We start from the raw sequence: 66,213 nt of genomic DNA on the forward strand, positions 1-66,213 counted from the left end.
CTGCCCGACGCCTTCAGGATGTCAAGGACATCCAGGCCGAGCTGGAGAAGGTCCAGAAGGACCTTAAGAAGAGCGAGGAAGACCGAGTCCTGGCCGAGAAGGTGGCGCAACGGGCGATCGGGGAGGCTGCGGAACTGAAGGCCCGACTGGAGAACCCGAACGAGTTGGCCCAGTCCGTTTTTAAGGACAACGAAACGGGCTCGGCGTTCCTGACTGCGGCCCGGAGGACGAAGATCGGGGAAGACCTGATACTATCATTCGGTCGGTGGGCCTTCAAAGCCAGGCAAAGAAAAATGCTCGAGAAGGCCCAGAGACGAATGGAGCAGGCCCTTGAGGGAGACGACCTCCAGCTAGTTTTGTCTGCACTTCCTCCAGATCTCGCCAACCCCGGTCCCTCTCCGTTCGCCCCAAAGGACAAAGCGGCCGACCCGAGCGGGCCTGCGGCGGCTGCCCCGAGCGAGGCGGAGGCTTCCAAGAAAGGGGAGGCCAAGGAAGCGAAGAAGCAGAAGTAGTTTTACTTATTTGTTTTTTTTTTTTTTTTTTTTTTTTGTAGACGTTGATCGGGAGCCCGGTCCTGAGTTTGTACCGGGCACTTTCTTAATTAAATGAAATCCTTTTTTTGTCCAACTTGTGTCGTTCATTTTTTTTTACTCGCACTTTTATCTTCAATCAAACACGCGCTGATCCCCCAAAGCTCGACCTCATGGCCTTTTGGCCCGGTCGTGCATTACTCGACTTGTTTGACACCCGACCTTGTGGCTTTATAGCCCGATCGTGCATCCGAAGCTTCGACGTCAAACTGGCCTGCCCGATCAGGTTTACCCGATCTCTTGGCCTTGTCAAAATTATGAGAATAGGTAAGCCTCCACGGTCGGGGTTTTACCGAGCGACGGGCCTACAACACTTAGTAAGCCTCCACGGTCGGGGTTTTCCCGAGCGACGGGCCTACAGCACTTGGTAAGCCTCCACGGTCGGGGTTTTCCCGAGCGACGGGCCTACAGCACTTCCTTCATCCCAGCCCCCACACTATTGTGCCCCCGAGGCACGAGTGGGTGCGATAGTGGAAAGAAGTTGGACGAATCGGGGAATTATGCTGGGAGCTCTGGCTTTCCCGATTGGTGGCGTGACCCAAATGTCCGCCGAAGAGGAGTGCGTTTGACCGATTGGCTAATCTGCCCGGTCGAGGTAACGTGATGAAGACTTGACCTGCGTGCAACGAAGGTAAAGAAAATAACCGATCGGGCCGCCGCGTGCAAACAGTCAAGCAATCACCGATCGTATATACATTAAACCTTCCCGCTCACAGGCGGTTAAATAAATATTTACATCAATAAATTTAATTATACATGATGACCGGGACTAACTCGTAGGTCGAGCCCCCACTTCGTCTAAAGATTACAAAAAATAGGCTAATGCCTAAACATCATGAGGTGCTCGGAATTCCAAGTCCCCTCGATTACGCGACCGGTTGTTGTCTCCAGTCGGTACGTTCCCGGCCGTATGACAGCACTGATGATGTATGGCCCTTCCCAATTTTGAGCTAGTTTCCCGCCTTCCAAAGGTTGACTGGCCTCCCTTCGTCGTAGAACGTAATCTCCCACCTGAAAATAACGAGGGTTGACCCGTACGTCCTTTGAACTCTTGACTCTCTTCTGATACTCGGCCATACGCCGAGCGGCTAGCTCTCTTTTTTCCTTGACCCCGTAGAGATCCACAACCATTGAGTGTTCATTCTCCTCCGCATTGTAAGTCCGTTCTCGGTCGGTCGGGATCCAAGCCTCGATCGGGAGTCGGGCTTCTGCTCCATAAACCAAGGCGAAAGGGGTCTCCAAAGTTGCCTCTCTCGAGGTCGTCCGATAAGTCCACAATACATATGGCAACTCATCGGCCCAACTACGACCGACCGAGTGCAGCTTCTTTTTTAGACCTTCCAAAATCGTCCGATTGGCATTTTCTACTTGTCCATTTCCCTGCGGGTAAGCCACCGACGACCGGACGTGGGTCGTCCCGATCGTGGCCAAGAAGATTTGGAAATACTGGCTTACGAATTGGCGGCCGTTGTAGCTGATGAGGTGCATAGACACACCAAAGCAGGAAATGACATTGCGCCATAAGAACCGAGCACACTGGTGAGAGGTGATCGTGTCTAACGGCTCGGCTTCAATCCAATTGGAAAAATAGTCAATGGCGACAATCACGAACTTTCTCCGACCGGAGAGTTGAGGGAAGGGTCCCAAAATGACGGAGATGGACCGGGGTCGGCGAGATCTGGATGAAGTGCAGACAAAACCAGCTGGAGGTCGTCTCCCTCAAGGGCCTGCTCCATTCGTCTCTGGGCCTTCTCGAGCATTTTTCTTTGCCCGGCTTTGAAGGCCCACCGACTGAATGATAGTATCAGGTCTTCCCCAACCTTTGTCCTCCGGGCCGCCGTGAGGAACGCCGAGCCCGTTTCGTTGTCCTTAAAAACGGACTGGGCCAACTCGTTCGGGTTTTCCAGTCGGGCCTTCAGTTCCGCAGCCTCCACAATCTACTTGGTTGCTCTGAGTACCGACTGACTGCGGTCGGGATTCTCTAACAACAACCTATAGATCGTCCAAAAGTCCTTCACACTGTCGCTATCGCGGGTATTTATAGCCGCGGAGCCGGAGACACAAATCCGGCCGTTCGGCATGCTTCCCACGTAGCAACCACGTATCGTCGTCCCGGGTGCCCTGCCTGTCAACGCGTGGAGCCGCCACGTGTTCCTCGTCAGCTCTCTCGCCTAAGGGGTACCGCTCGATGGTCGACACTGCCGTTCGGGTAACTCCCGGTCGTGTCCCGACCGGGTCCTTGACAAGAAATCCGACCTGTTACCTGCAAAGACAAGAAGAAAAGGACAAAAGCACACCGGTCGGGGTAGAGCTATGTCGGTCGGGATATTCCCTACCACATACATATATATATTGGGCTTACAAAACTACTATAGTAAATAATTATATTTGGGGCATAGGGTAACAATTAAACTTTTAGGCTAAAAATCATTTTTGGGCTTGAGGATAAATACTAGGCTTTAAGGAATTAAAAACCATTTTGGATCTAGGCATATTTTGTACAAAAATATTGGTTCACAAAAATAGGTAGACCCGAGCCCGTTTTCAAATAATAGCTATATAAATATTTTTATTAAAAATATTTATTATCGGGACTATAATTTACTTTTAGGAAAATACCGGGTGTCACATCCTCACCCCCTTAAATGAAGCTTCGTCCCCGAAGCTAGAAAATCATTTTGGGGAGAAGAGTGTCTCAAAAATATGGTAGTATATAGAGAAAATGTTTTACGGGTAAAATATTTACATATATATACACTAGGTTTTGGAAAGGATTTGGTTTGAAAGGTTGGAAAGGATGAAAGGTTTAGATAATAAACTCAAGGACACGACGATTGGAAAGGAAAAGAGAATGAGAGTTTAGGTTTCAACCTTGAGGCAACGTCAAATAGGGTTAGGATCAAAGTCATCAAAGTTGCAACTTAGGAAATAAGGTTGCCACCTTGCACAGAATCGTTTGAAATGAAGGGTCAAGAACGAGGTTTGAAAGAATTGAAAGGATTTCCTAACGAGGGGTACTAGATTTGGGCTCAAAGATAGCGTAGATTAGAAAGGAAATCAAGATTTTCAAGGTTACAACTTAGGGAAACGAGGTTGTCACCTTGTTCAGAATCAACTTAGGAAGGAAAACAAGAACGAGGCTCGAAAAGGTAGGATGGATTTCACGAGAAGGATAGAAGATTTGACGAGAGAAAGGGAGGAAAGCGGCTTAAAGAGGGTTAAAGATTCTCGACTTCAGGCGACTTCTTCGACTTGACGCTTCGATCACTGCACGTATGACGAACTGAAGCTGCTTTACTCTAAAACCGACGCGTTCTAACGCTAAGATCTATACCAGTCCCTCTTCAAAAGCCGAGATCACAAACATCTTCACCCCAAACCCTTCTTCAAACACTGGTTCTTTCTTCAACTTTGTCACAGCCGAGCGAAAATCACACGATGCAGGAAACTATGAGTTGACTTGCTTCCCTTATCGGTCTTTATCAAAGCGTTGGTAACGAAGCTCTTAGCACACTTCCTTAATCTTCTTAGAGATTCGGCTTGTTGTCTGTTCTAGCTAACACACGATCGGTCGAAACACTGATTACCACTTCCCTCTTTCTTTAAGCGTACCCGGTTGTCTGTTCTTGTCATCCCAAGACTTCTGTGATTTACAAACCAAACTTCCTTTCTTATTGTACCTAGAGATCATCAGGATCTAAGCACCCGCGTATTCCTTGTACCTTCCTTAGCATGGTGAACTTTGGCACTCCAAATCTCACAGAACCTTGTAAGGAGTCCTTTGAAAGCTCGATAACAAACAACGCTGAAAGGGAAACTCGATCCATCATTAGAGCACAATCCACGGCCTTCATGAATCCATAACGCAAGTTTCCAACTTGCCTTCTTGATCTGTATGCTTCTTTCCCATTAACCATTTAAAACTGGTTAGATTGTAGAGCTCAACTGTAACCTTAAGCCAAACGCAAACGGTAGGACTTTTCGTAAACTGAAGTCTTTACCAAGCCAACATCTTGATATAACCCAGGATTCCTTACTCAAAGATTTGCTCATGTCTTTACTAGAAGCCCAGTAGGTCGAGTCTTGTACACTGTTGATAACCTTGCAATCTTCATAACGTAGTCGGTTTCAACCACTTTGTCTTTTCTTGACTTGATTATCGGTAGGTCATCCCTGAAAACTTAATTTGTTGCCGCGCGAGCATGTCCTACTCATGAAGGTCCAGCGGTAGAATCGGTCTCTAGGTTGATCTCCGACTGTCCTTCCTTTTACTGTTCAAACTTCCCATACAAGATTAGCTACCTCGTTCCTCCCTGGTTTTAGGTAGATCTCTTACCAAGAATCATCGGCACAGAGTCTCGCTTGCAACTTAAAAACATTCGATGATCAGATCTATTTTTGCTTTGCTCTTGTCGGCTTGGGTTTTCTGACTGACCCAACGTTTGATTGCAACTCGGTTACGGCTTCATTTCTTCTTTGTCGTCGAACCTCCTTACCAAAAGTCTTCATGCTAGACATAACTTTCCAGGTGTGACGCATGGGATAAACTCTACCCTCGTATACCAACTACTACTCAACCTCTTCACGTTTTACAGGATCAGGCGACTTGTCAACAACGATGTTCTTCTTCCCCAAGTACCTTAGAGGTCTAAGCTTTTCATGTATGGCCATCTTGATCTTTATTACTTCCAAGTTCTTTGCTTAGAACTTTCCCGATCTTGGTTTTTCCGAAGGTAGGTAGAACTACTTCTATGTTGAACACTTCGATCTAACACTTCAACTCTTCGTGCTTGTAAAGGTCCAAGATTGACTTGTAGCTCTTTAACTTTGGGAGGCTTCAAACACGTTGACCCACAAACGACCACTTGGCGTGCGTTGACATCTTCTTGGAGCGTCTGGGACCGCTCTTGACCACCCCTCGCGAGTGAGGGTCTTCTAAACTTGATCTTCAAACCCTAAACGACGTCTAGCTTCTTAACGGACAACGGTTGCACAAAACTGAGACTTCAACTCTAGGATTAGCGTAGAAATGATGGTGATATCGCACGAAAGATGGCACCACCTGCTTGAACGAGGATAGATGTAGCTGACTCCCGGTTACGTGTATTGTCCATCTTCTTTGCGTTGACCACGTGCCCAGCTGCAACCACCACGACTGGACTATCATGTGTCGGCAGATCTTTGGGCCTTCTTGCTCTTTAGTCGCGGTCTTCGCCAAGACTTCAACGAACACAGAACGAGGCAACTTACCGAGAAGGTTCACACCAACCGAGAACAATAGCCACAACTACTAGAGCTAACAACAGAACAAGATAAAAGAACTAAACAGACAGCAAAAGATAACTCACAGCCTAACCGCGCGTCCTAAGAATCTTATACTTAGGTACTTAAACACTTAGAGGCTTCACTAAACATCATAAGGTCTCAACTTAGAGCACTAACCTAAGCTCAACTTAGGTTCTTAAAGCCCAACACTTAACATCCTAGGCTCAAACCTGGCTCTGATACAAACTGTAACACCCCCGAAAACACGTTCTATAAAAAACCATAACACATGCAGATCATGCAACAACACACTAGCACAACGGAAGGTAAAACGATAACTAGATAAATGGAATCCAAACGGGGTATTATGCCACGTCCACCAACCACGGTAAATGCTACGGCGGTCAAATCTGCAATGTGTATACATCTATCCCAAAGACATCAGTCTAAAACTACATTGGCGCACAGGCCACAAAACAAGGATAATGGTACTAAGCTACCGGCCACTAGACATCGCGCTCATCTAGACATCACCTGTAAGAACACAAAGATAAACATGGGACGATGCCCAGTCAGCGAATAATGCTGGTAACCCACCAATACATGTGAAATATCATACATAGATAGATATAAGTTGTAAAGCCATTTTCGAAACGGAATACATAAGTATATAAGTCAAAAGCCCAGATCAATAATCAACACAATACTCATTACTCACAAGGATAACACGGGAACACATCCCAAACCACAAAGGTTAACCACAACGTAAAGGATAAAGACAAGACCGATGGCAACACATGCCAAAGCAACACATGCCACCGTGACTACACACGTCACGAGAGAAGAACACACAACGCCGGCTTTACAAGCCCTCGCAACATCACCCATCACGAGTTGATATGCCTTCCATATGCCCTGTTCCAACCTTATGGCAACCCCCAACCTTGTATCTTCATTCCAACCATTACCTCCAGGACCCCTGTACAGCCAAGTCCAACCTTATTCCCCCGGGACCGTTGTCCCCCACCAACGACCACCAACGAGACCACCAATTCACGGCAACACATGCCCGGATAACACATGTTATCCTGCAAAAACATGAACCTTACACAAAGGCCACAACTCCATAATCACGTCACGACCACCATGAGGACCGATGCAATACCTTGGTGACTAGTGTCCCATACCACTAATCGTGAAATCCAGGTAAAGCCACACATGCACCACAACTCAACAAGAGTCAAACAACGGATCACAACGAAGGTATGAAACATACTCAATCAAGGAACGGGTCACAGCCCAACAAGACTCAATGTTCAACACTTAGCACGATTCAAGACACCAAAGTCCTACATGGATACCTACCTTATAGTTCTAGACATACGAAACATCAAGAAGACGCTCAAATAGTTCCACAAAAGAACAACGGGAAGTCAAAAGACTAAATACCGAGTCAAACGAATCACTGGGAACAAATCCCGATCCAACTCCACGGTGTTCCCCACGGGTGGACCCACGAGTAGGCTCCCACCTGTGGTTCCGCCCGTAGGTACACTACCCACGAGGCTACATGTTCCCCGCGGGTGGGCGGGGGGTGGAGCTCGACCCGTCGTTCCGCCCGCGGGTACATATACCTGTGCAAAATAATCCCTTCGGGGATTTTCTTCTCCAAACACCAATTCAAGTCCAAAACATGCCAAATCTCACCCAATACAACAAAATGACTTGAATCATGGAAAATTCCAAGCAATGGCACAAAGGAACCCTAAACACAAGCTCTAGATATGCAATATCACAAGACAAATGCATAAACCGTCATATTTCATAGCAAAACACAAGTAGAATCCAAGAAATCACATATAGGTAATCAAAATAGCTTTTATAGAGCATGTGTTACCTCATTCGCTTATCCAACCAAAACCAACGCCAACATTGGCTCAACTCATAAAACCAAGCTACTGGGAACCTGTGAATCAAACCGATCCTTCGACTATTAACACAAGCACTAATAAAACTAATTATGCTCATAAAGGAAATTGAACCCTAGATTTTTCCTTATTTACCCACAAGCTCAACCAACTAAGCTAAGCATCTTATTAGTAACTTAATTACAACAGAATTACACTAATAGATAAGCTAATAACCAAGCTCCCTAATAAAACTATTAAGAACTAAGAGGGATTCAAACCAAGGCCAACTAGAATACTAAGCATACATCTAACCACCACACTAATTAATCCTTTAATAACCAAACCATCCTTAAATCTAATAAACCCAAACTAGACAACAAGACACAAAAGAACGGGAGCTCACCAACTTTCTTCGTCTTCTTCATCTCCTTGCTGCATGCAAACCGCGGGTGGAACACGGTTACTGCTGTAGAATGTTGATTGCGTGTATGCGAACCAACCTGGACAATAATAATCGTTCGAACAGCAACACCAATAATAATTAGCAACTTCATTTTCGGACAGCAGCAACACCAATAATAAGTGGCAGCCTCAATTTTGCACAAGGAACAAGAAGTATGGCGTGGAGCAGTTTTGTTCTTGCACAACAAAAATAATTAATAATGACGCAAGGATGATGCAGCGTGGCAGCTTCAGCGTGACATCTTCAGTTCCGATCAGCAACGATAATTAGCGTGAAGCCTCAGTTTTGAACAGCAGTAGTGAAGCAGCGTCGAACATAAATAATAATAATTTAGAATGGAAATAATATATCTGTGGCGTGTATAATAATCACTCCCTTAAAAGCATTTGCGACCAGGGTATCGCATGCTCTCGACAGGAAACACAGATTTGCTATGAACATATGAGTTCAGAGTTTCTCAGGTAGAAAGAAAGATTTCAGCTTGTTCTTGTAGCAGAGATGGAGTGTGTTATATATACTGAGAATAAAACCACCCCATCCAGTGAAATGCTACAAAGAAGGAGAGCAAGTGAAGGAAAATCACTCATGTCCCATGCACGTTCACAGTTTGTGAATAGTGTGCGAACAAGGTGGTCAAAACTCCTTAAAAATAGGAGTTAAAAAGATATGTGGGACAAAGCTTGATACTTAAATGTTCCCAACAATCCCCCACACATTTAAGGTGGCATTGTTATACCATACCATCCTGAGTTTACACCAGAGTTAATTTCCATATCAGTGTATAAAACTTGAACTGACATGTAGTGGAACCAAGTAACCCTTTCCCGAGAGTGAATTAGATATTGAACTCATCAGTCATTCGAGTTTTGAACTTAGTTGCACTCATTAACTTTGTGATAATCCCTGTTTCTTCTACCTCTACATATAGACTTTTCAATCTGTCAAGTCTATCTCTGCATAGACTACCTGTAACAGGCTACAGATTTGTCACTGTTCTTTACAGTTTTGTAAGTCTTTCCGTGATCTCATATGCCCAACATATGTGGTGCATCACGAATTTCTTACCACATTGGGTTTCAAGCCCATCTCCCTTGACGTATCAAGGACGGTATTTCGATTCAGACCTTTCGTGAAGGTGTCTGCTATATCCTTTTCAGATCTCACAAATTCCATTGTGATTACCCCATTCAGCATTAACTGCCTCACAGACTCATGTCTGACTCTTATGTGTCTTCTCTTGCCATTGTAGACACTGTTTTGCACAACACTGATGGCAGTTTGTGAGTCACAGTGTATAGGCACTGCAGGTGCTGGATACCCCCACAACGGCACGTCTGCCAATAGGTTTCTCAGCCACTCTGCTTCTTGACTTGCTAGATCTAAAGCTATAAACTCAGCTTCCATCGTTTATCTGGCAATGCAGGATTGTTTTGACGACTTCCATGAGACAGCGGCTCCACACATAGTGAATACATATCCACTTGTTGAGCTTGCATCATCGCCACCGTTTACCCAGTTCGCATCACAATACCCTTCCAGCACAGCTGGAGACCCTTTGTACTCTAGGCCCCAGTCTACTGTGCCTCTCAGGTATCTCAGTACCCGTTTTAGTGCATCCCAATGTGAGACACTTGGGATGTGGGTATAGCGACTGAGTTTGTTTACTGTGTATGCAATGTCGGGTCTAGTGTAGTTCATTAGAAACATCAGACTACCGATTATTTTTGCATACTCTTCTTATGACACACTATTCTCCATGTTCTTTGACAATTTTACACTGGGATTGTACGGGGTTTTGGCTGGAGTTACTTCATAGCTCCCAAACTTCTTTAGAAGTTTCTCCGTGTAATGACCTTGAGATAAGAGGTAACCCTCTTTGGTTTTTGTGACTTTTATCCCAAGTATTACATCGGCTTCCCCTAGATCTTTCATGTCAAATTTGTCACATAGATTTCTTTTTGTGTCGTTTATAGCCTCAATATTAGGGCTAAAAATCAACATGTCATCTACATAGAGACAGATGATCACAATGCTAGACTTTATCTCTTTAGTATATAAGCAGGCATCTGACCGGTTTGTAGTATAACCCAGGTCTAATAAAGTTTTATGAAATTTTTCATACCACTGCTTGGGAGCTTGTTTCAAGCCATACAAAGACCTCTTAAGTCTACATACTTTCCCTTCTTGGCCAGGATCTACGCATCCGGGAGGTTGTTCCATATAGATTTCTTCTTCTAGTTCACCATTGAGAAACACAGTCTTCACATCCATTTGGTGAACTAACAACCTGTGTAAAGAGACCAAAGCAAATAGAACACAAATGGTTGCTATTTTTGTTACTGGTGAATAAGTAAAGAAATAGTCCTCACCGAATTTCTGAGTGTAGCCTTTTGCCACTAGTCTGGCATTGAACCTTTCAATTGAGCCATCTGGTCTCAATTTCCTTTTAAAGATCCATTTGCAACCGATAGGTTTGCAGCCTCTTGGTAGATTAAACAACTCCCACGTGTGATTTGACTGTATAGAGTCTAACTCATTTTTAACAGCCTCTTTCCACAATGTGGAATCTACCGAGCGCATAGCTTCTTGAAAGGTTTTTTGTTCTTCTTCTAGGACCAATTGGCAGATGAATTGATCACAAATTTCATTTATGTCTTTCAATTCTGTCAAGTATGTTATGAACTCAGAACCAAAACTTTTCTCTATTCTAGCTCTTTTACTTCTTCTTGGTTCCTCTGAAGTGTTTGAGAAACTCGGAAAAGAGTTAGTAGAATTTTGTTGAAGGCTAACATCGGATGAGGGACAAGGTGTTTTCAAAGGAAAGACTGTTTCAAAGAAAACGGCATCTCTTGCTTCACCCATTGTACGATTTTCCAAATACATGAACCTATATGCAGCACTGTTTTCAGCATACCCAACAAAAATGGCATCTAAGGTTTTAGGTCCCATGTTGGGCCTTTTGAAGGACGGCAGCCCTACTTTAGCTAAGCAACCCCATACTCTCAGTTAATTAAGGTTTGGGGCATGCCCCTTCCACAGTTCATAGGGTGTTTTATCAAACCCTTTGTGCGGTACTCTATTTAAAATGTGGTTTGCTATTATCGCAGCTTCCTCTCACAAAGATTCCGGTGCACCTGAGCTGATTAACATTGCATTAATCATCTCCTTGAGAGTTCGATTTTTCCTCTCAGCAATGCCATTTTGTTGAGGAGTGTATGGTGCTGTTACTTCATGAATAATCCCAGAAGTTTCACATAGAGATTTAAGAGAATTAGATTCATATTCTCCGCCTCTATCAGATCGAAGCCTTTTTATCTTTTTGTCTAACTGGTTTTCAACTTCATTTTTAAAAACCACAAACTTTTGTTCTGCTTCGTCTTTTGATCTCAATAAATAAAGTTTAGTGAAACGCGAAAAATCATCTATAAACGTGATGTAATAACGTTTTCCACCTCTACTTTCAGTGGTTTTGAAATTAGCTAAGTCCGTGTGAATTAGTTCTAAAACAGATGTCTTTCTTTTACATTCTGTAGAAAACGAACTTCTAGCAAATTTAGATTCAACGCAAATTTCACATTGTGTGCATGCTTCATTTGACAATTTTGGCAGTAAATTCATGCTCTTTAGTCTGTTTAAGCATTTAGTGCCAACGTGTCCTAATCTATCATGCCAAAGATTTAAAGAAACAACCATATACGCAGAAGATGAAACTTTATTATTGGCAACATTGTCAGAAAAGAGATCACATTTAGTTGAGCCTACAAGAGCAACCTGATTTCTAGCTACAGAAGCATCTAACACTAAAAGGCCAGCACGAAAATATCCCTTTCCCAGGTATTTTCCACAGTGAGTCAGAACTATGCGGTCAGACTCAAAAACCATTTTTATTCCAGCCTTATTCAATAGGCCTCCCGAAATTAGGTTTCTACGCAGGGAAGGAACATATAGCACATTTTTCAATAACAAAAGTTTTCCAGAAAAAAGTGTTAACTCAATTGTTCCTCTACCACTTACCTTAGAAATGCTGTAGTTTCCCATAAAGACTTGTTCGTCTCCGGTGCTGAGCTCGAGCACCTTGAACAGGTCTTTGTTGTTGCAGAAATGACGAGTAGCTCCCGTGTCCACAACCCACTCATCTGGATCACCTACCATGTTTGCTTCAGTTATCACTGCAGCTACCATTTCGGTATCTCCTAAATTTTCCACTACGTTTGCTTGATTCCTTTGCCCCTCGCCAGTAGGTTTTGTACCTGTCTGGTTCGTTGAACCCTTTCGTTGATAACATTGTGCAGCCTTGTGGCCACGTTTCCCACAAACATAACATTCTTTATTGTTTTTCCCTTTTTTCTGAACTTTACCGTTTTTCACACGGTTATTATTGTTTGGTTTTGAACTCTTCCTTTGGTTTCTGGCACCTTCCCCAGATTTAGACCTGTCAAAACCTCCACTTGATTCAACTACATTAGCTTTAATACTGTCAGAAAAATTACCATATTTTTGAACCAATCGGTTTTCTTCTTCTATATTGATAGTGTTGATTAGCTGCTCCAGAGTTTGATTCTTCAGTTCGTGCTCCATTTTATTCTTGAAGTCTAGTCACGAATCGGGCAGCTTATCAACCAATGCGTCTAACAGAAATGCATCATTCACCAGGGCTCCTTCAGATTTCATGTCAGCTACCAGGTTTTCAAAGTCGTGTACCTGTTCAGTGACAGTTTTGTTGTCCGTCATCACGTAGTGCAACCATCTGTGCACAGCATATTTTCGCCTTCCAACATCATCAACACCAAACTTGGCTTTCATCAGCTCCCGTATTACCTTAGCAGACCGGTATGGTGAGTAAATGTCAAAAAGCGGATTACTTACTCGTTGAAGAATTTCTGCACGTGCAGTTTTATTATCTTTCTCGAATTTTATTCGAGTTGTCTGCAGCGCTGTAGTGGCCAGAACCTGAGTCGTTTTCTCAGTTGTTGAGCCTGCAGAGGATGCTTGCTTTTCTGTTGCAGCAGTTTTGTCAGTTTGAGCAGGAACTTGCGCCACTGTCTCCGTACTCTTCTCAGAATCCTCAAAGATGACATAATCTACATCTTTGGATTCGAGAATCATCATCACCTTACCAGCCCATCGCTTGTAGTTCAAGCCCCCAGTGAGAGGTTCAACCGGTGTGATGTCGGGGTGAGTGTTCGACATTGTTGATACACAAATGCTTTTAAATTGTAGAATGTTTATTGCGTGTATGCGAACCAACCTGGACAATAACAATCGTTCGAACAGCAACACCAATAATAATTAGCAACTTCAGTTTCGCACAGCAGCAACACCAATAATAAGTGGCAGCCTCAATTTTGCACAAGGAACAAGAAGTATGGCGTGGAGCAGTTTTGTTCTTGCACAACAACAATAATTAATAATGACGCAGGGATGATGCAGCGTGGCAGCTTCAGCGTGACATCTTCAGTTCCGATCAGCAACAATAATTAGCGTGAAGCCTCAGTTTCGAACAGCAGTAGTGAAGCAGCATTGTACATAAATAATAATAATTTAGAATGGAAATAATATATCTGTGGCGTGTATAATAATCACTCCCTTAAAAGCATTTGCGACCAGGGTATCGCATGCTCTCGACAGGAAACACAGATTCGCTATGAACATATGAGTTCAGAGTTTCTCATGTAGAAAGAAAGATTTCAGCTTGTTCTTCTAGCAGAGATGGAGTGTGTTATATATACTGAGAATAAAACCACCCCATCCAGTGAAATGCAACAAAGAAGGAGAGCAAGTGAAGGAGAATCACTCATATCCCATGCACGTTCACAGTTTGTGAATAGTGTGCGGACAAGGTGGTCAAAACTCCTTAAAAATAGGAGTTAAAAAGATATATGGGACAAAGCTTGATACCTAAATGTTCCCAACAACTGCCTCCACCCGCCAGTGTGTCGAAGCCACCACGCCACCCCTCCATAAGGTTGCCGTCGAACTACCAAGCCGGGGAGAGGTGGAGACCGGAGATTGCCTTCGCCGCACCGTACCGAACCCGCTGTCGGGGGAGAGAAACCACTGTACTGCTCCGCATCAGCCAAGAGCCACCTCCGAGATCACCGGAAGAGCTCCGCTACAGTCCGCCTCCATTGAGCTCGCCGGAAACCATGGTTCATCCTGTTGTCAGCGTCGTGTTGTAGCTGAACCGCCAAGCTCCACTGCCTAGGCTGTCTGCTCTGCTCTGCCGGAACAAGGAAAGATGACGGCGAAACAAAGGGGTTGAAAGCGGATGATTAAGGCTTGCTTGGTCGAAGGAGGAAGCCTCCATTTTCTTCGGGTTACACATCACGCCGACGAAAATAGCAAAAGAAGGAGGATCGGCTGTGGTTTTTATTATCACAAGGAGAAATGCCAAAAAGATGAACATCTAGGTCTACACCTATGTACATAACACAATTGGTAGGTTTATTAAATGGATTGGGTTAGGAAGTTGGGTTGGTTACAACTCTTGGGTCAATACCCATACATACATATATATATATATTGGGCTTACAAAACTACTATAGTAAATAATTATATTTGGGGCTTAGGGTAACAATTAAACTTTTAGGCTAAAAATCATTTTTGGGCTTGAGGATAAATACTAGGCTTTTAGGAATTAAAAACCATTTTGGGTCTAGGAATATTTTGTACAAGTAATTTATACGTAAAAATATTCTGCATACACTTTTAGAAAGTTTAATATGAAATCTTTTGTAATTAAAAATAGTTTGAAGGTCTATTTGACCATTCTTCTATGACTTCTTTTACGTCAGGAGGTTTTAAATGTGGTCGATTCAATAATATTTGTAATTAATTAATTTGTAATAAATTTTTTTAACTATAATAGGAATATGACATTTAAAAGGGAAAATGAGGCAGGTACAGTTGGAACAAGTGGGACGAAAGCAGACGGAGCAATGAGTTAATACCATATTAGGTCCTTCGAGTATAGTGGTTTTGCCACGTTTAGTCGTAAACTTTCGAATTGACTATTTGTGGTCCTTCATATAACAAATTTAACCATTCGTGGTCCAAGTTAACCACCCTAGTCCTTCAACTTTCAATATTTAACCACCCCTGGACCTCTGTCGCAATTGCTCACGGAGCAATGGATTACTCCATATGAATATAGGCATTACCCAGTGCGGGTGGATCCATCAAAGCCCCACGAGTCTTGCACGTGACGTCAACGTGGCCCCATATCAATAGGCCATGCTTATTAGGTGAACTATGATCTAAAGGACATTATTTTTATACATAAATTACATTAATTTTATGCATAGAGTACATTATTTTTATATGTAATGTTCAATATTTGAATGTATGCAAAATAGTATAAAAACAAATAGAACATTTATTAGTTTTATGTATAAGGTTCACTGTTTGTATTGATATGGTTTATAATTTGAACATGTACATACCGATTGAAGTTCTTAGGTTCATTTTTGTGGTACATGATGTTCTTTGTTTTTTGAATATTTTATTCCATTGTAGAGTATTGATGGACATACTTATTCGGCACACCCCTTTACCTTAACATAAAAATATGATATTTAGCAAATCTATGTTCACTATTTTTATACATAATATTCAGTACTTGTATACATGAAGTTCACTATTTGTGTGAATGTTTTTTTATGCATGATCCACAGTAAAATTGCCATCAATAGGTTACCACATTTAACAACATACATGATACACCAACCACAATCCGCATTACAAGATAAACCATGGATAAATGTTCATTTTTTAATGTATTAAGCTTAAACATTCTAAAAGATGAACTTTTAATACATTGTAAAAGTATTGAAGTCAGGATGACCGAGTGGTCTAAGGTGCCAGACTCAAGTTTTGGTCCTCGTGAGAGGGCGTGGGTTCAAATTCCACTTTTGACACAATAAAATAAAACTATAAAAATTAAGTCAAGATCTATATATAATATATGCTCATAGGATAGCAAGTAATTTGTACGTAAAAATGAAGTTATACTTACACTTTTAGAAAGTTTAATATGAAATCTTTTGTAATTAAAAATAGTATTGATGGACATACTTATTTGGCACACCCCTTTACCTTTACTTAAAAATATGATATTTAGCAAATCTATGTTCACTATTTTTATACATAATATTCAGTACTTGTATACATGAAGTTCACTATTTGTGTGAATGTTTTTTTATGCATGACCCACAGTAAAATTGCCATCAATAGGTTACCACATTTAACAACATACATGATACACCAACCACAATCAGCATTACAAGATAAACCATGGATAAATGTTCATTTTTTAATGTATTAAGCTTAAACATTCTAAAAGATGAACTTTTAATACATTGTAAAAGTATTGAAGTCAGGATGATTGATTGGTCTAAGGTGACAGACTCAAGTTTTGGTCCTCGTGAGAGGGCGTGGGTTAAAATTCCACTTTTGACACAATAAAATAAAACTATAAAAATTAAGTCAAGATCTATATATAATATATGCTCATAGGATAGCAAGTAATTTGTACGTAAAAATGAAGTTATACTTACACTTTTAGAAAGTTTAATATGAAATCTTTTGTAATTAAAAATAGTTTGAAAGTTTATTTGACCATTCTTCTATGACTTCTTTTACGTCAGGAGGTTTTAAATGTGGTCGATTCAATAATATTTGTATTTAATTAATTTGCAATAAATTTTTTTAAATATAATAGGAATATGGCATTTAAAAGGGCAAATGAGGCAGCTACAGTTGGAACAAGTGGGACGAAAGCAGACGGAGCAATGAGTTAATGCCATATTTGGTCCTTCGAATACAGTGGTTTTGCCACGTTTAGTCGTAAACTTTTGAATTGACTATTTGTGGTCCTTCGTATTTCAAATTTAACCATTCGTGTTCCAAGTTAACCACCCTTGTCCTTCTACTTTCAAAATTTAACCACCCCTGGACCTCTGTCGCAATTGCTCACGGAGCAATGGATTACTCCATATGAATATAAGCATTACCCAGTGCGGGTGGATCCATCAAAGCCCCACGAGTTTTGCACGTGACGTCAACGTGGCCCCATATCAATAGGCCATGCTTATTAGGTGAACTATGATCTAAAGGACATTATTTTTATACATAAATTACATTAATTTTATGAATAGAGTACATTATTTTTATATGTAATGTTCAATATTTGAATGTATGCAAAATAGTATAAAAATAAATAGAACATTTATTAGTTTTATGCATAAGGTTCACGGTTTGTATTGATATGGTTTATAATTTGAACATGTACATACCGATTGAAGTTCTTAGGTTCATTTTTGTGGTACATGATGTTCTTTGTTTTTTGAATATTTTATTCCATTGTAGAGTATTGATGGACATACTTATTCGGCACACCCCTTTACCTTTACATAAAAATATGATATTTAGCAAATCTATGTTCACTATTTTTATACATAATATTCAGTACTTGTATACATGAAGTTCACTATTTGTGTGAGTGTTTTTTTATGCATGACCCACAGTAAAATTGCCATCAATAGGTTACCACATTTAACAACATACATGATACACCAACCACAATCGGCATTACAAGATAAAGCATGGATAAATGTTCATTTTTTAATGTATTAAACTTAAACATTCTAAAAGATGAACTTTTAATACATTGTAAAAGTATTGATGTCAGGATGATTGAGTGGTCTAAGGTGTCAAACTCAAGTTTTGGTCCTCGTGAGAGGGCGTGGGTTAAAATTCTACTTTTGACACAATAAAATAAAACTATAGAAATTAAGTCAAGATCTATATATAATATATGCTCATAGGATAGCAAGTAATTTGTACGTAAAAATGAAGTTATACTTACACTTTTAGAACGTTTAATATGAAATCTTTTGTAATTAAAAATAGTTTGAAAGTTTATTTGACCATTCTTCTATGACTTCTTTTACGTCAGGAGGTTTTAAATGTGGTCGATTCAATAATATTTGTATTTAATTAATTTGCAATAATTTTTTTTAAATATAATAGGAATATGGCATTTAAAAGGGCAAATGAGGCGGCTACAGTTGGAACAATTGGGACGAAAGCAGACGGAGCAATGAGTTAATGCTATATTTGGTCCTTCGAATACAGTGGTTTTGCCACGTTTAGTCGTAAACTTTTGAATTGACTATTTGTGGTCCTTCGTATTTCAAATTTAACCATTCGTGTTCCAAGTTAACCACCCTTGTCCTTCTACTTTCAACATTTAACCACCCCTGGACCTCTGTCGCAATTGCTCACGGAGCAATGGATTACTCCATATGAATATAAGCATTACCCAGTGCGGGTGGATCCATCAAAGCCCCACGAGTCTTGCACGTGACGTCAACTTGGCCCCATATCAATAGGCCATGCTTATTAGGTGAACTATGATCTAAAGGACATTATTTTTATACATAAATTACATTAATTTTATGCATAGAGTACATTAGTTTTATATGTAATGTTCAATATTTGAATGTATGCAAAATAGTATAAAAACAAATAGAACATTCATTAGTTTTATGCATAAGGTTCACTGTTTGTATGGATATGGTTTATTATTTGAGCATGTACATATTGATTGAAGTTCCTAGGTTCATTTTTGTGGTACATGATATTCTTTGTTTGTTGAATATTTTATTCTATTGCAGAGTATTGATGGACGTACTTAATCGGCACACCCCTTTACCTTTACTTAAAAATATGATATTTAGCAAATCTATGTTCACTATTTTTATACATAATATTCATTACTTGTATACATGAAGTTCACTATTTGTGTGAATGTTTTTTTATGCATGATCCACAGTAAAATTGGCATCAATAGGTTACCACATTTAACAACATACATGATACACCAACCACAATCCGCATTACAAGATAAACCATGGATAAATGTTCATTTTTTAATGTATTAAACTTAAACATTCTAAAAGATGAACTTTTAATACATTGTAAAAGTATTGAAGTCAGGATGATTGATTGGTCTAAGGTGCCAGACTCAAGTTTTGGTCCTCGTGAGAGGGCGTGGGTTCAAATTCCACTTTTGACACAATAAAATAAAACTATAAAAATTAAGTCAAGATCTATATATAATATATGCTCATAGGATAGCAAGTAATTTATACGTAAAAATGAAGTTATACTTACACTTTTAGAAAGTTTAATATGAAATCTTTTGTAATAAAAAGTAGTTTGAAAGTTTATTTGACCATTCTTCTATGACTTCTTTTACGTCAGGAGGTTTTAAATGTGGTCGATTCAATAATATTTGTATTTAATTATTTTGCAATTAATTTTTTTAAATATAATAGGAATATGGCATTTAAAAGGGCAAATGAGGCAGCTACAGTTGGAACAAGTGGGACGAAAGCAGACGGAGCAAGGAGTTAATACCATATTAGGTCCTCCGAGTATAGTGGTTTTTCCATGTTTAGTTGTAAATTTTCGAATTGACTATTTGTGGTCCTTCGTATTTCAACTTTAACCATTCGTTGTAACACCCCCGATTTTCACAACTTTTAAAAACCAATTTAAAGCTTAATGAAGAGGTAAAATCTACTCATCAAGATTAAATTAAAGCGGAAGCTAATAAACAAGTACGAGAGATGTTATGCCACACCTACACATCTATAGGTTCACAGGCTAAGTCTAAACAAAAAGTCATAGTCATACTTATAAAAATCCATGGCTCACAGGCTAAAAGTCTAACTAAAACAGTCGCAAGGAGCTACACTAACTAACGATCTGCTAGCGCGCTCTCCAAGATGCTACTCAAAACCTGTAAAGCAACTTAAACATGGGGATACCACCCGGTCAGAGAATATTGCTGGTAACCCATCAACACGCGTTAAATAGCATATATAGATAAGTGTAAGTCAAAAGCATTTTCGAAACGGAATACAGTATATATCATTTCAAAAGCCATAGAGAGATGTCAACTTCAAGGACTCATTCACACTCTCAAAAGGAAAAGGAAGTCAACATCCTTACGACAACAACAAGACAAGAATAACAACTGTAACCAATACCACTCGAGATGTATTCTACTGATCACAAAGTAAAATACATCAAGACATGCTCATTAGCAAAGGATACACATCACACATTGGCAACTACATGCCACAGTGACAACTACATGTCACAAGTTTCACAGTTCCAAGTTCATATACCATAGAGTCAGGACCATGACTCGATTCATAGTGGATCAGTGTGGAGGGCTCCAAATCATCAACAAACATGTATCACATAGTCATCGCAACGACCCGGATCACATGCATAGTGCCATCGCAATGACAAGGATCGCAACCCAATGGAAACAGAGCTAATAACTTTAAGTGTATACAACCCCTATTGAGATTCCAAGATCAACGGGTTAGTTACCATCTCTGGCAACGGGGATAAGTTTCCCATGTTGCCCACAAGTCACAATTAACCAAACAGCCATCCGGAGCTTCACTACCGGTCCTTTCACACATAAGTCCCCACACTGTCCACTTTACCAGCTCAAACATCTCATCACATCAATCCATCATCCCAACAAGAGTCAAAACACACGGAATCTAGAGATACAACAACACCTAGATTCCACACAAAGTGTGTACAACAACGGATAAGCTCAACAATAGCTTAATCAAGGAATAATCATACACACGGGATCACATCAAGGGATTCAATCAAGGGGTTTCATTGAAGGACATGAAACGATACTCAACAACAACAATGGACCTCAATCCAATATCAATATGATTAGCAACATGAGTTACCAATCCTCAATAGAAAGGGACAAACAACACATAATAGCATCAATGTCACCAAGACTAGCATGCACATCAAACGGGTAAACCAAAATAGTTCCAATGAACCACAAAGACTCAACATCAATCCAACAAATCACAAGGTTGGATCATAAGCACGATTCAAGACACCAAATCCTAACATGGATTCCTAACTCATCGTTCTAGACATACTAAACATCAAGAAGACTCACAAAAGCTCAATAATCCAACAATGGGAGGTCAAAACATCAAATACCAAGAAGAAGGGATCACGGAGAACAAATCTCCGCAATCCCCACATATGTTTCCCGCGGGTGGGGCCACGGGTGGACCTCCACCTGCGGGTACACCCTGCACCCAAAATTCAGCATTCGCGATTTTGCACTTTTAAGGCCAAGTTCAAGTCCAAATGACCCCAAATCTTCCACACAACAAAGATATGACTTGAACCTATGAATAACTCATAAAATAGCATCCAAAAACCCTAAAATACAAGCTCTAAACATGCATCACCACAAGATAATGCATCAATCACTCAAACACATCAATAATATCACATAGAAGCCAACAATCATTATTATCAAGTGAAAATAGGTTTTGTGTAGCATGGGTTACCTCTTGTAGACCAAGAACACCTTCTTCAACCTCAAAGCAAGACCAAAGCTCCTCTAGATCAACCTAGCACTTCACCCACCACTAGATCTTCTACAAACTCCCAAAACCCACAAGGTAGAAGAACGATTTAGAGAAAAGATGGAGGCATATTGTAAGGAAAAGGTAGGGAAGGATAGATCTTACCATTCCTAGCCTTGTAATGTTGGAAAGTTGGAATCTTGGTGGAAGACTATGCAAAGCTTGGAATTTCCCCTTTTGACTTGGAGTGCAAGCTAGGATTCTTTTAGAGAGAGGTTGGAGAGTTTTTAGAACTTTGGCTAGCATGGAATGAAGACAAGAGGTCTTGCTAGGTAAACATGAGCACCTCTCACTAGTGAAAAGACCAAGTTACCCTTACTAAGGTTTGGATGAATAAGGGATTGAGGTACAACACATAAGGCACAAGGTACACCAAGAAGACTAGTCAATTTCTAGTACTTCGACTATGAAATTTCAGGATTTTAGGAAGAAATTACCAAGGAAGGCTAGGATTAATTCCTTAATTAATCCCAATTAGCATTTAGATGTACGGGGTGTCACATCCTCTCCCCCTAACAAGAAGCTTCGTCCCCAATGCTTGGGCACGACGTGTGACACCCAAAAAATCCACATTCAATCCATGGATTAATTGAGTAATTAATCCTATTGTATTTGATGAATTAATTCCTAAAATCCTGATTTTTAATACTCAAGGACTAGAATTTGACTAGTCAACCTTTAAGTTGTGTTGTACCTTGTGCTTTGAGGGGAGTTCCCTTGTTCCTTACACTTTCTAAGGGTTAGTAAGGGTATCCTTGTCTTTTCACCAAGAGTTAGTATTGTAACCTAACCTAGAAGACTTCGTCATTTCATTCCCTACAATTCTAAGAAAATATTTCTACCTTCTCTCTAGAAAAGAAGTGTAGCTTATTCTCCAAGCCAAGTTGAGACCCTTGTCAAGATTCCAAGATTTGCTTCCAAGATTCAACCTTTCACCTATTTGGGCATCTAGGAGGGTAAGATCTAAGTTCATCTTGTGTTTTTGGTTCCATCTTAGTTGTCTTTTTCTTAAAGGTAGGATCTTTATGATCTTTTGGTTTGATCTTGAAGTGGGTTTGGAAAGTAAGCCTTGTGGAGAGCTTGTTGTGGTGTAAAGTGAAGTCTTTTGGTCTTCAAGAGGTAACCCATGCTCAACAAAACCTATTTTGCTTACCTATATGTGATTTCTTGGATTCTACATATGTTTTGCTATGAAATGTGAGGGTTTATGCATTTGTCTTGTGATATTGCATATCTAGAGCTTGTGTTTAGGGTTCCTTTGTGCCATTGCTTGGCATTTTCCATGGTTCAAGTCATTTTGTTGTGTTTGGTGAGATTTGGCATGTTTTGGACTTGAATTTGTGTTTGGAGAAGAAAATCCCCAAAGGGATTATTTTGCCCACGAGTATGTACCCACGGGCGGAACGGCGGGGAGAGCCCTACCCGCCGCCCACCCGCAGGTACATAGACTTGGGGGTAGTGTACCCGCGGGCAGAACCACGAGTACGGGCCTACCCGTGGGTCCACCCGCAGGGAACACGGTAGTGTTCGTTTGGGATTTGTTCCCCGTGATTTGTTTGACTCGGTATTTGGTCTTTTGGCTTCCCGTTGTTCTTTTGTGGAACTATTTGAGTGTCTTCTTGATGTTTCGTACGTCTAGAACTATATGGTAGGTATCCATATAGGATTTTGGTGTCTTGAATCGTGCTAAGTGTTCAACATTGTGTTTCGTTGGACCAAGAGGTGTCTTGTGTGTTCCTCGAAACTATGTTGAGTTTCCCCGTTGATAAGCATGCTTGTTTGTTGTCTTAATGCTAGCATGTGTGTAGTTTGTACCTTCCGATTGGTTGATGATAACTTGTGTTATCCATCGTTGTTGTCGTTGGGCTGTGACCCGTTCCTTGATTGAGTATGTTTCATACCTTCGTTGTGATCCGTTGTTTGACTCTTGTTGAGTTGTGGTGCGTGTGTGGCTCTACCTGGATTGCACGATTAGTGGTATGGGACACTAGTCACCAAGGCATTGCAGCGGTCCTCGTGGTGGCCGTGACGTGATTATGGAGTTGTGGCCTGAGTGATGGGTCCACGTTTTTGGGGGATAGCATGTGTTATCCAGGCATGTGTTGTCATGATTGGTGGTTTTCGTTGGTGGTTGTTGGTGGGGGACGACGGTCCCGGGGGAATAAGGTTGGACTAAGAAGTACAGGGGTCCTGGAGGTAATGGTTGGAAAGAAGGTACAAGGATGGGGGTAGGCATAAGGTTGGAACAGGGCATAAGGAAGGTATACCAACTCGTGATGGCTGATGTTGCGAGGGCTTGTAAAGCCGGCGTTGTGTGATCTTCTCTCATGATGTGTGTAGTCACGGAGGCTTGTGTTGTTTGGCATGTGTTGCCGTTGGGTAAGTCTTTATCCTTTGCGTGTGGTTAACCTTTGTGGTTTGAGATGTGTTCCCGTGTTATCCTTGAGAGTGATGAGTCTTATGTTGACAGTTGATCTTGGTTTTGACTTATATATATATGTATTCCATTTCGAAAATGGTTTTTATGACTTATATCTATCTATTTATGATACTTAACGGCATTGGTGGGTTACCAGCATTGTTCGCTGACCGGGCGTCGTCCCAATGTTTATCTTTGTATCTTTCAGGTGATGTTTAGACGAGCGCGATGTCTAGAGCCTGGTAGCTTAGCACCTTTATCCTTGCTTTTGTGGCCTGTGCGCCAATGTAGTTAGACTGATGTTTTGGGATAGATGTATACACTTGCAGATTGTTTGCTGTAGCGTTTACCATGTTTGGTAGACGTGGCGTGACACCCCGTTGGATTTCTTTTATCCAATTTCGTTTTATCTTCCGCTGTGCTAGTTTTGTAGTTTAATCTGCATGTGTTAAGGCTTTTATATAGGTCTTGTGTGGGGGGTGTTACAGTTGGTATCAGAGCCTAGGTTTGAGCCTAGGAAGAGTTAAGTCTAGACTCTCTGAGTGGTTAAGTGTGTTCTGAGACCTCAAAGCGACCTTAAGAAGCTAAGTGTTAGGCTTAGGACTCTAGGTTGCGCGGTGAGATGTGTGTTGCTTTTTGTCTTGCTTGCTTGCTCTTTTTGGTAACCTCGTTGTTGTAGCAGAAGTCTGTGATGCCTCCTCGCCAGCATATCGCATTGTTTGAAGACGTGGGTGAAGTGGTTAAGAAATCTCGGTTGGCCGAATCTAGCAATGCTTCTGGGGTGATTGAACGATGGATCCGGGGTGGTACGTCCACAAGAGTAAGTCCTAGTGCAGCTACCTTGCCAGCATTCCGAGATGTAAGGAGGCATGGGAGGATAGAGGTTCACCATCCAATGGAAGGGCCATCCCAAGAGAGGGTGCTTACCTTAAGTGGAGTTCGAACAGGTGACAGTGACGTAGTAGTGGGAACCTTCCTTGTGCAATCCGTGCCAGCAACAGTCTTGTTTGATTCAAGAGCGTCTAACTCGTTCGTATCACCCGGCCTCGTGCAGAAGTTGGGCTTATCTGGGGGCACGGGAGTGAGATTTAATGTGAAGGTAGCATCGGGAGAAGTTAGGATGTGTGACCGTCTTTTTGAGGGCATCAAGATCAATATCAAAGGATAAGAGTTCCCTAGCGATCTAATCCAGTACGACTTGGACAGGATGGATGTGGTCTTAGGTATGGACTGGTTGTGGCGGTTTAGAGCCCAAATCTTGTGCAAAGATCAGAAGGTGGTGCTACGGGGACCCAGTGGGAAAAGGGTATCATACCGTGGAAAGTTGGGAGAACCCGGGATTAAGTTGGTGTCTATGACAAAGTTGAAGAGGTATATGGATAAAGGCAATGAGTTATACTTGTGTTCAGTCGAGAACTTGAAGGAAAAAGGAGAGGTAGCTCAATCTATATCCGTAGTCCGTGAATTTCTTGATGTATTTCCCGAGGAAATACCGGGTATGCCTCCTACTAGAGAAGTGGAGTTCTCAGTGGACCTTTTGCCAGCCACAGCACCCATCTCTAAGGCCCCATATCGTTTGGCTACGCCAGAAATGCAAGAGTTGAAGACCCAATTGCAAGAACTCCTTGATAAGGGTTATATCCGGCCAAGTACATCGCCATGGGGAGCTCCGGTTTTGTTTGTAAAGAAGAAGGACGGAAGTATGAGGTTGTGTATCGACTACCGAGAACTGAACCAAGTTACCATCAAGAACAAATACCCCCTCCCAAGGATCGACGACTTGTTTGACCAACTACGCGGCGCAGGAGTGTTTTCCAAAGTTGACTTGAGGTCAGGGTACCATCAGATAAAGGTAGCAGACAAGGACATTCCTAAGATTGCGTTTCGAACTCGGTACGGTCACTACGAGTTTACAGTTATGCCGTTTGGGTTGACTAACGCCCCTTGCAGTTTTTATGGACTTGATGAACAGAGTGTTCAAACCCCACCTCGATGATTTTGTGATCGTGTTCATCGACGATATTTTGGTCTATTCGAAGGATAAGAGGGGGCATGTTGGACATCTTCGGACGGTACTTCAGATCTTGAGGGAGAAGCAGTTATACGCCAAGTTCTCTAAGTGTGAGTTTTGGAAAGACAGTGTGACGTTTCTAGGCCACGTGATTGATAGTAGGGGGATTTCTGTGGATCCAGACAAGATACGGGCAGTGAAAGATTGGACTGTACCTTCATCGGTGGCGGAAGTAAGAAGTTTTCTTGGTTTAGCGGGTTATTATCGAAGGTTTGTTTTGGATTTCGCCAAGGTGGCTCAACCTTTGACTAAGTTATTAAGGAAAGAAGTGCCTTTCGTTTGGGATCAAGCTTGTGAGTTAGCATTTTGAGATTTGAAGGAGAGGCTCACGACTGCACTAGTCTTAATATTGCCATCAGGAACGGAAGGGTTTGAGGTATACAGTGATGCGTCCAAGAAAGGACTAGGTTGTGTGTTGATGCAAAATGGGAGAGTGATTGCTTACGCCTCACGCCAGCTTAAAGTTCACAAAGAGAATTACCCTACACACGATTTGGAATTGGCCGGCGTAGTGTTTGCTTTGAAAATTTGGAGGCATTATCTATATGGGGTGCGTTGCAAGATCTTCACGGATCACAAGAGTCTCAAATATATCTTCACCCAAAAGGACCTCAATATGCGACAACGAAGGTGATTGGAGCTCATCAAGGACTACGAGTTAGATATTCAGTATCACGAAGGAAAAGCTAACGTAGTGGCGGATGCCTTAAGTCAGAAATCGAAGCATACCGCTAGTTCTATTTGGGTAGTGGCGGATGAGCTGTGTAAGGAGCTCCAACGGATGAACTTGGAAGTGGTGGAACAGGGAGAAGTTGAGGCAGAAGTTCGTTGCTATAACTTAAGGATTGTACCTACATTTCTGGGAGAAATTAAGGAAGAGCAGCAAAAGGATGCATATTTGACAAAGGTAAGGGATGACCTAGCTAAAGGGAAAGGGGGACCGTTTGAGTTATCTACGGATGGGGTGTTGAGGTACAAAGGTCGTTTATGCATACCCGCGTCATGTGATCAGTGGAAGCGACAGATTTTGGAAGAGGGTCATAACACACCCTATTCGGTCCACCCCGGAGGAGACAAGTTATACAAAGACGTGAAAGGCTTCTTCTGGTGGCCTAATATGAAAACGGAAGTTGCAGAGTTTGTTGGGAAATGCCTTAACTGTCATAAGGTAAAAGCGGAACGTTGTAAGGTAAAGGGGTTGGTACAACCATTAGAAGTTCCACAAGGAAAGTGGGATTCTATATCTATGGATTTCGTGGGAGGTCTACCGACGACCCGTTCGGGTAAGGACAAAATCTGGGTGATAGTTGATCGTCTGACTAAAACTGTCCACCTTATCGCAATGAAGGAGATCTGGACTATGACACAGTTGGCTCAAGCTTATGTCAACCAAGTGGTAAAGTATCATGGAGTTCCAAGGGATATTGTCTCCGATAAGGATCCAAGGTTCTTGTCACAATTTTGGAAATCCTTGCAAGCAGCTCTTGGAACTAAGCTAAGTCTCAGTACTGCTTTCCACCCAGCCACCGAAGGGCAAACAGAAAGGACTATCCAGACTATCGAAGATATGTTGAGAGCTTGTATGTTGGATTTTCAAGGGTCTTGGGAGGACCATTTTGATCTGATCGAGTTTTCATACAACAACAGTTATCATTCGAGCATTCGCATGGCACCCTATGAAGCTCTCTATGGACAGAAGTGTCGCAGTCCGCTTTGTTGGGAGGATCTTGTCAATCCGATAGTGCTGGGACTTCGGTATTTGCTTGACACATCCGAGAAAGTTAAACAGATCCAAGAAAGGATGAAAGCAGCTCAAAATCGCCAAAAGTCTTATGCTGATTTGGCTAGAAGACAAGTGGAGTTCTCGGTTGGGGATAAGGTTTGGTTGAAAGTATCTCCCACCCGGGGAGTAATGCGGTTTGGAAAGAAAGGGAAGTTGAGCCCTAGGTTTATAGGCTCGTATGAAATCCTGGAGAGGGTTGGGAGTTTGGCTTACCGTTTGGCGTTGCCTATGGAGTTAGAAGGGGTGCATAACGTGTTCCACGTATCGCAGCTCAAGAGATATGTTCACGACCCGGCTCATGTTTTACCACCGGAAGTAATACCGTTAGATGAAGATTTATCTTACGAAGAAAGGCCGCTCAGAATTTTGGACTTCAAGACTCGGGACACTCGTAGGAAATCTGTTAGGATGGTGAAGGTTTGGTGGTCACATCATGGGGTTGAGGAAGCTACTTGGGAGCTGGAGTCATCGATGCGGGAGCGGTACCCTGAGTTATTTGTGGAAGGTACCTCGTTTTCCTCGTTTGTTGTGTGCCTTGTGTGCTTGCTTGTTGCCTTGTTGTTTAGCTAGCTTGGAAGTTGGTGTTTGGAGTTAGTAGTCTAGTCTTGGTTGTGGTCTAGAAGTTGGTGGTTGTGTTGAGGTTAGAGTTCTTGATGCTCAATCTATCCGTTTGTTAACCTTTTGCCAATCCTTGAATCTGAAATGTCTTCTTTCTTGCTTTGGAGAAATTCTTTGCTTTGGAATCCTTGTGAGTTCTTTTGGAGTCTTTGGCCAAAAGAGTTGTTCTTGAAATTCTTGTCACAAAGTCGTTTCCTTTCCACTGTTTGCTTTTAATTCGTCGTACCCAAGCCTCGGGGACGAAGCTTCTTTGAAGGGGGAGAGGATGTGACACCCCAAAAATCCACATTCAATCCATGGATTAATTGAGTAATTAATCTTATTGTATTTGAGGAATTAATTCCTAAAATCCTGATTTTTAATACTCAAGGACTAGAATTTGACTAGTCAACCTTTAAGTTGTGTTGTACCTTGTGCTTTGAGGGGAGTTCCCTTGTTCCTTACACTTTCTAAGGGTTAGTAAGGGTATCCTTGTCTTTTCACCAAGAGTTAGTATTGTAACCTAACCTAGAAGACTTCTTCATTTCATTCCCTACAATTCTTAGAAATTAGTTCTACCTTCTCTCTAGAAAAGAAGTGTAGCTTATTCTCCAAGCCAAGTTGAGACCCTTGTCAAGATTCCAAAATTTGCTTCCAAGATTCAACCTTTCACCTATTTGGGCATCTAGGAGCGTAAGATCTAAGGTCATCTTGTGTTTTTGGTTCCATCTTAGTTGTCTTTTTCTTAAAGGTAGGATCTTTATGATCTTTTGGTTTGATCTTGAAGTGGGTTTGGAAAGTAAGCCTTGTGGAGAGCTTGTTGAGGTGTAAAGTGAAGTATTTTGGTCTTCAAGAGGTAACCCATGCTCTACAAAACCTATTTTGCTTACCTATATGTGATTTCTTGGATTCTACATGTGTTTTGCTATGAAATGTGAGGGTTTATGCATTTGTCTTGTGATATTGCATATCTAGAGCTTGTGTTTAGTGTTCCTTTGTGCCATTGCTTGGCATTTTCCATGGTTCAAGTCATTTTGTTGTGTTTGGTGAGATTTGGCATGTTTTGGACTTGAATTTGTGTTTGGAGAAGAAAATCCCCGAAGGGATTATTTTGCCCAGGAGTATGTACCCGCGGGCGGAACGGCGGTGAGAGCCCTACCCGCCGCCCACCCGCAGATACATAGACTTGTGGGTAGTGTACCCGCGGGCAGAACCACGGGTAGGGGCCTACCCGTGGGTCCACCCGCGGGGAACACGGTAGTGTTCGTTCGGGATTTGTTCCTCGTGATTTGTTTGACTCGGTATTTGGTCTTTTGGCTTCCCGTTGTTCTTTTGTGGAACTATTTGAGTGTCTTCTTGATGTTTCGTACGTCTAGAACTATATGGTAGGTATCCATGTAGGATTTTGGTGTCTTGAGTCGTGCTAAGTGTTCAACATTGTGTTTCGTTGGACCAAGAGGTGTCGTGCGTGTTCCTCGGAACTATCTTGAGTTTCCCCATTGATAAGCATGCTAGTTTGTTGTCTTAATGCTAGCGTGTGTGTTGTTTGTACCTTCCGTTTGGTTGATGATAACTTGTGTTATCCGTCGTTGTTGTCGTTGGGCTGCGACCCGTTCCTTGATTGAGTATGTTTCATACGTTCGTTGTGATCCGTTGTTTGACTCTTGTTGAGTTGTGGTGCGTGTGTGGCTCTACCTGGATTGCACGATTCGTGGTATGGAACACTAGTCACCAAGGTATTGCAGCGGTCCTCGTGGTGGCCGTGACGTGATTATGGAGTTGCGGCATGAGTGATGGGTCCACGTTTTTGGGGGATAACATGTGTTATCCGGGCATGTGTTGTCGGGATTGGTGGTTTTCGTTGGTGGGGGACGACGGTCCCGGGGGAATAAGGTTGGACTAAGAAGTACAGGGGTCCTGGAGGTAATGGTTGGAAAGAAGGTACAAGGTTGGGGGTAGCCATAAGGTTTGAACAGGGCATAAGGAAGGCATACCAACTCGTGATGGGTGATGTTGCGAGGGCTTGTAAAGTCGGCGTTGTGTGATCTTCTCTCGTGACGTGTGTAGTTACGGAGGCTTGTGTTGTTTGGCATTTGTTGCCATTGCGCGAGTCTTTATCCTTTGCGTGTGGTTAACCTTTGTGGTTTGGGACGTGTTCCCGTGTTATCCTTGAGAGTGATGAGTCTTGTGTTGACAGTTGATCTTGGTTTTGACTTATATATATATATATATATATATATATATATATATATATATATATATATATATATATATATATATATATATATATATATATATATATATATATGTATGTATGTATTCCGTTTCGAAAATGGTTTTTATGACTTATATCTATCTATTTATGATACTTAACGGTATTGGTGGGTTACCAGCATTATTCGCTGACCTGGCGTCGTCCCAATGTTTACCTTTGTATCTTTCAGGTGATGTTTAGATGAGCGAGATGTCTAGAGCCTGGTAGCTTAGCACCTTTATCCTTGCGTTTGTGGCCTGTGCGCCAATGTAGTTAGACTGATGTTTTGGGATAGATGTATACACTTGGAGATTGTTTGCCGTAGCGTTTATCGTGTTTGGTAGACGTGGCGTGACACCCCGTTGGATTTCTTTTATCCAGTTTCGTTTTATCTTCCGCTGTGCTAGTTTTGTCGTTTAATCTGCATGCGTTAAGGCTTTTATATAGGTCTTGTTTGGGGGGTGTTACACATTGCCTTTGTGACAACACACGTCACAAATAGAGAAACCCACAACAACGGCTACACAAGCCTTCGTGACATCAACCATCACGAATTGAGATGTCTTCCTTATGCCCGGTTCCAACCTTATGGCTACCCCCGACTTTATGTCTAGTTCCAACCTTTACCTCCAGGACCCCTGTACACCAAGTCCAACCTTTTTCCCCCGAGGACCGTCGTCCCCTCTCCGACAATCTCCAACAATACCACCTATTTCATAGTACACGAGGGTACCGATCACACACGGCAACACATGCCACCCAAGAAATACGTGAACCATACACACAGGTCACAAATTCCATAATCGCGTCATGGCCACCACGAGGACCACTGCCATACCTTGGTGACTAATGTCCCATACCATTAACCGTGCAATCCAGGTACAGCCACACACACCACACCACAACAGGAATCAATCAACAGATCACAACAAAGATATGAAACCATACTCAATCAAGGAATGGATCACAGTCCAACAACAACGATGATTAACACAAGTCATCATCAACAAATAGGAAAGGACAAACAACACACACGCTAGCATTTAAACATCGAACTAGCATGCTTGTCAAACGGGTAAACCAAACATAGTTCCGAAGAACACACAAGACTCATCACGGTTCAACGAATCAGAAGGTTGAACACTTAGCACGATTCAAGACACCAAAACCTACATGGATTTCTACCATATAGTTCTAGACATACGAAACATCAAGAAGACACTCAAATAGTTCCACAAAAGAACATCGGGAAGTCAAAAGACCAAATACCGAGTCAAAAGAATCACGGGGAACAAATCCCCGTCCAAGCCACACATGTACCCCGCGGGTGGGGCCACGGGTGGACCACCACCCGTGGTTCCACCCGCGGGAACCCTTTGTCCCACGAGTGTTTACCCCGCGGGTGGGGCGATGGGTAGGCCACTGCCCACCGTTCCGTCCGCGGGTACCTACCTGCAAAACAAATAATCCTTTCGGGGATTTTCAACACCAAGCTCAAATTCAAGTCCAAAACATGCCAAAACTCACCAAATACAACAAAATGACTTGAATCAAAGGAATAACCAAGCAATGGCATACATGAACCCTAATAGCAAGCTCTAGATATGCATTTCCACAAGACAATGCATCAACACTCACATTTCATAGCAAAATCATATGTAGAATCCAAGAAATCATCATATAAGTAAGCAAAATAGATTTTGTAGAGCATGGGTTACCTCTTGTAGACAAAAACCTTCACTTAACACTTCACCAAGCTCCTAATAGGGTTCATCTTCCACACCCACTTCAAGAACACACCAAAAGATCATAAAGATTCTACCTTTCAGGAAAGACACCTTAGAGAACACTAAAAACACAAGATAAGCATAGATCTTACCCTCCTAGATTCTCAAAGGTAGGAAAGTTGGAATCTTGAAGACAAACTTTGAGGATTTGGCAAAGCTTCAACTTGGCTTGGAAGAAAAGCTATCTAACTTTTAAAGAGAAGGAGGAGCTCAAATTTAGGAAGTGTAAGAGGAAAGAATGAGGAGTGTCCTCTAGGTTAGCTTGCAATTCTAACATAGGGTGAAATGTCTTTATTGCCCTTACTAAAAATGAAGAGGTGTAAGGGAACAAGGGAACCACTCATAAAGCTTTAGGTACAACATTTGACTTTGGGTTGACTTGTAACACCCCCAAAAACATGCTAAATTAAAAGCTTTAACGCATGCAGATACCATAACAAAACACTAGCACAGCGGAAGATAAAAGGGTAACTGGATAACATAAAATCCAAAAACTGGTGTGTTATGCCACGCTTATCAACACGATAAACGCTACGGCCAAATCTGTATGGTATACAACTATCCAAAAATTCATAGTCTAAAGCTAAACCGGCTCACAGGCCGTAAGACAAACGAAAGGAGCTACACTATCGGGCACTAGACATTGCGCTCGTCTAGACATCACCAGAAAGATCACAAAGATAAACATGGGACGACGCCCGGTCAGCGAATGATGCTGGTAACCCACCAATACATGTGAAATATCATACATAGATAAAATATAAGTTGTAAAGCCATTTTCGAAACGGAATACATAAGTATATAAGTACAAAACCAAGAGTAATCGTCAACACAAGACTTAACACTCTCAACAAGAACACGGGAACACATCCCAAGACCACAAGGACAACAACAACACAAAGGATAAAGACAAGACCGATGGCAACACAAGCCCTTGTGACTACACACGTAACAAGAAAGAGAACTCATAACAACGGCTACACAAGCCCTCGTGACATCACCCATCACGAGTTGATATGCCTTCCTTATGCCCTGTTCCAAGCTTATGGCTACCCCCAACCTTATATCTTCTTCCAACCATTACCTCCAAGACCCCTGTACAACCAAGTCCAACCTTATTCCCCCGGGACCGTCATCCCCCACCAACGACCACCAACGAGACCACCAATTCATAGTACACAAGGTACCGTACACACACTGCAACACATACCCGGATAACACATGTTATCCCCCATAAACACGTGAACCTTACACAAAGGCCACAACTCCATAATCACGTCACGGCCACCACGAAGACCGTTGCAATACCTTGGTGACTAGTGTCCCATACCACTAATCGTGCAATCCAGGTAAAGCCACACACGCATCACACCACAACAGGAATCAATCAACGGATCACAACGAAGATATGAAACCATACTCAATCAAGGAATGGGTCACAGCCCAACAACAACGATGAATAACACAAGTTAACATCAACCAAACGGAAGGCACAAACAACACACACGCTAACATTTAAACATCGAACTAGCATGCTTATCAAACGGGTAAACCAAAGGTAGTTCCGAAGAACACACAAGACTCATCACGGTTCAACGAAACACAATGTTGAACACTTAGCACGATTCAAGACACCAAAGTCCTACAAGGATACCTACCATATAGTTCTAGACATACGAAACATCAAGAAGAAGCTCAAATAATCCCACAAAAGAACATCGGGAAGTCAAAAGACCAAATACCGAGCCAATAGAATCACGGAGAACAAATCCCAAACAACCAACATCACGTACCCGCGGGTGGGCCCACGGGTAGGTCCCTACCCGTGGTCCTGCCCGCGGGTACAGGCCTTCATTGACATTGTACCCCGCGGGTGGGCGGCGGGTGGGCCTCCTACCCGCCATTCCGCCCGCGGGTACCACCTGTACCACCAAAACACACTTCGCGGATTTTTGTCTCCAAACTCAAATTCAAGTCCAAGACATGCCAAATCTCACCAAACACAACAAAATGACTTGAATCAAAGGAAATGCCAAGCAATGGCACACAAGAACCCTAAACACAAGCTCTAGATATGCATTTTCACAAGAACATGCATAAACACTCACATTTCATAGCAAAACACATGTAGAATCCAAGAAATCACATATAAGTAAGCAAAATAGGTTTTGTAGAGCATGGGTTACCTCTTGTAGACTAAAAGGCTTCACTTTACACCTCAACAAGCTCCTCACTAGGCTCCCCTTCCAAACCCACTTCAAGAGCAAACCAAAAGATCATAAAGATCCTACTTTTAAGAAAAAGACATCTAAGATGGAACCAAAAACACAAGATGGACTTAGATCTTACCCTCCTAGATGCCCAAATAGGTGAAAGGTTGAATCTTAGAAGCAAATCTTGAAGTCTTGACAAGTTCTCAACTTAGCTTGAAGGAAAAGCTACTCACCCTTCTAGAGAGAAGGTAGAGCTAATATTTTAGAAAGTGTAAGGGGTGAAATGAAGATGTCTTCTAGGTTAGGTTACAATACTAACACTTGGTGAAAGGTCAAGAATACACTTACTAACTTTAGAAAGTGTAAGGAACAAGGGAACTCCTTACAAAGCTCAAGGTACAACTTGACTTTGGGGTTGACTAGTCAATTATTAGTCCCCCAACTATTGAATTTCAGGAATTTAAGGAATTAAATTACAAATTGAAATAGGATTAATTACACAATTAATCCCATAATTGGATTTGGATTTCGGGATATCACATCCTCTCCCCCTTCAAAGAAGCTTCGTCCCCGAAGCTTGGGTACGACGAATTAGAAACAAACGGTGATAGGAGCAACATTGTGACAAGAGGTTCAATAATAAGCTTTTTTGGTCAAAACTCAAAAGGTTTCACAATAATTCCAACCAAGAAGGAAGGCTTATATCAAATCAAGAATTGGCAAGAGTTTAACAAAGGGTTGGGTTGAGCATCACGAACTCTAGATTAACACCCACACCGACTTCTAGACAACAACTAAGAACTAGACAACTAACTCCAAACACCAACTACCATGCTAGCTAAACAACAAGGTAACAAGCAAAAACAAGCAAGCACACAAAGCAAGCAACAACCTAAGCTACCACCAAACTAACAACGGCTAAGAAGGGAACAACAAGGAAAAAGGCGAACGGGATTACCACAACACAAGCTAGAACTCCCCACTCTCCGACTCCTCGGCCTCCTCAGACTCCTCTTCGTCTTCGTCTCTGCGGCTCGAACTGGTTTCAATCTGATCCAGCCTTTGATGCACTGCGACGAACTGCGCCTTCATAAACGCGAAGCCTTCTGCGATCATGTTATTCTGCTGACGAAGCAAGGTGACAACGCGCTCCTCATGCGCCATGACGTCATGCTCCCTCTTCGTGCGAGCTTCTTTCCTTCTCCAGTTTTCCTCACTGTCCGAATCACTTTTTTCAGCTTCGGCAGCCTCCGGTGCTCCTACTTCTTCTTCTTGGTCTGCTTCCTCCTCAACTTCTTCGTCACCGCCCAAACTCTGGACTGTGAGGCTCAACTTCCCGGCATGAATCCCAAGCTCCGTTGCCAACTCTGCCCTTTCTCCTGGTGCTTTCCTTGCCACTTCTTCCAACGTGATGTAATCACCATCATCTAGCTAAAACTGATTACAACTCCGAAGATTGGTGGCATCCAACACCATCTTTCCCACGGCCTTTGGAAGACAACCATCCACGCTTACACCTTTTCTAACCAAAATCCAGCTCAACACCATCCCATACGGTAGGCTTTTCCGGTTATGATCCCGACAGAAAACCATATGCTGTAACATCAAAGCTGGCAAGTTGAACTTAACCATGTTCTTGAGGCAAAAGGCAAAGGTGCACTCCAACTTACCCAACAAACTGCTTTTGTTATTATTAGGCAACAAACAATCCGATACCAACATAACCAAGATCCTCTGTTCCGCAGAAAACCACTTTTTCTCCGGCCTTGAAGCTTGAGTGAAACCACTCGTACGGCCCAACAGATAACTCAAATAGTCCTGGTACCCCCATGGTATCCGTACTAATCCAAGAATGGCCACTGTACTGAGCAACTCCTGAAGCAGTCAAACTCAAAAGCTGAGCCAACCTCTTTTCAGATAACACAACCTTCACACCTCTCACTTTAGAAGTGATCTCAAGCTTATCACCCTCCTTTGTCACAACCATGTGATGATAAAATTCCTTAACGAAACTCGGGTAAGTCTCGGCCCTTATGGCGAGAAACCCATCCAACAAACCTTGAAATCTAAGCATATCCAACAAGGAATTAGGAAAAGATTTCGGATCAAAAGCTTTACCTTCAAGAACGAGGTAATGGGCATCCACCCATTCCGCTTTTCTTGCCAAACTTGACCTTCTAGGCATGATTGAAGATGACCCAAAGCTCAAAAAAAAGGACCCAAGAATCTTTCTCCTCTTTTTCTTCTTCTTTCTCTCTTCTCACTACTTTCCCTCGCGACCTCCGGCGATCGGCCTGCTCGGCGGGGAAGCTCCGGCGTGCGGCAGCAGCAGCTCGGCTCGGCGGCGGCGGCGACGGGTTGGGGGAGGGGTGGTCTCGGCTGAACACACGGGTAGAGAGAGGGGAGGGAGAAAGGAAAATAAATTGGGGTTTAGGGATTTGGGGAAAGAATTGGGGAAAAGATGATTTAATTTGGGGATTTGGGTAAAGATGAAGATTTATGGTCCAAATGGAATTAAAATTGAGTAAGTTCTGAAGAAGACAATTAGCTCAAGTGGTTTAGAGGTTGGGTTAGCAAAGAATGGGCTCGGGTTTAAAACTCAAAGACTACAATTAAACATTTTGGCTTGACTTTTAAGCTACACAAGAGAGACTTTTTGGTATGGATTTCCTAATTTCAATTCCAAAGAATACTTGGAAAAATTTAAAGGATTCACAAAAGAATAGCTAACTTTCACAACGAAACTTATATACCAAACTAAAGAAGTCACTTAACAAGAAGAGCTTACACCTAACTCCAAGAGAATCATTACCAAAGAAAAGCTAGCCAAGGATTGCCAAGTAACTCAAATAGACAACAACGAAACACAAAGTAACACTCAAGACAACAAGGAACACGATATTTGCGAAAAAACAAGGATGGGCTAGGATAGGATTACCTGCCAACTCCTCCTCCACCAAACCCTCAGAGTCTGCCTGCGAACGCCCCATCACGAAGACTCTCCCTGGTGGCCTAGCTCCAACTGCTACACAACCCGAACTACAGCCTAATGCTCCTCCGGCTCCCGGGGGTGGCGGCAACGCTCTCTGACCGGCTAGCTGAGGGCACTCCGCAACTGACGAGCTGTCGTAGGCTCCCAAATTAAAACCTTACAAACGTAGTAGTGGGAGTAAGGATCGATCCCACGAGGAGTAACTAATTTAACTTTTGTGCTCAAGGAAATAATGGGGGTTTGGAAAATAACGAGAATAAAGATAAAATAAAAGAGAATTTAAATAAACAAGAAATTTAATTGAACGAATAAAGCAATGAAAATAATATATCGAAAACACTTATAATAAGAAACCTTGGTTAGTAAAGATCCACCACCGGAATTCAACACTGATCATTGATTAATAAAGTAATTAATATGCAATTGAATATTTGTCGTGAAATTATTTCATTTCTGTTTTCCCTTAGTTGTAGGTAAATAAAGCACAAGCGGTTTAATTACCCCTAACTACTAAATAACCTAAGACAAGCGCTATAGATTTAATTTAATAGCAGCAATAGGAACTAGGAAAACCGACAAACTAAATAACACAAGCACAAGCGGTTGCATTTAATTTAGGAAAATATTCTTCCCGAGTCCAATTATCACTAAGCCGTCAATAATTAACCCAGTTGCTACTGAATATTTGACTAATTTGTAGCACAACATTATCTAATATAGCAAATAATTATATCAAGTAAATAACTAGTAGGCCTCCCTAGCAATTAAATGATACAACTATTCAAATAACTTAGAAGAATATTTAATGCCCAAATGCATAAAAATTATATAATAAAAATAAATAAATAATCTTACAGCATAATCAATTCCGGGGCTTCAATTCACTAAACCAAGCTAAAGAAATTAGCAATGAATGAACATTAATAACAGCTTTACAGAATAATCGAGAGGGGAAGAATGAACATTTTACAATAAGAAACTTCTACTATTTATAGCATTCTAAAAATAAACCTAAACTATTTCCTACCACTTGTTTCCTACTTTTGTGTCATATGTTGAAACTCCTTGTAATAATGCCTTGGAATAGCTCCCATTGACTTTATTTTTGCTGCTGCACCATATGTTTTGTTAGGAAAGCAAACAAATTAAAATATTATATTTATTTAATTTATTTGTTGATTTCTAATATATATATATATATATATATATATATATATATATATATATATATATATATATATATATATATATTTACTAGTAGTACGTAATATATATATATTAGTATATTCTATATATTATATATTATATTATATATATTAGTATATTCTATATATTATATATTATATTATATATATGTTCAGTTTGTACGCAATATATATATATATATATATATATATATATATATATATATATATATATATTAATTAGTATGTATTATATATATATTATATATATATTATATATTATATATATTATATATTATATATTATATATTATATATTATATATTGTATTATATATAAAAAGAACTAATTATTAGATAATATTAAATAACCAATGCAAAATTATTATAAAAATGTACCTAAAATATGAGTGTAAAATGTGCATATCAAATCCCCCACACTAAAACATTTGCTTGTCCTCAAGCAAAAAATATTATTTGCGAAGTAAATTAAGATGAAATTCCCAAAACTCATAACATATCATGAACAACAATCTGAAGCACCCTGCAATTAATAAGTTAGCACCCCTATTCAAAAAAAGGAGAGAACTAATCAAGTAAGCTCTCACAGGAATATCACTCATCACTCAAGTGTTTAATGGGTATAGATTTCACTCATGTTCATTCCTATAAAATTGCTCTACCATAGGCTTGCATATCTTCTCAATCACCACTACAAGAGTCATGCATGACACAAATCATAAGGACTTTCCATAGGTTGTAATGGGGCTAGGGTTAAGGTAGGGAATATTTTAGGAAAGTAGTTTAAATAAAACCTTCAAAGTAGAGGAGCAAAATAAATACAATTAATCTAACACCCTCAATTTTTTTCACTCAAAACATTTCCCATTGAGGCTCCAACATGCCTATCATTCTCAAAAGTATAGAATGTTTCCTCAGTATTACCAGAATTCCCTTTACTTCATTTATTTAGAAGTAACTTCAACTCAAAATCAATTGCTGATTCTTTCTCATTTATTTCAAAAATATTTTTCTTTTTCAAACATATATTCTCCATTTTTCCCTTTTCATTTTTTCAATTTTTCATGCCTTTTTTTTTTTTTTTTTTGAATCGAGAACTGCTTCATCTTTTCTTTTTCATAGAAGACCAACGACATATTGGCAACGAAGATACAACTCACCTCACTCTCAATCATATTAATAAGAGTAAGTGATCTCTCCCACACTTATCCTTCCCAACCTCACGTAGATTACAAAAATAATCCAAAATTTGCTCCACTAGTTATTCAGCTGGGTGAAGGCATTATTTTAGATATAAAAGGCTTGTAATGTGGTTCAAAATAAAGAAAGGAATGGCCATAAAGCTCAAAGTGGTTAACAAAGGGAAATAAATCATAGGACAAACCGGTTATTTGGCTAGTGAGGCTCAAAATCAAATAATGGCCTTAATCACATTTGAATCATGCATGGTCTAATTAGCTTTAAAAGAGAACCAAGGCAAGTTCTAGAGAAACAAAATTATGGAAGAAAGCGCACAATAGAAAGAAAATAAGACCGAAGTGTCGGTCAATGGCTCAAAATCTCACAGGTTTATTGCTTACTTAATATAGCCACTACATATCAAACAGGAAATGCTAACAAACTAATCACAATTTTCCAAACTATTTATTCAATCATGTCATGAATTCCAAGAAAGGAAAAAAAAAATTCAAAATAATACTTATTTTGCATAAAATAATAGTAAAATATTTTTTTTTTTTGAAAATTATGAAATAAGAAAACAAATAATAATAATTTTTTTTTTTGACATAAGCAAACAAACAATAAAACTAAATTAAGCAAACAAACAATAAAACTAAATTAAGCAAACAAATAATAAAACTAAATCTCCTCCCCCACACTTATTACCAACATTGTCCCCAATGTTGAATAAAAACATGCAGAAAAAGGGAATAAAATAAAATAAAATAAAAATGGAACAAACACACCTTAGGTTGCCTCCCAAGCAGCGCCTTTGTTTATCGTCGTTGGCTCGACTTATGATATTTCTTTAAATTTCCATCGCCTTTTTGAGTACCTTCGATGATTATGATTATTCAAAAAAATAGCCCCTTCATGCAGATTAGGACTCAAAGATGATTTATTATTTTTTTCTTCTTTATTTTCATTAGAAGCAATTTCATCAAATGTAACAAACTTCAAAGAATCAACAAAAATTGCAAAATTATCATCACTAGGAGATTTCATGGTATCATATATATTAAAAGCCACAAGTTTACCATTAGACTCCATTGTAAGCATACCACTATGAATATCGATTTTAGTTTTTGCAGTTTTTAAGAATGGTCTTCCTAACAAAATATGAGAAATTTTATTATCATTTTCCATATCCAGTACATAAAAATCAGCAGGAAAAACCAAGTTATTAACTTCAACAAGCAAATCCTCAATCACACCCCTAGGATATGTAGTAGATCCATCAGCCAATTGAATTACTATACTAGATTTACTCAAGGGTCCAAGATTTAACGAATTATAAACAGAATATGGCATCACATTAATAGAAGCTCCTAAATCTAACATAGCATTTTCAAGTTTCACACCACTTATCATGCACGGAATCGTAAACATACCTGGATCTTTACACTTTTCAGGAAGATTGCCTTGACTAGCCATAGAGACATTCTCATGCACTTTCATTTTCTCAACTCCGTTATTTCGTTTATTTTTCAAAGTGCATAACTCTTTTAGAAAATTTGCATAGCGAGGTATTTTTTTCATAGAATCTAAAAATGGTTTATTAGCCTCACACTCACGAAATGTTTCATACATATCATTATTCGATTTTCCTCTTATTGGTTCTAAAATAGCTTGAGGAAATGGGGGTACTGGTTCATAATCAGAAAAAGAAGAAAGCTTACCTTGGGACGTCTCTTTATTATTGACAATGATACCTGCACTTATTCCCTTGTTTAGATCGACGTTCTTTTCCAGCGACATACTTCTCACAGTAATTGCACTTACATTCTCTTTAGGATTAACGATCGTTTGAGAGGGTAATTTGCCAGAACTCTGTGCTTCCAACCGACTTACCATAGTTGCTAGTTGGCCAACTTGCCTTTCTAAGTTTTGAATACTAGCCTTTGTTTCTTGAATACTAGCCCTTGTCTCCTGTTGGAATAGTTGTGTTTCTTGTTGAAACTGCAAAGTGTTAGTAGCAAGAGATTTAACAATATCTTCTAGATTCATACCTGAGCTAGAGCTTTGGACTGGTTGTTGGCTGGAAGGAAATTGTTGCCTATACTGTTGAAAGTTGGAACGATTCTGAACAAACTGGTTCCCTTGTGAGTTCCCATAGCTAAGGTTCGGGTGATCCCTCCATCCAGGATTATATTTATTAGAAAATGGATCATACTTACCTTGAGGTTGTCCAGGAAAACCTCCAGCCATGTAGACTTGTTCAACTTCTTGAAGAGTTGGGCAGGCATCAGTTGGGTGCCCAACTACCGAGCAAATTCCACATGCTTTTACAGTTTGCATATTGCCTACAGCTAATTGACGAACAAGGGTAGTTAAACCAGTAATTTGTTGCTCAAGAGCAGAAATATTTACCTCATTCACTTGCTTAGACGGTTGGACAAGCCTATTGCCAAATTGTTGAGAATTTGCAGCCATGTTTGCAATTAGAGTTCTTGCAGTGTCCGGTGTCTTGTCAACTAACGCACCACCGCTTGCGGCATCAATCATGCTTCTATCCATTGGGAAAAGTCCTTCATAAAAGTACTGAATGAGTAATTGATCACTAATTTGATGGTGTGGGCAGCTTGCACATAATTTCTTGAAACGTTCCCAATATTCATACAACGACTCTCCATTGTTTTGTCTTATACCACAGATTTCCTTTCTAATGTTGGCCGCCCTTGAAGCTGGGAAATATTTTTCAAGGAACGCTGTCTTTAAGTTATTCCATGTGGTGATGCTTCCGGAGGGTAAATAATATAGCCAATCCTTCGCTAAATCTTTCAAAGAAAAGGGGAAGGCTCTCAACTTGATTTGTTCCTCAGTAACCCCAGTGGGTTTCATACTTGAACACACCACATGGAATTCCTTTAAGTGTTTGTGAGGATCTTCACCTGCAAGTCCATGAAAAGAAGGCAAAAGATGAATTAATCCAGATTTAAGTTCAAATTGCACATTAGCATCTAGAGCAGGGAAAGTGATGCATAAAGGTTGCTGATCTAAATTTGGAGCTCCAAGCTCTTTTAAGGTCTGATTTTTAGCCATGGGTTCCTCTTCTAAATCAGAATGGGCGGAAGGTTGGGGATCGGTAGCCAGATCACTAAACTCCAATTTCCTCAAAGCTTGTTTCTTCCACCTGCGTACAGTTCTTTCAATTTCTGGATTGTACGGCAAGATTTTTTGATTAGCAGATCGAGTTATAGGCATAAACAAAAAGAAAATATATTGCAGCAATTATGTAAAAGTAATGAAAGAAAAGATTTTTTTTTTAATTTTTTTTTGGGACAAATTAACGAGAAAAACAAATAAACAAATAAATAAATAAACAAACACAAAATAAGCTAGAAAATCTCCCCGGCAACGGCGCCAAAATTTGACGAGCTGTCGTAGGCTCCCAAATTAAAACCTTACAAACGTAGTAGTGGGAGTAAGGATCGATCCCACGAGGAGTAACTAATTTAACTTTTGTGCTCAAGGAAATAATGGGGGTTTGGAAAATAACGAGAATAAAGATAAAATAAAAGAGAATTTAAATAAACAAGAAATTTAATTGAACGAATAAAGCAATGAAAATAATATATCGAAAACACTTATAATAAGAAACCTTGGTTAGTAAAGATCCACCACCGGAATTCAACACTGATCATTGATTAATAAAGTAATTAATATGCAATTGAATATTTGTCGTGAAATTATTTCATTTCTGTTTTCCCTTAGTTGTAGGTAAATAAAGCACAAGCGGTTTAATTACCCCTAACTACTAAATAACCTAAGACAAGCGCTATAGATTTAATTTAATAGCAGCAATAGGAACTAGGAAAACCGACAAACTAAATAACACAAGCACAAGCGGTTGCATTTAATTTAGGAAAATATTCTTCCCGAGTCCAATTATCACTAAGCCGTCAATAATTAACCCAGTTGCTACTGAATATTTGAATAATTTGTAGCACAACATTATCTAATATAGCAAATAATTATATCAAGTAAATAACTAGTAGGCCTCCCTAGCAATTAAATGATACAACTATTCAAATAACTTAGAAGAATATTTAATACCCAAATGCATAAAAATTATATAATAAAAATAAATAAATAATCTTACAGCATAATCAATTCCGGGGCTTCAATTCACTAAACCAAGCTAAAGAAATTAGCAATGAATGAACATTAATAACAGCTTTACAGAATAATCGAGAGGGGAAGAATGAACATTTTACAATAAGAAACTTCTACTATTTATAGCATTCTAAAAATAAACCTAAACTATTTCCTACCACTTGTTTCCTACTTTTGTGTCATATGTTGAAACTCCTTGTAATAATGCCTTGGAATAGCTCCCATTGACTTTATTTTTGCTGCTGCACCATATGTTTTGTTAGGAAAGCAAACAAATTAAAATATTATATTTATTTAATTTATTTGTTGATTTCTAATATATATATATATATATATATATATATATATATATATATATATATATATATATATATATATATATATATATATATATATATATATATATATATATATATATATTTATATAAATAAATATATATATATATATATATATATATATATATATATATATATATTAATTAGTATGTATTATATATATATTATATATTATATATATTATATATTATATATTATATATTATATATTGTATTATATATAAAAAGAACTAATTATTAGATAATATTAAATAACCAATGCAAAATTATTATAAAAATGTACCTAAAATATGAGTGTAAAATGTGCATATCAGCAACCTTGTGACCACGATCTCCACATCGGAAACACCGCAGCACTTGGCCATGACAATCTTGGCCTGCGTGCACCTTCCCACATCTTCGGCAAACAACCGTCTTAGCTTGATTCCCTTGCTCCATCCGGTTAGGTTCTTGAGATGAGGATGACACTGTCTTGGCTTGAAAACTCGGTCGGTGCTTCTTGAAGGTGGAAGAACCTCCGCTCTCAACCATCTTCCTAGCTAGCTCATACGATCCTTTCTGAAGCTGCTAAACACGATACAAATCCGCGGCACTCAGATACGCAACCTTAAGGGAACTTGGCCTACTCACCGTCAACGCTTTTCGTGCCTCATAATTCAGACCGGCAACGAATCTCTCAACCTTAACAAGCTCCGTAGGCACAAGCATCCGAGCAAAGCGCGCCAACTCCAAGAACTTCTTGTGGTACTCAACCACAGACAGGGATCCTTGCTGCAGGTGAAGAAACTCATCAAACATGGCGGCTCGCACATGCGCTGGGTAGAACCTCTCGCGCATCCTATCCTTAAGCGCGGACCAACCAAACTCAGGCTCTTCAAGGAAGGTCGGACCTTCGTGGACCCACCACAGATCAGCTTCTTGGCAAAAGTAGAACATTGCCAGTTCTACTCTTCTTTCATCGGGACAACCTACAACCGCGAAGATCTTGTCGAACACCCTCATCCATTCTTCCAAAACCACCGGGTCTTCCTCACCCGCGAAAGTTGGCGGCCTATGTCCCGACAGCAAGCGACCCATATCGCGGTACCCAGCAGGTTAAGGAGGCGGCACAGCTTGGTTGTTGTTCAGCAAGGCTTCACTAAGCATCTGCATCGTCTGCGTCAGCTGGTGGAGATTCTGAGCGAGCTGCTCGTTCGTCGGGGTCTCCGGGGTGCGAGCTCGGGGATGAGGAGGCATCGCAAACTTCTACAACAACAACACGGTCACCAAAAGATAGCAACCAAGAAAAGAACAGAAAGCAACACTCAGCTCACCACGCAACCTAGAGTCCTAAGCCTAACACTTAGATTCTTAAGGTCGCTTAAAGGTCTCAAACCACACTTAGCCCCTTAGAAACTCTAAACTTAACTCCATCCTAGGCTCAAAACTAGGCTCTGATACCAACTGTAACACCCCCAAAAACATGCTAAATTAAAAGCCTTAACGCATGCAGATACCATAACAAAACACTAGCACAGCGGAAGATAAAAGGGCCTTTTATCTTTGAAACGCATGCAGATACATAAGTATATAAGTACATAACCAAGAGTAATCGTCAACACAAGACTTAACACTCTCAACAAGAACACGGGAACACATCCCCAGACCACGGGAACACATCCCCAGACCACAAGGACAACAACAACACAAAGGATAAAGACAAGACCGATGGAAACACAAGCCCCTGTGACTACACACGTCACAAGAAAGAGAACTCACAACAACGGCTACACAAGCCCTCGTGACATCACCCATCACGAGTTGATATGCCTTCCTTATGCCCTGTTCCAACCTTATGGCTACCCCCAACCTTATATCTTCTTCCAACCATTACCTCCAGGACCCCTGTACAACCAAGTCCAACCTTATTCCCCCGGGACCGTCGTCCCCCACCAACGACCACTAACGAGACCACCAATTCATAGTACACAAGGTACCGTACACACACGGAAACACAAGCCCGGATAACACATGTTATCCCCCATAAACACGTGAACCTTACACAAAGGCCACAACTCCATAATCACGTCACGGCCGCCACGAGGACCGCTACAATACCTTAGTGACTAGTGTCCCATACCACTAATCGTGCAATCTAGGTAAAGCCACACACGCATCACACCACAACAGGAATCAATCAACGGATCACAACGAAGATATGAAACCATACTCAATCAAGGAATGGGTCACAGCCCAACAACAACGATGAATAACACAAGTTATCATCAACCAAACGGAAGGTACAAACAACACACACGCTAACATTTAAACATCGAACTAGCATGCTTATCAAACGGGTAAACCAAAGGTAGTTCCGAAGAACACACAAGACTCATCACGGTTCAACGAAACACAATGTTGAACACTTAGCACGATTCAAGACACCAAAGTCCTACATGGATACTTACCATATAGTTCTAGACATACGAAACATCAAGAAGAAGCTCAAATAATCCCACAAAAGAACATCGGGAAGTCAAAAGACCAAATACCGAGCCAATAGAATCACGGAGAACAAATCCCAAACAACCAACATCACGTACCCGCGGGTGGGCCCACGGGTAGGCCCCTACCCGTGGTCCTGCCCGCGGGTACAGGCCTTCATTGACATTGTACCCCGCGGGTGGGCGGCAGGTGGTACCACCTGTACCACCAAAACACACTTCGCGGATTTTTGTCTCCAAACTCAAATTCAAGTCCAAGACATGCCAAATCTCACCAAACACAACAAAATGACTTGAATCAAAGGAAATGCCAAGCAATGGCGCACAAGAACCCTAAACACAAGCTCTAGATATGCATTTTCACAAGAACATGCATAAACACTCACATTTCATAGCAAAACACATGTAGAATCCAAGAAATCACATATAAGTAAGCAAAATAGGTTTTGTAGAGCATGGGTTACCTCTTGTAGACTAAAAGGCTTCACTTTACACCTCAACAAGCTCCTCACTAGGCTCCCCTTCCAAACCCACTTCAAGAGCAAACCAAAAGATCATAAAGATCCTACTTTTAAGAAAAAGACATCTAAGATGGAACCAAAGACACAAGATGGACTTAGATCTTACCCTCCTAGATGCCCAAATAGGTGAAAGGTTGAATCTTGGAAGCAAATCTTGAAGTCTTGACAAGGTCTCAACTTAGCTTGAAGGAAAAGCTACTCACCTTTCTAGAGAGAAGGTAGAGCTAATATTTTAGGAAGTGTAAGAGGTGAAATGAAGATGTCTTCTAGGTTAGGTTACAATACTAATACTTGGTGAAAGGTCAAGAATACCCTTACTAACTTTAGAAAGTGTAAGGAACAAGGGAACTCCTCACAAAGCTCAAGGTACAACTTGACTTTGGGGTTGACTTGTCAATTATTAGTCCCCCAACTATTGAATTTCAGGAATTTAAGGAATTAAATTACAAATTGAAATAGGATTAACTACTCAATTAATCTCTTAATTGGATTTGGATTTCGGGGTGTCACATGACTAGTCAATTATTAGTCCCGGACTATTAAATTTTTAGGAATTTAAGGAATTAAATTATCAATTGGATTAGGATTAATTACTTAATTAATCCCTTAATTGAATTTGGATTACTGGGTGTCACATGGAAAAAGGATGATTCGGTTCGTCTAGGAAGAGGAAAACGATTAAAGAGGGTCAAGGGTTCTTTGACTTCAAACGGTTTCTTCTGCTTGACAAGCTAAGAACACCCGTACCTTACCAAACTTCTCTAGAACTCTTGAAAACCCCAGAAGCTTCAAGTCAAAACCAAGGTCAAAACTTACTCGTAAACTAGGTAACACCTGAAGCTAACACGTAAGGAAAAGCAAGAAGGCAAAGGGAGGTGCAACAAAAGGGTATAAGAACTTACTTCATCGGTTTCAACTTGCATCTGACTCACGTCTGTGGATCTTGCCTCGCCGAGGTCTCGACTTCGCACACGGGTCCTGGCTGCTTCTTCCACTGAGTTCACTGTTGATCCCCTTTGAAGCTTACTTCCCGACTGAGGTCTCACACTACCAGCGGGTTTCGAGCTTGTTGAAGTCTTCATCTTAGGCACGCACTCAAAGGACTGGTGACCTTTCTTACCACAAGCAAAGCACTCTACCGGCTTCCCATGACAGTCCATGCAGGGGTGGCCACTTCCACACTTCTTGCAAACGGTGCGCCTTCCCTTAACCTTGTTGTTCCAGATTGGTTGAGGATTCTTATCACTCTTAGAGTCGTTCCTTTGAAGGCTTCGAGAAGGTTCGGCACTGGTAACTGACAAACTCATAACCACAGGTGCAACACTTGTTTCAAAACTCCTCTTACGGCTCTCCTGGATTCCTTTCTGAACTTGCTGCAGCCGGTAGAGGTCGGCTACACAAAGGTAGGCCTCATTGAGAGTCTTAGGCTTTGACACAGTGAAGGCTTTCCCAGCCTCGAAGTTGAGTCCGGCCACAAACTTCTCAACTTTACTCTCCTCGGTAGGTACCAAAACTGAGGCGAAACGGGCTAACTCAAAAAAATTCTTATGGTACTCCATTACCGACATGGATACTTGCTTAAGGTGGAGAAACTCCTCGTACTTTTCCACCTTGACATGAGAGGGATAGAACCGCTCACGTAGCTTATCTTTTAACCTTTCCCAATCAAACTCCGGATCTTGTATACAAGCTGGTCTTTCAAACACCCACCTTAATAAAAATATTTAATATTGGGACTATAATTTATTTTTGGAAGATACGGGGTGTTACACCCTCACCCCCTTAAAAGAAGCTTCGTCCCCGAAGCTTGAAAAATCATTTGGAGATAGAGCGTCAAAACAAGTATGATAGTATATAGAGAAAATATTTTACAAAAAATATGTATACTAGGTTTTGGGAAAGATTTGGTTCAAGTAGGGTAAAGAGAAGGAAGAATTTTAGGTTTCAAACTAGAGGACAACGTTAGATAGGAATAGGATCAAAGTCATCAAAGTTGCAACTTAGGAAATAAAGTTGTCATCTTGCACAGAATCGTTTGAAGTGAGGGGTCAAGAACGAGGTTTGAAAGGATTTCCTAATGGAAGCGTATTAGATTTAGGCTTAAGGATCACGTTGATTAGGAAGGGAATCAAGATTTTCAAGGCTACAACTTCGGAAAATGAGGTTGTCACCTTGTACGGAGTCAAATCAAGAAGGAAACAGGGACGAGGTGCGAAAAGATAGGAAAGATTTCTCAGAAAAGGCAATTGGTTTGACAAGGAAAGGATAGGAAAACGGCTTAAAGAGGGTTAGGGATTTTCGACTTCAGACGACTTCTTCGGCTTGACGCTTCAATCACTGCACTTTTGACGAACTGAATGTTCATTTCCTTGATCCTGACGCGTTCTAGCTCTAAGATCTTTATCGAACTTTCTTCATAAACTGAAGTCACAAACATCTTCACCCAAAATTCATTCAAACACGGGATCCTCCTTCTACTTTACTACATCCGAGTGAAACTCACGCGGTGCATCACAAACGTACTCCTCCAAAGTACTCCAAGTCTTTGTCCAACTAGGTGGCTAAACCAAGCTTTAGGCTACTTTTCCCAACTCTTCCCAAGATCTCACACGGACCATGCAACTGTGAGTTTGCTTGCTTCCCTTACCGGTCTTCATCATTGCGTTAGTAACGAAACTCTTAGCAAACTTCCTTAATCTTCTTAGAGATTCGGCTTGTTGTCCATCCTTGTTAAAACCATTATCGGTTAAAGCACTGACTAAAACTTTCTTCTCTTCTTTAAGTGCACTTGGTTGTCTGTTCTTAAGTGCACTTTCTCTGAATGTTGTCTAATCCCGTATGTATAGATTCAGGAGTCCTAAATATAGTCTGAATAGTAAAGGCCCACTTTCCCTATTCCTAACGGATTAAAGACTTGGTTATGGATAAGGGTCCATGATCCATTATGGACCATACTAATTAATTAATGGGAATGCTAGTCCAATTAAATCCTTTTTAATTATACCTTAACGGAATTAATTCCATAATTAGTCCGGATTCGGAGGCCGTAACATGGGGTGTTGCAGGTGTTGTTAAAAGTCACGCACATAGACAACGGTTTTTAGTCGTTGTCTTTTCTAGAAACGACAACGGTTTTTAACCGTTGTCTATTAACTGATGTTGAAACCGGTGTTGTTAAAAGTCACGAACACAGACAACGGTTTTTAACCGTTGTCTTTTATAGAAAAGACAACGGTTTTTTAACCGTTGTCTATTGTGTGTTGTTGAAATCGGTGTTGTTAAAAGTCATGCACATAGACAACGGTTTTAAACCGTTGTCGTTTCTTTCAAAGACAACGGTTTTTGACCCGTTGTCTATTCAGTGTTGTTGAAACCGGTGTTGTTAAAAGTCACGCACATAGACAACGGTTTTTAACTATTGTCTTTTCTCAAAAACACAACGGTTTTTGAACCGTTATCTATTTACTGTAGTTGAAACCGGTGTCGTTAAAAGTGATGCACATAGACAACAATTTTTAACCGTTGTCTTTTCTTGAAAAGACAACGATTATAAACTGTTGTCTATTATATATTGTTGAAACCGCTGTTGTTAAAAGTCACGCCCATAAACTGTTGTCTTTTGTAGAAAAGACAACAATTTTAAACTGTTGTCTATTGTAAAATAGAACACAGTTTTTAACATTGTCTCAACGGTTTTTAACCGTTTTTAACCTGCTTAAATTTTAATTATATAAAAAATCAATTTATCCATTAACCATCACCAAGTGTAGTTACATAATTTTGCACAGGCTAAAGTTCAAAATACAAAAGAACTAATATATTAACAAGTCTAAATACTTCCATGACCAATTCAAATCGAATCACCATCCAAGTCATAATACTACAAAAAACATTTTCACGAACCAAGTCTAAATGATCACAACGTTCTAATCATCAAATCATACCTACTCTATATAACTTGATAGAATATCGGCCCATTTAGAACGCACCAGATCAATAACCGTTTTGTCATAATCAATTTGTTGGAACTACATGTATAAAGTGAGTAAATAAATTAATATGTAGTCAACATAACATTATAAGAGATAGCTAGATAGATAGATAGTGAGTATTGGCGGCAGTGTTAGTGGAAGAAAAGCAAAGGGAACTAGGCAGAAAGAAGACACTACCAATTAAAGTTTGCATTTGGTAGGTTTTGTGATACCCCGTATTTTCCTAAAATAAACTATAGTCCCGATAATAAATATTTTTATTAAAAATATTTATATATAGCTAATTAATTTAAAATGGGCTTGGGTCTACCTATTATTGTGAACCGGCATTTTTATACCCAAATGCCTTAAGCCAAAAATATAATTGTAAGAGTCTTGAACCCAATTAGATAAGCCCATGAGTATATATATATGTTACTATTTTGTATACCCAAAATATATATGTGTGTATGGTTCTTGACCCAAGATATGTAACCCAACCCAAGCTTTTGACCCAAATTTAGCCCAACCCAACCTTTGTGTAACCCTACTTGTTATTGTGTGCATGTATGCACTATAGACATCCCTACCCTATATAGAGCCAAACACCCATTTTTGTTCCCTAGCCTCTTCAACTTGGCAAGGCGTATGCATTCATCTCCATCCTTGGCCCTTCCTCTTCTCGACCACCGGCGTCATCCAAGGAGTCAAGTTGCATCCTTCTACACTTGTCTCCCTTATCTCTCTCTCTCGTTTTTCTGGGTGAAGCTTGGCAGTCCATGAAGCAGCAACAACAATGGTGGCGGTTCGTGGCCTCCCTTATCTCGGCGTGAACAGAGTTTTCCCCTAAGGCAAATAATCATCTACGGCAGTACATCCTCTCTCGACGAAGTTTGACAGATGGCGATGGTGGACAACCTCTACTCCGGCGAGGAAGATCAAGTAACGGCGAAAGTTTCGGGAAGTTGCGACCTTTGGCGGAGCATACCGGCGAGGCAGTGGTGGATCGACAGCAAGGTAGTAGGCCAGCGTAAGGAGCTTCTCCCCTGCTTTCAACGTCCAAAGCAGCAGTATCGGCGGTGGTGGAAGGTCGTGGCAGTGGTGGTGCATGGCAACGGCGGTATCGAAGGAGCTCGGAAGTGACGCCCCTCCTCCGTCTCCGGCGTGATGGCTTCTCCGGCGTGGTTGCGGTGGACAGAGCAGGCACGGGTGGTCGGAGTACCCGCGTTCCACCCGCGGCCTACCCTGAAGAAGAAGAAGAAGAAGAAGATGGCGGATGGTGAGCTCCTACCTTGTTTACCTTGCTTGTTTAGTGTTAAGTAGGTTGTTGTTTAATTAAGTTATTAATAGGTAGCTTAGTCTAGTGGTAAGATGGGTGGTTGTGTTAGTGGTTAGCTAGGGTTTAACCCACACCTTAGCCTATATAGTAATTATGTTTTAGTTAGCAAGTTTCACCTTCAGTTTTGGCTAATTAGCTTATCTATTAGTATATTAGTGTTGTGATTAACTAATAATAGGATGCTTAGCCTAAATGGTTGAGCTTGTGGGTAATTTAGGGAGGAACTAGAGTTTAAATCCCCTTATAAGCCAAACTAATTAGTTTTAATTAGTATGTTTGTTAATAGTTGAGGATCGATTTGATTCACAGGTTCCGTTTGTCTTATGAGTTGAGCCTAGCCTAAGTTGGCGTTGTTTTTGGTTGGATAAGCGAATGAGGTAACCCATGCTTTAAAAAATCTATGTTTCTTACCTATATGATGATTTCTTTGATTCAACATGTGATTTTGATATGAAATGTGAGTTTTATGCATTGTCTTGTGAAAATGCATATATAGAGCTTGTGTTTAGGGTTCATGTGTGCCATTGCTTGGCTATTCCTTTGATTCTAGTCATTTTGTTGTATTTGGTGAGTTTTGGCATGTTTTGGTCTTGATTTTGAGCTTGGAGTTGAAAATTCCCGAAGGGATTATTTTTGTACAGGTGTGTACCCGCGGGCGGAACGGCGGGCAGTGGCCTACCCGCCGCCCACCCGTGGGGAACAAGCTGAACGTGGGTATGTACCCGCAGGCAGAACCGCGGGTAAGGGCCTACCCGTGGGTCCACCCACGGGGAACATCATGGTGGTTGTTTGGGGATTTGTTCCCCGTGATTCTTTTGACTCGGTATTTGGTCTTTTGACTTCCCGATGTTCTTTTGTGGAACTATTTGAGCGTCTTCTTGATGTTTTGTAAGTCTAGAACTATATGGTAGGAATCCATGTAGGTTTTGATGTCTTGAATCGTGCTAACTGTTCAACATTGTGTTTCGTTGAACCGTGATGAGTCTTGTGTGTTCTTCGGAACTACGTTTGGTTTACCCGTTCGATAAGCATGCTAGTTCAGTGTTTAAATGCTAGCGTGTGTGTTGTTTGTACCTTCCTATTTGTTGATGATGACTTGTGTTATTCATCGTTGTTGTTGTTGGACTGTGATCCATTCCTTGATTGAGTATGGTTTCATATCTTCGTTGTGATCCGTTGACTGATTCCTGTTGAGGTGTGATGTGTGTGTGGCTTTACCTGGATTGCACGATTAGTGGTATGGGACACTAGTCACCAAGGTATTGCAGTGGTCCTCGTGGTGGTCATGACGTGATTATGGAGTTGTGACCTGTCTGTCAGGTTCACGTATTTCTTGGGAGGCGTGTGTCGCCGTGTGTGTGATCGGTACCCTCGTGTACTATGAAATTGGTGGTCTTGTTGGTGGTTTGTTGGTGGGGGACGACGGTCCTAGGAGGGAAAGGGTTGGACTAAGAAATACAGAGGTCCTGGAGGTAACGGTTGGAACTAGACATAAGGTTGGGGGTAGCCATAAGGTTGGAACCGGGCATAAAGATGGCATATCAACTCGTGATGGGTGATGTCACGAGGGCTTGTGTAGCCGTTGTTGTGAGTTCTCTTCTTGTGACGTGTGTAGTCACAAGGGCATGTGTTGCCGTTTTGTGTGTCCTTATTCCTTTGAGTTATGCATGTCGGGTATTAATCTATTGTGTGATGATAGATTATACCTTCAGACTTCTTGTGAGTCGTTGTTGTTCTTTGTAGTCTTGGGATATGTTCCCGTGTTCTTGTTGAGAGTGTTTGTGTCTTATGTTGACTATTACTCTTGGTTTTGAAGTTATATATATATATATATATATATATATATATATATATATATATATATATATATATATATATATATATATATATATATATATATATATATATATATATATTCCGTTTCAAAAATGGCTTTACAAACATATATCTTATCTATGTATGATATTTCACATGTATTAGTGGGTTACCAGCATTATTCGCTGACCTGGCGTCGTCCTAATTCTATTTGTTGCTTTACAGGTTGGGCTAGTGGCCTGTAGACAGTTTAATCTCTTCCTTCAATAGTTGTTGAGGCCTGCGAGCCTAAGTAGTTGAGTTGTTAGACTGCTATAGTTGTAGTATCTGCCTGTGTACCTATGTTTGATATAGGTGTGGCATAGCACGTTCCGGTTCGTTAGGTTAGCTTCTGCCTTGTTTAATCTTAATGAATAGACTTTATCCCTTTTCTAAGTTTTATTTTTGTTTTAAAAGTTGTTGAAAATCGGGGGTGTTACAGGTTTGGTCCATAACTGACTGATTTCAATATACAATGACAATCAAAACCAACAGCAATATTTTAAATAACCAAACCAAAACGCAAGAATTCCAAATATGAATAAATTAAAGCAGCCATGATATGAAATAGACACCATACATATCATCATCCATCTAAAAATACACACAATAACTATCTGTCAACTTTGTTTGCTAAAAATCTCATAATGCATCAAATAGTAGTTAAAGATAAGAGAATAAAATGCTGAAAGATGGCACCTTTGGAATCAACAGAGCTGGAAAAAACATGCCTAGATAATCAGATTGGGATCGACTACAGAAATAAGCCAAAACTACTGGCTAAACATAACATTATAAGAGATAGCTAGCTAGATAGATAGTGAGACTACAGAAATAAGCTAAAACTACTGGCATAATGTAGTAGTATATGCACTGGTCATTCATTATCCTTTGCATTTGCTTGGATTTGGACAGCTCTAATATATGCCCAACAGGTACATATATGGCTTGGATTTGGACAGCTCTACTAGTGTTCATCACAGGCATTTTTTCATCACTTGCAAAAATGGCAATGAAGAAGAAGAAGAAGAAGAAAAGAATCCCCACCAAGACATGTACCATTTCGCAAAATAATGAAGGAATAAAATTTATTTCGATCAAGGCATAATGATAAAAATTATCTTACCGCTTGAACAGAATCTTTATCATCAATGTCTAGCATGTTCTCAATTAAAGTTTTCAGGTAAGCCATGACATAGAAACCGGCATTGGTTACTATCCGGTTGACAAGGAGCCTACAAATGTTAAATAATATTTGCATATGCATTAACAATTTATCTAGATATACATATACAAACACTTATATCTAATTAGTTAAAAAATATTAAATTACCTTGACAATTTCCCAAACAGTTTTACTTCGTCCTTTCTTTCCATTCCCAGAGGCTGCATGAACCATTTTAATAGCCCTTCATATATATTGTTGATTACTCAGATAATGTAATAATCATACTGATATAAATCGAAATAAATTCTTTTAAAAAAAAAACTTACATTTCTACATCAACATGTTTCCAATCATCATCGCGAATGCGATGACTAAGAGGGTCCCACAAATAAACAATATCCTTAGTGACGTTGATCACAGTCAGAATCCAATGGAAACTATGCACAAACACATAATTATATTACATCAACAAATAATAATATGCAATTGAAAGTATAATTGTAACCCTTTATGTGCACAAGTACTGACTAGTGTGTGTATAACTAATATGCTTATCTGCAAACTCTTATAACATAGGTTGCATGTTTTAATTTAATATGCATATATTTCTTACAATAACTAATCAATCATTGAAATCATACTTTGAAGCTAAGACAAAATTGTGGCATGTACCTCATAAACTCGCTGTTGAGAGTAAGATAAGTGACCAGATTTAATGCGAAGGGCTTCAGGTAAAACTCCCTTGCACTGTTCTGTACAGATATATGAATCAATGTGTTTGTGCCCCTCCCAATGTGTCATACTAAGCAAGCTAAATGGCAATGGTTTCATCAATAGTTTGTATAGCCTACAAAAAGCATAACAAATTATATTTTAGATCATTCCTTATATGGAAAAAAAAAATCCTGGGAGCCCAGATACAGCTAGTAAAGAGGGAATCTAGTGTCATGGGCATGAATAATGTGAGACAAACCAATGAAATAATGATGTGTGACTTATACAACAAATACCAGGATGTGATGTACTTGCAACATCAACTGATAGTTCACTCTGATTCAGATTGGACACAATTCCCAATTTGATATCACCAAAAAACTGTGGTTGAGAAGATCTAGCATCCTTGTTTGTGAAATCTGGATTTCCTTCAAATTCCCTAACCCGGTCTTTCAATTCAGAAGAGAAGTTGGATTTATGTCCTTCAAATCCACACTAAGGTTCTTGAACAGCACCTGAAAAGACAAGGAAATGAAGAGAAACACAGGTATCAAACACTTAAGTAGACATTGTAGAGTATGCTACATTAGAAAAACAAAATGCTAGACAGACATCTACATGTCTCAATATCAAATCTGAGGTTCATTTCTAAATTTGGCAATGCATGAATCTCAACAAGTAGTCCAAGAATGGCCATGGTCCATGCATTAGGAGGTTGGTATGCTAAACTGTTTTGACATGATTCCAATATCTGCAGAATGCAACATAGACATAAATATCATAAAACACATGATAAATAGCAAACATCAGCAAATAAAATGCAGAAACCTTCAAGGTGAAGGGAATAACTGCAATCATCAACCCTTTTTCATAAGCCTGCAAAATGCACACGACTTATTAACAAATACCTAGTAACCCTCCAGAATGAAGAAGCAACCAAAAAGCAAAGGCAACAAAGACTTCCAGAGCTATAATCATAGGAGAATGACCTCTATAATCAAAGACTTCGGATCAATCTCACGAGCCAGTAAAACATGATCCATACCAATGGTAATGTGATACCCCGAAAAGCCAATCCTTAAATAGAATTAATTATGTAATTAATTCTAAGCCTTCTCATGAATTTCCCTTTCCAATTCTTTAATTGAAAGTCAGAGGACTTGAATTGACCAATTCCTTGGTCAATTGATTTATTAAAAACAAAAAGGGACTTTGAGCTTTATAAGTTATACATGGTCTTTTGTCTTCCTAGCCTTTTAGTAAGGGTATGCTTGTCTTTTCACATTTGCTTGGCATTCAAGCTTTTCCTTAGCAAGATCACATTCATTTCCCTCATTTGGCAAGACACTCTAAACTCTCTCTTTCGAAAATAGTAGCTTTCTTCCCAAGCCAAGTAAAGTCTACCTTCTTCCTTGAAAGGGATCTCTCCAAGATTCCACCTTTCCACCATTAAAGCACTAGGAAGGGTAAGATCTTAGCTTAGTTGGTGTTTTGGTTAGTCTTTCATAGTCTTTATCTAAGAATGGTTTTTCTTTGTGCGGTTATTGGTTTTGTTGAGAAGATTTGGGTGAGGAGGAACTCCAAGGAGAAGTCTAGGAGTCTAAGGAAGATATTTGTGGTCTACAAAGGTAACTCATGCTTTACAAAACCTATTTTACACTTGTTATGATGATTTCTTGACATTCTATGGTTGTTCTTGATGTTGTGGGTGATTTGATGCATAATCTTGTGTTTATGCATGTTTAGAGCGTGTATCTAGGTTTCATAAATGCTATTCATTGAGCTATTCATGTGTTCAAGTCATTTCCTTATTGAATGTGAGATTTGGGGTGTTTTGGACTTGGAGTTGGAATTGTTGATGTTTTTCCCCGAAGGGAAAATGGTGGGTACAGGTTGGTACCCGTGGGTGGCTGTCCACCCGCCGTTCCACCCGTGGGTAGAGTGGCTTGTACCGGCAGATAGAGCCGCGGGTAGAGGCCCACCCACGGTTCCACCCACTGGTACACATGAAGAGGGTCGGCCGGTGGTTGTCCACCCACCGTTCCGCCCACTGCTACGTCGTGCTTTGGCCTCCGCTTTGTTGAGTCCTTGTGCAATTGTGTGTCTCCTTTGATGTTCCGTACGTCTAAAACGGTGTTCTAAGTATCCGTTATAAGATTATGAGTCTTGAATCATGCTTATGGTCCAACCCTGGTGATTCGTTGGACTTATGTGAGTCGTTGAGGTTCGTTTGAACCATTTTGGTATATCCGTTTGATGTACATGCTAGTTATGATGTTGTTGATGCTAGTATGTGTTATTTGTTCATTCCTAATGACAATCATAGTGATCTTTGGATTAAAGTCTATGGTTGTTAATCCGTTGTTGATTGTCGTTTGATGTCTTCTATTGAAACCACTTGATTGAATTCCTTGACATAATCTTGTGCATATGATTGCTTACGTTTGTTGATGCTTGATTGGGCTATTGATGAGCCTCAATCCTCTTGATGATGACTAATGTGTTACTATGAGATTGGTGGTATTGTTACTGAGCTTTGTTTATGAGATCGGTGGTATGTTACTATGATATTTAATGGTACCCTCGTGTACTGAGAGTTCGGCGGTATAATGATTGGTGGGGGACGACGGTCCCAGGCGGCACAATGTTGGACTCGGTGTATAGGGTGGCACTCGGAGGTAATGGTTGGAACTCAAATAAGGCCGGGGGTTGCCATAAGGTTGGAACAGGGCATAAGGTTGGAACTAGTCATTTGATATGTGATCCTTGAATTATCTTGTTTGGAAAGTATGACTTGTGTTGAATATGATCTTGTCTTTCATTGCTTATGAGCTTACTTGGTGTTATCTCTTGATCAGTTATCGTATGGTATCTTGTTGACTTATTGAGTAACCATTGTCGTTGGTCTTTGATTGAGAGTGTATGTGATGAGTCTTGCTACGTCTCTATCTCTTGTTTTAAAAGAATATATATTGTATTCCACTGTCTCAACTAATTTTCCCTATACTTATATGATATGATAATTAACGTGTATTGGTTGGTGGGTTACCAGCATTATTCGCTGACGTGTGCTACCCTTGTGTTTTCAGGTGATGAGTAGTTCCCTCAAGTGCGCTAGAAGGCGGATAGATAGCGTAGCTCCTTTATGTTCCTTTAGTTAGACTTGTGGCCTGTGTGCCTTGAATATTATGACTTTGTTGATGGATGATGATTTGGTTAGACTTTAGCCTGTGCACCTGTAGTTGTATAGGTGTGGCATAACATTTCCCGGTTTTGATGCATTTAGCTTCCACTTGACTTAATATTAATGATTAGACTTTATCTCTTTTCCTAAGCTTAAATGGTTTTAAATTTGGCTTAAAATTGGGGGTGTTACAGGTAATCTTTCCTAGCCAGCTTTCCAAATTTTTCAGCAATGAACACTCTTCTGAACTTGACTTTATAAGACCTGATTGTAACAGAACCTGAAAAGAAAAGCCAAATATTTCACCCCAAAATGTTTAGAGTTTGTAATAGATAGACCATGCAAAGCTGTGGAATGGAAACCTTGCAATTTTCATAGGTTGCTCGGACAACCTCCTTGAATAATGCCTTCAAATTTACTTTATCTAAGAGTTTCACATATAATGCATGAAAATTTGGTTCAATGCTTGATATGTCAATGAAATGCCAGCAGGGACCATTATAATTTTGAACAGACAATCAAACAAAGTAAGATTCAAATGAGACTCTTTCAAATTGGTAAAACTGTGATTAATATTATACAGTATCACATTACATTATACACAAAAGAATTAAACCAATTGGAGACCTCTTAACATTCTCATCATAATATACTGAGCAAACCAGGGGCAGTGCTCCTCTTTTAAAAGTTCCAAAATCTCTTTTACTTTAACTTCAATATTTTCATCTGATACGTTATTCATGATAAATGATATTTTATCCTGGACCTCTAATGCTGGAGCCTGTGAAGAGTTCCCCACAATCAAAAAACATACAAGCAACATATTACCAAAAAGTTATAGAGGTTGTGTACAATTACTGGTCTAAAAAACGGAAACAAAAATGATCTACCTTGAAAAGGATTTTCCAGGTAAAAGATGATGGCCTTTTTTGAAAAAATATTTTACTTTACTAAATACTAATAATCACTTTTGAAGCATGCAAGTAAACAAACATCAAAAGTTATTTCCAATCATATTTTTTAATGGTATACCCCAATATATCTTCTGCCTCTAAGAATATGCTAGGTTATCTGAAGATCATTTTGATATTCCCCTCACAGTTGTACCAACCGAGGACTCAAGTGATCCCAAAGTCTGTTATACGGAAGAAAAGGCTATTCAAACGACAGAAAAGTCAATCTAGAAGAGGGAAGCAACTAACTTTCTTGAAAGGTGTGTTCTAAACATCTAACACTCTCTTTTTTTCAGTGTTTTATTATGTTTAAAACTTGTGCACGAGTGTTCTTTTGCACTGAAGAAAATAGATTATTTTTTGTATGTTTCCTTGAATTCTTCCTTGATTATTGAAATTCAGAGTGGAATAAATTAGGAAAAATTTGCATGTGACATCATTGTGATTGAACCAACACACTGAGGAGGCACAACAGCTTATGGAAAATGCCTATCACACTGAGGCATAAATTTCGCAGGAATTTTGCATAAATTCAAACCCTAATTCCCCAACCCTAGCTTCAATCCAAAATTGTTTAGCATAAACACACACATTGATACAATTAGATAATTTTTGGATGAATTTGACAGCTTATTACATTAGAATAGAAAAGCTAACCTTCAATTTTTCACACCACTATACTTAGTTCTTCATGACGGCAGCGGTTGGAGCGACGACGGCAGAGGATGGAGATGGCGATGGCGGCAGATGTTGGAGGCGGCGATGGTGTCGGAAAGTTGGACGCGGCAAGAGCACGGTCGGCGGCAAGCACTCTGTCTGAGGAGATGGCGGTGTTTAGTGTCTGAGGAGATGGCACTGGGTGGTGGGCAAATTTGCAATGAAGACCTAAGTGTTCTGGGGGGAATTTGCAAAGAGTGAAATTTTGCGCTAAGTGTTCCAACTAAAAATTTGCAGAAGGAAACAATTGGAGGAATTATTTTGATTTTGCAATGAGGGAAATAACATAACATATATTATGTACTAATATAATTAGGAAAATAACGAAATTTTATTGTAATTTTATAATAAGCTTTCATTTTATTCCAAATTAAATAAGTATATTCATGGTTTTATAGGGACTGGGTCCACCATAAACCGGGTATATAAGTATAGAACGGGGTAAGAAAATATTAACTTTATTATCTGGGGCGCTAGACCCAAAATAGTATTGGGTATATAGGTATAGAACGCGAGGTAAGAAAATAGTAGCTTTATTACCAGGGGTGTACCGCGTATATAGGTACAGAACGGGAAGTAAGAAAATAGTAGCTTTATTACCCAGGGTGCTAGGTCCAAAGTAGTTCATAATTTCTATACTATAGATTCTGAATTTCTATACGTATAGATTCATAATTTCAATCCTATAGATTCATAATTTCTATACTGTAGATTCATAAAATCTTTACTGTAGATTCATAATTTTTAAACCGTAGATTCATAATTTAAATACAGTAGATTCATAATTTATATATAGTAGATTCATAATTTCTACACATATTGCAGATTCATAATATCTGAACTGTAGATTCATAATTTCTGTATTGTTGATTCATACTTTCTAAAGTGTATAGTTATCAAATTATGAACATATACTTCTGTGACTTGTGTGAATACAGAGTTCAACAATAGGGAATATGAACATCGAAAATTATAAATACATAGTTTAACAATAGGGCATAATTTTCCCTTTATTACCCGGGGGCTTTATTTCCCAAACAGCTGGCGGACCAATTACAAAGATCGCGGGCAAAGAAATGGGTTATAGCTAACTGTACGACATCAACTACTCTTCCATATCCATTCTCCATGTGTCACATGCATGCCGGAAGGGTCGATTACCAACCTATAGCTAACCTTGTTAGTCATGCACTAGCTGGTAGAGGGTCAATTACTAACCCCCCATCATACCGGCCTTACCCCTCCACACCATGGACTGAGGTGATCGGCTGGACACGCCGCCGGGCAGTCGCCGGTCGGTCATGACGGTGGTCAAAGCTGTCAGCCCAAAATTATAGGTAAAATATAAGGTGTAACGCTTTAATAAATAAGAGTTGGTGTGGTTTGGTGGGTTTAGCTTTGTTTGTTATATTAGAGGTCTCGAGTTTTATCCTTTCTGGTGGCATCCTTAACTTATTTTATAAAATCGTTGTCTTGGTTCTTAGAGACAACACAGAAGCAACTCGGTTTAGCCTTGGGTTTTATCCTTTTTGGTGGTATCCTTAACCTATTTTTTAAAATCGATGCCTTGGTTCTTAGAGACAACACATAAGCAACTCGGTTATATCCTAGATGTTGCGCTTTACTGCATAAGGGTTGGTGTTGCTTAGTTGGTTAAGCCTTGTTTGCTATGTTGGAGGGCATATGTTCAATCTTGTTGGTAATGTCCTTGTTTTTATTTTATACAATTGTTGTCTTTTATAAAATAATAATGCAGAAAGACAACAGTTTTTTATAACCGTTGTCTTAGTACGCTTAAACACAACATACCAAAGATAACGATTAAATAAAACCGTTGTCTTAAATTAAAAAAATAGATTGTCCAACGACAACGGTTTTATAAAACCGTTATCCTTGTAGTGTTGTGTATTCAAGTACTATTAATGACAACACACAAATGACAACGGTTAAATAAATCTGTTGTCTTTTATAAAATAATATTGCGGAAAGACAACGGTGTTTTATAACTGTTGTCTTTGTAGTGTTGTGTATTCAATTACGCTTAAAGACAACATACCAAAGACAACGGTTAAATAAAACCGTTGTCTTAAAGAAATAAAGAACGCGAAACAACAACGGTTTTATAAAACCGTTGTCGTTGTAGTGTTGTGTATTCAAGTGCTATTAAAGAAAACACACAAATGACAACGGTTAAATAAAACCGTTGTCTTTTAAAAAATAATAATGTGCAAATACAACGGTTTTAAAAAACCGTTGTCTTTGTAGTGTTGTTTATTCAAGTACACTTAAAGGCAACATATCAAAGACAACGTACCGTTGTTGTTTAAAAAAATAATAATGCACAAAGACAACGGTTTGAAAAAACCGTTGTCTTTGTAGTGTTGTTTGTTCAAATACACTTAAAGACAACATATCAAAGACAACGGTTAAATAAAACCGTTGTCTTAAAAAAAATACGCACATAGATAACGGTTTCTAAAAACCGTTGTCGTTGAAGTGTTGTCTTTTTCCAAATTGCACAAAGACAACACACTTATAATAACGGTTAAGTAAAAATCGTTGTCTTTGACAAAAGTGTTGCATCAAAGACAACGGTTTTGGACCAAACTGTTGTCTTTTACACAAAAGACAACACCTTTGTTAAAAACTGTTGTCTTTCTAGTGTTGTCTATGTGCATTTTTCTTGTAGTGTATCTTGCATTCATATACTTTGAGTTACATATTTAAATAAACAAATTTAACATTCAATTACCTATATATGAACTTGTGGTTATCAAGTCAACAGTCTGATCAACTTGGTTGAGGTTACCCATTCGATCGCTTGCAATATTGACTCTTTTTTCTTTTTTTTTTTTTTTTTTTTGGATATAGGTAGTTTGTAAATTTTACAAAATTATTTTCTGTACTATTCGAATAAAATAATTTTACAAAGTAATGCTTTCATATTTATTTTAGAGTTAATTTAAGCAAATGTCCCTTGTCTTTTGTGATAATTTCAAGTTTAGTCATAGGCTATAATTTTTGTCATTTAACCCTCCAGATTATGGACATTATTTTTGGTCATTCCAACAACTTTTTCGACGAAACTCTATTTTAAACAAGAACATTTTTGTCTCATCATTTTTATTTTTAAATTCCAGTTTTCTTCTTCTATGTTCGTTCCCTCCCAGTAAGAAGAACCATCATCAGAACATCAAACATCAGCTTCATTTCAATTATGTCTCTTTCATTGTCTTTCTTTGCGTCCAAATCTTGTCAATGATGATGAGCTTCAATTCCCCTTCATTCCATCATTCTTGTTTCTGATAGCTTATTTGTCTTTCTTCAGTATTTTCACGCAATCCTCATCACTCCAACTATGCATAACATGCATGCTTTCAATCAAATTAAATTGCTAATTTTTAGTATAAATTAAAAGGGAATACGTTATAAAGTATCATGAAAGAAATTTCGTACCTTGAACATGATGGCTTCAACAGAAGGTCGGAATTGAGTGTTAGATTTCTGAGGAGCGGAGGGAGTTTATTAAGTGCATAAACAAGCTCAAGAATCAGGGCATTTTTTTTGTGTGGCCCCGTTTTGTAAATAAATGAGGCTTTACCAAAAGTTCAATCTTTAAAACTAATACCCTAATTTTTTATAATAATAATAATAATAATAATAATAATAATAATAATAATAATAATAATAATAATAATAATAATAATAATAATATAAAGGCAAAAGGATTAAAAAGAAAAAAAAGAAAAAAAAGTGAAGGTGTGCGCAAAGCAAAAGGATTAAAGAAAAAATGGAGATCTTCAAGATGAAACACTATAGAAACATGTTTCTACCATTTCTCCTTGAGTCTTTTAAGATTAATTACAATTTTATTTTGTTTTAAAGTCTTAACTAGCTAGATAAAAATTAAATATTGAGCCCTCTAAAATTTGAGGCCATGTGCTATTGCGCAACCCAAAATTCGGCCATGCCGGAATGCAGGCCCGGTCCTATCATTCTTTAGGCCCGGGGCCTAACAACAAAAATGGGCCCTATATGAAATTAATATATATTTTTTATAATAAAAATTTAAATTAAATAAGGAAGTAATACTAATGTTAAATAACTTAAATAACATTCACAAGTTTTTAACAATTTTACATACACATGAAAACAATTATAGTTGCATTCCGAAATTTAAAATAATCAATCACCGCATCAGTGTTTTCATATATAAAGAATTATAGTTTATAAACATGAATAAATAATTTAAAACCAAATGAACTTATAGACAATGACATAATTATTATTACAATAAATAATAAAGTAATTATTAATAAAAATTTATAAAACAAAACTTCAAGTAAAAGCATAGAATAAAATCTTAATTATTAGGAACCATAAATCAAAACACTCAAACGTAATAAAAGATATTTATAATAAAATATGAAACATAATTAATTGGATAAAATAGTTTGAATAAAAAACATGTAATAAATCACACATCTTATATATTGATATCATATTTATAAATACTCTTTTTTAGTTAGGTCACTTTCAAGTTTTTCTAGATTAATTTAAATACGTGACGCACAATAGAACTTCTAAAATACAT

General features: G+C 39.6%; 1 non-coding gene across 1 annotated transcript; it reads left to right on the top strand.

The window, feature by feature from the left end:
* Positions 1–16,060: 16,060 nt before the first annotated feature.
* On the top strand, positions 16,061–16,144 carry TRNAL-CAA. Its single transcript has one exon. It is a non-coding gene; the product is annotated as a tRNA-Leu (tRNA).
* Positions 16,145–66,213: the final 50,069 nt, after the last annotated feature.

This window comes from Ipomoea nil, unplaced genomic scaffold (genome assembly GCF_001879475.1).
Source record: "Ipomoea nil cultivar Tokyo-kokei standard unplaced genomic scaffold, Asagao_1.1 scaffold0861, whole genome shotgun sequence".
Lineage (NCBI taxonomy): Eukaryota > Viridiplantae > Streptophyta > Magnoliopsida > Solanales > Convolvulaceae > Ipomoea > Ipomoea nil.